We start from the raw sequence: 72,089 nt of genomic DNA on the forward strand, positions 1-72,089 counted from the left end.
ACAAAGAAAAGAACACTCAAGAATAAATACAATTGAGCACAATAAGTGTTCTTGAAAGCAAAATGAATATTGAATGAAAGATATACTTGAAATGCTCAAACTTGAGGTTTGATGCTTTCTCTTTGATTCTCTCTTGATTCTAGTTGCTTGATGGTTCTTGTTTTTGATCAATGGCTTCTAAGCTTGCTTAAATACACCTTGAATCACTTCTGAACGTTGGGATCATTAATGAAGTTATTGTAGCCGTTTAAGTGTGAAAACAATAAATATTTCTGCTTGGAGCGTGGGGGAAATCGGTACCCATTCATAGGGTATCGGTACCTGTAGTGTAAAATTCAAATATTTCGACCGTTAAATGCCTGAGGGTATCGGTACCTAAGTAGGAGGTATCGATACCTACTAGGGGGTATCGGTACCATCCGAGCATTCTGTTATTTCTCGGAACCAAAATGTTCATAGGGGTATCGGTACCCTATAGGGGGTATCGGTACCATCTGAGCATTCTGTTATTTCTCGGAACCAAAATGTTCATAGGGGTATCAGTACCCTATATGGGGGTATCGATACCATACTAAATAAAACTTATTTTTGGCTCGAATATGGCTCGAAATACTTTGTAAAAATTGTTTCAAAATTATTTTAAGATTGAAACTTAATTTTACACTTGAGTAAGGATTGAAAAAGAAATTTGAAAACTCGGAGTAATATTTTTTATATTCGAAAAAGTTAATCGAATATATATTTTAATTTTCAATATAAAATCTTAAAATTCATTAAAACTTAATTTGTTATATCGAAACATCAAAATGTTTTCAACAATTGTGAAAGGGAAAATTTACGTTTAACTTATATTTTATAAAGTTTAGTTTGTTAGTTTATTAGTTTAATATATTATAAGTTATTATATTAAATTTTTTTGTTGTGTTGTAAAATAGTTAGTTAGTTAGATTATATTAGTTATATTAAATGATTTTTTAAATAATGTTGTTTACTTTTTTTTACAGATTCATTCCAATGGCTGACCAAATTCCACTGCTGAGACTTGACAATGAACATATTTCAAGTTATTTGGGAATAATTGTGAATAAAATATTTGTTTAATGAATTATAATTAATAAATATTTGAATATTATTTTATGATGATTGTGATAATTTTTTTGCATTATTTAATTGTAGGAGGACGAGCAGCGAGTCCTTCGTCTTCGGCTACATAAAGTGCCCAAGCCACACCCATTGATAGAAGAAAACTTGCAAGAGGCTGGATTTTGGTATGTAACATTTGTGCGAGATTACAACTTGGTCCCAGGTTTGATTAGTGCATTGATTGAACGTTGGAGACCAGAAACGCACACGTTTCATTTGCCGTGTGGCGAATGGACGATAACTTTGGAGGATGTGGCAATGCAACTCAGGGTCCAAACTAATGGGATGCCGGTGGTAATGTCACATGAGTTTAATAATGTGGCACAACTTTGCAACTTGTTTCTTGGGAAAGCGCCCGTACCACCAGAGTGTAGAGGGTGGCGGGTGTGGTTGTCATGGTTGAAGAATGAATTTCAACTTCAACCAAACAATACGGAGCACGAAATTATATTTGCAACATGAGCATATATATTACAGTTGATTGGGGGAATTTTGATGCCTGATAAATCCGGTAGTTTTGTTCACACTCAGTATCATCTTTTTTTAAAATATTTTGAGAATTGTAGGCAATATAGCTGGGGTTCGACGATATTGACGTTCTTGTATCGTGAGATGTGCAAGGTGTCATTAGTCGTGAATGATAATAATACAGCAGAAATCGGTGGATGTCTGTTGCTGCTACAATCATGGGCTTGGCATAGACTTCCGTTTTTGACACCGATTAGTCGGACTGCGATTGACTTTCCACTTGCCGAAAGATAATATGAATCCTCTATTTTAATATAAAATATTAATTAGAAAAAATTTATTTTGATTAAAATTATTGAACAAAATGTCTCTATTTTTGTTTTGATTGATATACATATAGAGACATAAAATTGAAGGCACGGGGTTGGTGCACAACAACATTAAAGAGTTCAGGCTGAAGATCGACATTAAGGCCAAAAATGAGGTATGTATAATCTGTATTTTTTAATTATTATTTAAATTAACTATATTATTTAATTTAAATCAATTTTATTGTTTTTTTAATTTTACAGTTTAATTGGAGACCATACATGAATGAAGAATTATTTGCGTTGATATCGCACGATATTTTAGATGGGTTTCAATATTGGTGTGCTGTTACACTATTGATCAATTTTGCTTTTGTTGAGATCCAATTTGGGGATAGAGTGATGAGGCAATTCTATTTCCACCAACCTATTCCGCGGAGTCCATGGGATCATGACCTCCTCCAAAACTTAGATGGTCGTCGTCCGGTGAATCGGGTTGAGACGCATGACGACCTGCATATATTTGATGGTCGTCGTAAAGAAGGCGTTAATTGGGTTGAGAATCATGCAACCTACATTAATGCTTGGAACAATAGGGCTTCATTCATGCCAACTCTTGATGCCATTCAAGACGACGACTTTAATTTTAAGACTTCGGCTTACCTTGCTTATTTTTGGGATAATGGAAAGTCGTTCCTCACAACAATGGTAGAGAGGCGACAATTTTTGAGGTTTAAGAAAAGATTTGGTAAAGCTGAATACTCTCTACCGAGTGGGAGTGAGAGTTCATCTCTACAACCTGAAGCGGAAATGACCGATGTGGATAATACCGCACCACAACCGTTCGGCGATGCGGGATCGTTGCATCACGCAGTTGATGATTCTACTGTCCCGGCATACATACCAGAGTTTGTGCAGCCTGAGGCACCCATCTATTCTCCTACGTTTTCGTCGACGTATGACTTTGAACACATGGCAGTTCAAATGCCCCCAATGAATGAGGGGGATGGGTACAATACTCCTAAGCAACCACAATGGCCACAACGTATCAGACGTCCGCCCCGACATTATCATTCAACAACACCCCGGCATTGACAAGAATTGTAAACTCGTTTGCTATTTATTACAAATTATATATTGAAATTAGACTAGTTTTTTAACCTTAACAATGATTTTTAGTATCAAATCATTACTAGTATCATTAGTATCAAATAATTAAATATTTAGTAATTCTACTATTTTAAATCATTAGTATCAAATAATTAAATATTAATAATAAATCATTATTAATAATAATTAGTAAATCATTAGTATCAAATCATTAAATATTTAAAATCATTAATAAATTCGACTATGTATAAATTTAAATTCGAGTAGTCCACACTTGTACACTCATTTGTTATTATTATATAATTATTAGTAATAATTATTAAATCATTAATATTAAATTATTATTATAAAATCATTACTAAATAATTACTATTAAATTATTATTATCATTATTATTATTAAATCATTATTATCATTATTATTAAATAATTATTATAATGATTATTACTAAATCATTATTATAATGATTATTATCAAACCATTACTAAATCATCAAATCATTAAATATTTAAACAATTATTAAATCATTATTATAATGATTATTACTAAATTATTATTATAATGATTATTATCAAATCATTACTATAATGATTATTATCAAATCATTACTAAATCATCAAATCATTAAATATTAAATTCATTATTAAATCATTATTTAAATTATTATTAAATCATTTTTATGGTTAATTGAACCACACGTCCATTCAAATCTGTTCAAGTCCTCGAATTATAAATGTCATATCAATTAGGTCCCTCTATTTAAAAACTCCGGTCGAATATTTTATCGACAAAAATTATATAAATTCAACTTAAATGTGAAGATATAATAATTTATCACCCTATTAGTAAATCATTATTATTATAATTTCATTATTATTAATAATTACTAATCATTATTATTATAATTTCATTATTATTAATAATTACTAATCATTACTATCAAATAATTAAATATTAATAATAATTTCATTATTACTAATCATTACTATCAAATCATTAAATATTTAATAATAATTTCATTATTACTAATCATTACTATCAAATCATTAAATATTAATAATAATTTCATTATTACTAATCATTACTATCAAATCATTAAATATTAATAATAATTTCATTATTACTAATCATTATTATCAAATCATTAAATATTAATAATAGATGGGTGCCTCAGACTGCACAAACTCTGGTATGTATGTCGGGACAATATTAGTTATGTAACGAAAATGGCGTTAATTGAACCACACATAATCCGGATAAATACATAAAAATACATATATGATTACTAATGATGAGGCGTATATATTGGTAAATTAGGACAATTATTTTTTGAATGGCCTTCACCCCTACATAATCCACATCTCTTTGCTTGACCTCTCTCTCTAGCATGGAAATCCATACTGGTATGAATTCGAGTGGACTCAGGTCGACCCTTTGGACTTCTACAAAGCATTGGATTTGGTAGCCATTCATCATGATCCCTTTTAGGCTAATATGATTCATTCGGGATCTGTCTGAACGCATAGCTGTAGACATTTAATATCCTAAGTAGGTGGAAGCATTCATCAACATAAGTGTATGCGCTTACACCAGCATACATACATGTAGCGACTGCATGAGCACATGGATATTTCCATGCCTGAAAACGACCACAATCACACCATTTGTGTCGTAAATCAACTCTAAATGTTTGGTCTTCTCCTCCGACGTTATGGCGTATGCACGACATGACAAAAGTATGACCAACTCGGTCGAAATTATGAACAACCATCGATGTTGTCAATCGCTCATTTGCTTCCATTGATTCCACCACTGTAGGAGCCCGAGTTTTACCTCTATTTATGAGACTCTCTTGCCTTTGTCCGACCAAACTTTAGCTAATCTAAAGTACGTCTCTTTCACCACACTCGCTATTGGGAGATGGCGTGTACCTTTTAGTACCGAATTAATGGCCTCAGTAAGGTTTGTGGTCATATGTTCGTATCTCCGACCTTCATCGTATGCTTGCGACCATTTTTCCCGCGGTATTTTTGAAGCCCACTTCCAAACACGTTGATCATCGTAAAATACCTTCAAATTCTCCAATCTCTTGTCAAAATTTGGTCGACGTGTTCGTATCCTGTTCCATAATATATTGTGTTAAACCGTAATTAAAAAAAACACGTAAAAAATGCATAAATATTGAAAATAAAACTTACTCATGCTGACTATCTCGCTACGAATATGTGCGTTATGAAACTGGTCGATATTATTTTTGCCAATATGACGGATACAAAATGTCGGATATGCATACGGAGGTATCCAACGACTTCCTGGTCGTTCAATTGCCGCTAAAATATCCGTTCCTCTATCGGATATCAAGCAAACTCCATCTTCATGAACGACATATTGGCGTAGATTGGTCAGAAAGAAATCCTAAGCCTCTGTTGTCTCTCCCTCAACAATGGCGAATGCAATTGGGAAGATATTTCGCTCACCATATTGAGCAACTGCCATCAAAAGTACATGCCTATATTGACCATACAGCCACGTACCATCTACTTGGATCATACGTTTGCAAAATGGAAATCCTTCAATACATGCCTTGAATGCCCAAAATAGTCTATGAAATATTTTCTTCCCTGGCAGAAGTTGACCTTCTTCGTCATATACGGGCATGGTTTGAGACTTCACTATGGTTCCTGGGATAAATCGCTTCATTGCTTGTAGCAAATTTGGTAGCTCATTGTACGATGTATCCCAATCTCCAAAAGTCAGCTTCATTGCCTTCATCTTCGCATTCCACACCTTGCCATATTTTACTTAATATCCAAATTGGCTTCGAATAGATGCAGCTAACACTGAACAAGATATCCTTGGATCCTTTTCAACCATCGCCTTCACGTATTCACATATTACATTGGAGTCCAATAGTCGGTGGTCTTGTTCGATGGAGTTTTGCAAACATGTGTGCGGACCATTATACCTCGTGATGACCCAAACATCATGCCTTTGATTTTTCGACACTCTGATCTTCCACTTACACTCTGGGCCATATTTTACACACTTCGCATATAGGGTTTTCTGGTTGGACTCTGCAACATGGACATCAACATGGCATTTGATGCAATACTCTTTAATCGCCAGCATAGCTTCATTTTTTCCTCTGAATTGCACCCCAACTGAAAATTCACCAGAATTATCGAATGATTCAGTCATTTGGTACGGAGGTAAATGTGGCATGTCTGGGAATTCAGGTGCCCTCATCGCATCATAGTCTATCTCGTACATGTGAGGAGTAGCTGCATACGGTGCCGGAACTTCATCAATTGCACCTCCACCAAAAATATTTTCGTCGCCACCCAAAACGAGTTCTTCGGTTTCTTCATCTTCACTTGAATCATCATGAATTTCTCCCCATCGATTTTCAGCGTCAATATCAACAAACAATTCCGGTATGTTTCTCGTCTCATACTCTGTTGCTGCAGATGTCCCCCCGACTTCATTTACACTTTCCAATAGTGCCATAAAACTGTTCGAGAACTTGTATGTCGGCTCCTCAAACTGACTATATAAAGCCATTTCAGATGGATTTTGAGCCACACCTCTTGATGATCCAGGAACATCACATATGTTACGCACATCAACAAATAACTCAATAACTGCTATATTGATTGACTCATGTAATCCAACCATGGTTCCAATATCATCATCTTCTTCAAGTGGAACTGCAACATATCTGATTGGGTTGGGGCATATCATAAACCTATACCTCAAACCATCAACTGCAGCTCAAATTTTTCTTTCTATCTTATGCTTCATTTCTATAAATGTGATGTCTTTTTTGAACATCATATTTATTGGTTTTTCAGACTGAAAAACTACTCCGACCTCATTTTCCATATTCTGTCAATTATAATGGATAATCGTGAAAAAATTGTTGCTCATTTTCTCTACAAATAAAAAAATAAATTAATTTAGATTAAAATATTAGATAAGATAATTTCATAAAACATTAAATCATTAAATATAATATAATATACTATTATAGTAATGATCAAATAAAATTTGTTATTTAACTTGATTGATTGATTGATTACTAATATTATTAATAATGATTTAATAATTATTATTAATCTAATGATTTGATATTTAATGATTTAATAATAATATGATTTAGTCATGATTACTAATAATTATTTATTATAAATATTTAATGATTTAGATTTGATACTAATCATTTAGTTACTAATAATCATGATTAGTTTGATAATATTTTTTATTTTTTAAAAATATCAAACAAATTTGTTAGACAAAATATCGTGATAATGCGTTGGCCGGATTATTTCATTCAATTAATTTTTACTCCTTACTAATTTACACATACAATATAAATTAAACAAAATATTTTTTAAAACAACACTAAATAATTTTAAACACAATATTTTTTTAAACGAAAATTATCTCGCACAAATTAGTTTATATAATCTAATATAAACTTACTAACTAACTAATTTACACATACACAACAACAAAAAATAGACAACAAAAAATAGTAAATTACTCATGTATTTATGGCTTCTTCATTTCCTTTCTTTTCCTTCTTTGTTTCTTTCTTCAAATCAATCTGTACGTGGGCAAATGTTGTGGAATAATGCCCTGTATGTGTAAACCGTTTAATTTATTTAAACAACAATAGCTCCCACAAATTAATTTTATATAATCTAATATATTATAATATAACTTAAACTAATAAACTATTTCTTTATTATAATATAAGTTTAGTTAAAATAACAAACTAATTAAGTACTAATTAATTTTTTTTATAATATAACTTCAACTTCAAAGAACAAACTAATATACGTTTAAAGACACTAACAAATTAATTAATATTTTTTTATATTTAATAACTTAAACTAATAAACTAATTTTTTATATAATATAATATATAACTTAAACTAACAAACTAATATAATATAACTTAAACTAACAAACTAATAATTTATACTAACAAACTAATTAACTAGATTTTAGTTTTACCCTAAACTAACAAACTAATAATTTCATATAATAAACTAAATTAAACAATAAAAAATTACCTCACGAACTATGTTTGATCCTTTATCTTCTTTTCTTCTTCTTCATTTTCTTTCTCTCCGCAAAGTTTATATGTGCTTATGCTTATGCTCCTGGATCTTCTTATGCTTATGCTCCTGAATCTGCTTCTGCTTCTACCCTAAACCCCATATCCTTTATGTAAAACAAAAAAGCGTTGGACAGAGTCATTAAATTTGATTGTTGAAGAAAATAATATTAACATTGAATCGTATAACTATTGAGCATTGAAAGGCTGCAATTGAACATCAATATTTGCTACATTTAACAGCTAAATTAACGCTGCAATAATGCAGCTATGGATGCAACGCATGCAGCTACGGATGCAGGAATCTCCCAGCATGGATGCAACGCATGCATGAGGGATAGGTTTAAAGATTGGTCGCGATGCAGGAATCTCCCAGCTATGGTGGAGGAATCTCCCAGAGCTTGGTCGCCGGGACTCCATGGCGACCTACCATGTCGCCGGACTACACCCCACGTGCATAGCCCATGCACAGCTTCCGCTCCCACATGCCCCGTGCATGGCGACCTACGACATAGCAAAGAGAATCACGAGAACGTTGGACGCCATTCACGTGAATAATTAACGCCGAGCTTGTATGGCGACCTATAAGGACGCTGGGCTTGCATGGCGACCTATAAAGACGCCGGGTGTGCAGGGCGACCTATAAGGACGCCGGGTGTGCATGGCGACCTATAAGGACGTCGGGTGTGCATGGCGACCTATGTTGGTTCGTCTGGATGCTGCCACGTCATAGGTCGCCTGGATGGCATGGCGACCTACGGCCATCACTGTAGAATTTACCCCATTTGAGCAATTAATCTGAGCACTGCATTATCTTGTGAAATAAAAACTTCGAGAGCATTATCTCATTGATTTTACCCCTGGATATCTGATATAAAATTTTGTTTTTTTTATTAAAATTATTTTGATTTATTTATGTTTGTTTAACGAGTTAAATGATTAAATATAACGAGATTTTGAAGTCTGATGATTTCACGATTAAATATAAATATAACATCATCATTTATTTTCTCACGTAGCTCGATTCTGATTTACGATTTGTCGATGGTTTTTTTAGTAGTTTCATTCCTTTTTGTGGTTCGTTTGTTGATGCAATCAAATTTGTTTGTATATTTATTTTGTTCGAGCTTTTTGGTTATGCTTTTTAATCTTTTAATTCTTTGGTTTTTATGTGATCCAGATGGCTAGTTTTTGTCTCCATCGTAATAGTAAAATGTCATAATTATATTTTAGGTTTACGACTATACTTGTAAATCTTCGTTGTAATTTTAGATATTTTTTATTTTTAATAAAACAAGCAACTTTTTATAATAAATAAATAAATCTTTTTAATTATTTTAAGTTTGTTTATTAAATTATTTAGTGTTTGATTAATACGTAAATTAACGATAAAATATAATTGTTTGTATGCTTATTTTATATATGATTATTACATTTATATCTTAAAAATAATATATATGTATATCTATCTATAAAAGTGTAAAGTTCAAATAAACTATTTACAATTTAACATTGAGTTAAAACGTTCTTTATAATTTTAAATTAATAAAATTACTTTATATAAATATGACATTTTATCATTAAATCACAAATTATCTCCTAAACTTTAGCTGCTTAATTTCATTAAATTATCTTCTAAAGTATTCATAAGATGTAACCCAAAAAAATGTGACACAAGATGACCCCTAGAATTAATAATATTATTTTTTTAATACTCTATCGACGTAGATAACTAATGTGCTGACATTATCAACATATGAGAAAAGTCGAAACTTCGTTTTTAGAAGCTGAAGTTTAATCTAATTTTTGTCATGATTTCAAAGTTCTTTTAAATAAGTCACACATTATCTCTTTAATTAAAAGTGTTAAAATTATAAGTATGAATCAATAATACTTAAACAAGTGCGATTAATTTTTTTGTTAATTTAGTGGAATGAGACACTACATCCCTTAAGTAAAGTCAGAGGTTCAAATCTTGTTGTTTGCGAATAAAACAAATTTGATTGGGAGCGTCGTCATCGCCTCTATAGTACTCGATTTGGATTAGTCGATTAATAGATTAGATGTCGATAATTATACCAAGAAAATGTATTTGGTACCTAGTTGCACTAAAGAAAAAAAATTAAGTATCTACTTGCACCAAAGAAAATGTGGTACCACATTGCACATAAATGTCAAAGCTATTGGGCTTTCTTTTACCTAAATATCACCCTAAATAAAATTTTATGAATTAAGATTAATTTTATATTAATTTTATATTAATTTTCATACTGACATTTTTTAATATCACATAAGGTAACACGCTTACATACGCAACAACACAATTATAAGAGTTTGTAAAAGAATAACCAAAAGTAAAGAAAATAGAGGGGAAATGCCAAAAAAATGTATTAATTCGGTTAAAAAGAAGGAATGCACACATTCTATGTTAAAGATTTGTGCTTCACAAGCACAAGTTAAGCCGACGATGATATACATATATATAGATATTATTTTAATCACTCAATGAGTACATGTCTAAAAATTTATATTTTAGAATAATCACATTTGATTTGTTGACCAAACTGTTCATCTTTATTCCCTCGTAAAATGAGAGAGAGAAGGGGAGGGGAGAGAGAGAGAGAGTTAAATACTTAACAATAATGAATATTTAAACAATGTAAAATTTAATAATCTCATGCTAAAGTTATTGATTTTGAGTGTTAAAGAAATTTTTGAATATTTGGATCCTTAATATTTTAGAAGGCAACAAATGATAGAGAAATTCAATTATTCAAAACTTTCATTAAATGTCGTTATAATCAAGTTTGTAACATGTATTAAAGATGATACATAACTTATAGTTTAAATACAGAACTTATAGTTAAAATACAAAACGCATAATTTATCCTTATTTATAATATATGTTAATTTAAAAATTAATTTTTTAAGATGATATTTAAGTAAAAAGAAACTAAAATTAATATAAAATTTTTACCCATTCCGAAATTTTGTAGTTTAAATACATCTCTTAAAAGTTGAAGTTTAAAGTTTAGTTAATTTTCTTTTCTTTTTTTAAATTTTAGTAATTGCCACGCATTCAAACTCACGCACACATATAAAGTGATTGCTAATTTGCTAGTTACGAAAACATTTAATTTTAATTTTTTAGGGTCCACATAATTATTGTGGTTATAAATATTCCCTTAATTTCATATAAACAATAAGTACTTGTTAATGTTCCTGTTACTAACATTTATCATACCAAGCTTATATAGGTTACTTTATATATAAAAAAAACTTAAAACTTGAGGAATTATATATTTTATGACTATTATGATCGGAATTATTGACATATTAAATTTTAAAATATTTTAATTAAATTTAATTTTTATATAATATTAAATTATTTTTTATCATCTTAATCGCTAATTTAAAAGTTAATTTTGGTTTGCTATTGGCCATGCTTAAAATATGTGATTAAAAGTTAAACATGCCTATGTTTCCGTGTAAATAATTTAATCTATCAAGTTAATCAAATTTTTAGACAAATTAAAATTAAAATTTTAATGATTTGTATTTGATTTGATTGTTTATTTTTTAAAATATTGAATTTAAATCATCTAAAGATAAAAGTCAATTAAATCAGATTTTTCTAGACACTCATAATACATACTAATATAATAAGTTATAAGCGTTAGGTGGTAGATGAAACAACGTCGTCGTCCGAACCTAAGTCAAACATCACTCCAACTACCTTATAAATGAAAGGGTAAACTACGTCAATGTTCACTAATGTTTGGGTAAATATTCGTTTTTATTATTAATGTTTGAAAAGTCACAAATCGATCACTAACGTTATCATTTGTTACAAAATGGTCACTTGATGTTAACAACCATTAATAAATCATTATTACAGTAACAGAATGCTGACGTGACACGTTAAACCAGCTGACTCAGTATGTTTGACCGACCGTTTGACTCTTCTTCTTCTTCTTTCTCCTCCTCCTCCGTCCTCCTGGAAGTGCTCCTTTGGTCACTTCAATACCTTTATCTAAATTTACTCCACTTCCAGTGAAACACACCACAATCTTCGGTAATAAAAAAAGAAACAAAAAAATTGTATGGTTGCAGAGGAACAACCAGGTTTCATGTATTCTACCAAAAAACAAATTCTTTGGTTTCATCAACTCACTAAAACCCTAAATTTCTAAGCACAAGCATCTTCTTTCTCTTCAACATTATGATAATATGCTATTGCTTTTTTTTTTAACTTTATTCCCTTTTAATGAGCTTTTCTACTCTTAAACGAAAGAATATGTTCACTTGGAGTTTCTTTAATTGTTTACATTTTTATTGATCTTCTATTTTTATTGCTTTCGTTAGAAAAGATTATAATCTTCAAATGATTGAGTAACTGAAAGCAACAAGCTAGTGAATGTTAAAGTTTTTTTTCCTTATGTTCTTCTCATGGGGAATTGTGGTGTTTGAAAGGAAGTTAAGATTCTTTGAATCAATTATTTTTAATGCAAAGTTATGATTTTATACGAAGAATTGATGTTACAATTGTATTTTTTAGGGTTCATATGAAGTGAGGTGATCAATGAGATGGCTACAATATCATTAGTAGCTAGAAATTGTGGAAGAGAGAGGAGTTGAAGATGGAAGGTTTGAGTTCAGGTTAAACTCATATTTTAGGAATGAGTTTTTGGCTAGTGAATTGCTTAATATAGTTCATTTAGAAAAGCAGTCTGGTATGGGTCAAAAGCTTTAAAAGGTTCCATGAATGAAAAGGGGGGAGGTTTAGTGTTGTTGCAAAAGTTAATAATGTGATGTATTTCACCAGAAGTGGAGTAAATTTAGATGAAGGCATTGAACTGACCAAAGGAGCACCTCCAAGAGGAGGAGGAGAGTCAAACGACCTGTCAAACATGCTGAGTTAGTTGGTTTGACGTGTCACGTCAGCATTCCGTTACTGTAGTAATGATTTTGTACGGTTGTTATCATCGAGTGACCATTTTGTAACAAACGATAATGTTAGTGACCAATTTGTGACTTTTCAACCATTAGTGGTGAAAACAAACATTTACCTAAACATTAGTGACCGTTGGTGTAGTTTATCCTAAATGAAATTACGAAATGGGTAAAAAGCCGAAGCCCATGCTGTCATCTTCATCCTATGTATGAGAGCGTCGTACACGTACAAGGTAACATGGCCAGGCGACGCTCCTTCCTTGCATTAACAAGAACAAAATGAGCTATAGTTAGTGAAATATTCCAACATAGTATGTTGAAACAAGAGGAGGAGGAGCACCACTGACGGCGGCACATTCCATACTCACCACGCATTCTATTCAAAGCCACACACATTAACCCAAGATAGAAGATCATAAAAAAAGCAAATATAACACTGTAATATACCCCCCCCCCCCAAAAAAAACAGTAAACAAGGAACACGGAATTCCGTTTTCTCGTTAATTTCCCCCCAAACACACACACCAGAGAAATATCAGGGTTGTCTGAGATCCGATCGTTCTGCCAGGATGTCTTGTTCCTTGTCATCGGGCTCTGAGGAAGAAGACGAGGGAGTTGACTCTTACCGGAAAGGAGGGTACCATGCCGTGCGGATCGGTGATCCTTTCGCTTCCGGTCGTTACATCGCCCAGAGGAAACTTGGGTGGGGTCAGTTCTCCACTGTTTGGCTCACTTACGATACTCAGGCCTCTGTATGTCCCTCTATTCTCCCGTTTCTATATCTTTCTGTTATGTACGTGTTATTATCCGTTTCAATTCTTATTCCCGGTTTCTTGGGATCGGCAATCGATGTTTAATTATAATTATTTTACCACAAGTATATATGATCAGATGTGACTAAAACTTAGAAAAAAAGAAACCTGATCTGGAATTTGGATTCTGAAATAGCGTTTTTTTATGTGTGAGTTGGGAAAATCTTTGCTCTTGTAATCGTGTGCTACCTCTTGATGAATGATGTTGGGTCTTGGAAGATTTCTTTTCTTAGAGGCGGTCATCTAAACCGTTTTCTGTTTTAAACCCAGAAATATGTTGCTTTAAAGATTCAGAAGAGCGCACAACAGTTTGCACAAGCTGCCGTTCATGAGATTGAAGTCCTTTGTGCAATTGCTGATGGAGATCCTTCAAACTCCAAGTGGGTGGTGCGCCTCATTGACCATTTTAAGCACTCTGGCCCGAACGGGCACCATCTATGCATGGTCCTTGAATTCCTTGGTGATAGCTTACTTCAATTAATCAAGTTTAGCCGTTACAAAGGACTTGAGTTGAATAAAGTTAGGGAGATCTGCAAATGTGTTCTATTAGCTCTGGATTACTTGCATAGGAAGCTTGGTATAATCCACACTGACCTAAAACCTGAAAATATTCTTCTCTGTTCCACCATTGATCCAGCCAAGGATCCAATTAGATCTGGTCTTACTCCAATCCTTGAAAGACCTGAGGGGGGCACCCTAAATGGCGGGTCTACCATGAACCTCATTGAGAAAAAGTTGAAACGGAGGGCAAAACGGGCAGTTGCAAATATATCCGGTAGAAGAGATTCAATGGGAGGAGAAGCTCGAAAACCTGAAAGATGTCTTGATGGGATTGATATGAGGTGCAAGGTTGTGGACTTCGGAAACGCATGTTGGGCTGACAAACGTTTTGCAGAAGAAATTCAAACAAGGCAGTATAGAGCTCCTGAGGTCATACTTCAATCTGGGTATTCCTTTTCCGTTGATATGTGGTCATTTGCTTGCATCGCCTTTGAGCTTGCTACTGGTGACATGATGTTTGCTCCTAAAACTGGAGAAGGTTTTAGTGAAGATGAGGTACGACTATACTATGCATCACGGTTTTGAAATTGTCTTTCCTTGTCCTAATTTTGCAGGGTCTGTTCTTGGAAATAGGAATAGATAGTAACACAATAATGAAAACAATGTGTTCAAATTTAATGGCATGATGCTTGGTTAGATCATCATAGTTCTTCACCTACTCTTTGGGTATTTTACTTGCATTGAAGCTGTTAATCTGTTATAGTAATGCTTTTATACTTCTCCTCTTATCCTGCCAGTACAGTATTTCATTTCTTCTGGTTGTCATACCAGAAAAGAGCTATAAACAAGAACTGTTCTGAGTAGAACGCAGGCCTGCATCATAACAATTACGTTGTTTTTATTTAAGTCAAACCAAATTAGATTTTCATATATATCATGAAGTGTGTCCTGGTTCTAATCTAACAGAGTTATAGATTTAGTTATTGCCTTTGATTAGCATATTACTATGAATATATATGCCTACTATTTCGTTATCATTATCATCATTTGTTTGTTTGTTTATGGGTTTTTATAGTCATAATGACCTTTTATATAGAAAAGTGATAAAGGACCTCCGGTAATAACATTTTCGGTTGCTTCCAGGATCACCTAGCTCTCATGATGGAACTTCTTGGAAAGATGCCACGGAAGGTGAAATGATTTCTATACTAATGCCCTTTCCTATTTAGAAAAGTGTGACGCAAATGTTAATTTATGTTTGCGCAAGCAGATTGCTGTTGGAGGAGCTCGATCAAAAGATTTTTTTGACAGGCATGGTGATCTGAAGAGGATTCGAAGACTGAAGTTCTTGCCACTCGATCGATTGTTGATGACTAAATACAAATTCGCCGAGACTGATGCTCGTGAATTTCTGGGGTTTCTTTCCCCTTGTCTTGATTTTTCACCAGAGAAAAGACCAACTGCCCAGCAGTGTCTGCAACACCCATGGCTGAATCTTAAGAGCTCAGATGGGCAATCTAAGGTGGACGCTGGAATGAGGAAACTTAAGATTTAAGGTGGGCAAAGAGAAGGGATTGAAGATCCCTCCCTCCACCTGTACGACTATTGATTGTGTTGTTTTAATTGTTTTATTTTTTGGGTTGTGACATTTACAATAAGCTTCTTCCTTTTCCTTCTTTTTTTGGTTAACAAAAGTAACAACTATCATGAGGAAATGACACGAGTGTTTAACTGCGGATACTGAATGTGGTCTGGTCAAATTGTTACTTTTAGTACAAGTTACATATTAGGAAATTTTATTACAAGCTATTCTGATGAAAGTATTGAAATCACATATGTAAGCCTTCAAAGTGTTGAATGAATCCTTTATTTCTTCATGTGTGCTTTGCCATTCTCCTTGTAGTAGAAAGGGGTGCTTATAAGGTTTTTCCAACATGCTGGTTTCAGCTTTATTTCCATAATTTGATGAAGAGTTTGAACTTCATCGATATCCTTCATTAGGTTATGAAGTGTTAAATGGGAGATGAACTTTAGAATGAAAATAAATTATAAGTAGCAAATACATAAAATAGAAAAAAAAATCTAAAATACATGCTAATTTTTGAAATTTTCAAGAAGAGATTGTCTCCGGCCGCCCACTTGATCCATCCATGAAGACGAGGAATTTCATACAGCCTTATTATAGAATAAAAGGGAACAACCATAAAAGAAAATAGATGAGCTGAGAAGGAAAAAAAAAATGAATCAACCGCTGAAATAACAATACCGAGGGCATTCAAGTTTCGGTACATGTAGAATCATCCAGGGACGCAGGATGAATATGCAAAAATAGAAAAGAAGAAAGGAGTCATCTAAATTCATTGCATTCATCTGTATCTCAAATCCAAATACTGCTATCGTTCTATGTAGCAAGCTCTATCAGTAAAGTGTGGAGGCAACAATTGAACATTCAAATATACATTCTGTCAATTCAACTTCCTTACAAAAACAGTAACAAGCACAGGGATAAATGGGTAAAGTCGTTCCTAATTTCCTATAAAAAGCGAATTTCGAATCCTACCTCAGCTACTAACTTCAATCAATGAAGCCACCTGTTACAAGAACAGGGTTTGAACACTATGATTGCATGACTTTGTTTGTTTGATACATACAGGGGCCTTGAAGTCCTGGCATTTCCGCATAGATGCACCTTCAATTGAAATAACACCACCACCAGAGGGATCCAAAGTAAAAAAGTTCTTAACAGCAGCAGTTGAATTATCCATGTTCTTTTCGGTCAATGGAGAGCTCTTACTAATCATCTCTTCCTTTGGATTCACTTGATCCCTAAAGGAACAAATGCTCAAGGGCAGCCTCTTTAGCTTCATTCTTCCCCTCTTCTTACCAGGGGTAACATCCTCAAAGGCTTTTCCCTTCGAATGGCTTGATTTTGCTTCACCATTATCAAGCTCTGATTGCACAGATTTTTCATGGTTAGAACCCTTTGCCTTTGCTTTAACGGATTCCTCCATGGAGTCCTCGGAAACAATTTTGCCTGCTATAGTACCTACATGGAGTCCTCCATGAGTTTGCATGACCTTAGGCCTCTTATGTTTATGACCTCTCCATTCAGTTGAAGAATTTTTTGAGATTCTCGGGGAACTGTTGATATCTCGGTGCAATTTCCGGGCTAATTCTTCATCTGTCCTAGGACTCCCAATTGGTTCATTTTTTTTATACAAGAGTTGGACAGGGACATGTTTCTTGAGCTTATTCTTTTTTAGGTGTCTTTCCTTGTTAACTGTTTCTTCAGAAAATTTTGCTGCAATGTCCAATGCACTCTTAGCTGCTGCAACAGCTTTGGCAGCGATTGCAGCCTTCTCCTCTGCAGCAGCTCTGGCAGCCTCTGCAGTTTTAGCAGCTGAGATAGCTGCCGCTCTCGAGGCCTCCAAAATCTCCTCGGGAGAAAGATTTGGGTTGTACAAATGGGAACTCATCAATAGATTTTTAAGATGAGCATTAATATCGCTTGACGAAGTAGAAGGTGAAGGTGAGTGTGAAGCTGGGGGCGATGACGAGGAAGAAGCAACGGTGGGCTGATCTGAAGCACTATTGGCATTGGAAGCCTGTTTCTTAAGTCCCGCCAGCAGCCGCTTCCGAGGAGGCAGAAGGACATCAGCATCCAAGTGATTGATGTCATAAATGTTATCCTCCATCGACATCCCTTCCCCGATTTATTAAAATCTGAAACATCAAAGCAGGAGTAATTTTCTATATAGATAATCAAAACGTTTTTATCACATCCACGCTAAAACAGCAATACTCATAGATTCCAGATGTTAAATGCTAAACAAAACCCAGAATAAAATCTGAATTCTCAAGTCATAATAATAATTAACAATAAATAGTAAATATCCATCAAATTTAGAAAGAACAGCGCACAGATTTGGAAAGTAGCATAAATTCAAGCGGTTCTAACACATGAATCAGAATTGAAAGAGCTTTCACGTGCTTAAATGACACAAAGAAGGAAAAATTGAAAACCCTACCGGTAAATTCGGTTATATAAGAGCTTCCGATTAAAATCAGAAGAACAATAAAGATAGGAAGTCAACAAAAAGATCATCATGCAATGAAAAATGAATTGTCAAGTTTAAAGATCACAACGGGAAACAGATGGTAACAATGAGAGCAGGAAAATTCAAACGTAAAAAATAGGGCGATCGATAAAAGAAAAAGAGAGAATTACAGGAACATGAAGCCAGAATGCAAAGCAGAAGCTTAGATTGAATGGAATTATGGAATGCAAATGACAACAGAGTGAATTCCAAAAGAAGAAAAAGGATGGATTTTGGATTCAATACCTGATCATTTACGCGTGGGGTTTGGATTGGATTGCAGAAAGATGATTTAAGAGATTTGAGAGGAAGGAAATTAGGTTTTTTTTTTTGTTGATATTTATTATATATATATATATATATAGGGTATACATATTACATTGGTGTTGGTTTTGAAGAAGAGGGTCCGAGGAGAAAGAAAAGTGAAAACGAAGATCTTGTGGCGTCTTACTAATTACTATGCTAATGTCTATTCATGGTTTATTCTTTTTCTAGTCCCTATACTCTATAACTTTTAAAATTTGGTCCCTAGAATTTAGTCTACAACAATTTTTTATTTAATAATTGAATTTCAATTGATAGCATTGATAAAATATTTCACTTGTGATATTTCTAACATAAAAAGACTATATGATCAATAGTAAATACGTGGAAGAAAAGTGAAAAAGCATTGTATCTAAGGTGATATGCTGATTTTTTCCCAACAACAAGAACAAATGAAAGATATATAACATGCTGATTTGGACATACTAAATAGTAACATCAACATGCAGGCTCACGTAAATGCTATTGAAATTTTTGGCAGTATGATTAACTCTAGTTATTGTTCTCTTTTGCAGCATGCTGCAGATGAAAGAAGAAAACTAGAATAACTTTGTCACATAGTATAAGTATTCTGAAGTTCAAATTTGTGGAAGTAGGGATTTTTGCTACTAATTTGATATGTCGAAAACGAGGTCTTATCCGGTGAAGGGAAGCCAGTCACCTATTTGGATACAGAGAAAGAGATGGTATGCCTAGTTTGATGTTATGAAGCTGGTGCTGTATGATTTCTAGGTTTAACTTATTAGTTGTTAAATAACGGATCCTGCCAGAGATGGGGCATCAGTCACTGCACAATTGTTCAAAGATGTATTTCTGGCTCTGTTGGAAAAGTTGTTAAAATTATCCCTTTTTATCATATTTTGTAGGAAAAGTTAGACACTCATCCCTGCAAATATTTTCCATATCCTTGTTTGCCTATCATGCAAATTCAAGTTTGTCTTTTGTGCTCAGTTGAACTTTGATGTCAATGAAGTTTTATGTGGATAACATGCAGATACCCTTGCATTTTAGGTGTCAAATGTTGATCTCTTGGAATTTCTTCACCAGGTAATACATGGTTTGTTTCTTATGAGAACATTTACATCCTACATCTCCTTTCCCTTTTACTTGTTGGTAAAGGTATTTAATTTCTAACCCTTAGTTTGTATTTATGATATGTTGTCGGCTGGAATCCATTGAGTGGCCTCATTGGTAAGAGGGTGTGTTGTTCTCCTTAAAGGTCTTGAGTTCCAACATGTGTCTGTAGGGTGTGCGCGCGTTGTAATCACCCTAGACTATTAAAAAATACATGTATTGCTAGTTGATACAGATGGATCATCAACAATCCATCCTGCTATGAGTCCTTGGCCCTTTTCTTTCCCTTTGATATATTCTAAACTCATAGGGTGATTGTAGATAATCAACCGAATATTATTCTATTTGTCTTTACAGCAAATAGCACATAAAGAAATATTGCAACCATTATACTATATTTGTAATTCTTCTCCATGCATTGTTCTTTGATGTTTTCTTTAAGGATTAAAATGCCGGCCTCTCGCTCAATCTCTGTCATCCCAAAGTGCAATTAGAATCATATCCCTTCCTACTTTGATGTGGCAGGTTCTAATCGTTTTCTTGGTGCCTTGTGAAGAAGGCATAAAAACTTAAGGATCAGGACTCTTGTTTAACATGATCATACAATCATGCCATACTGAAAATTAAACCGATCATTTTTCCATCCATGTATACACGTATCGGCCTCAACGGCAGAATGTTATTCTCTCACTCTGAAAGAAGTGAACACTGGTTATTGCTCCTAGTTAAATTCTCAATACAATTTCCCTGTTTGCAAATGGTATAGTAAACCCTAAACCTACAACCCATTTGGATATTAAATGAAACAAACCAAAAAAAGGGGGGAACACAACAGACAAACAAAAGCTATCTTGTTTGATTGAGTTGGAAAGGTCCTCCACAGTTTATTTCCTTTTGCAACAGATAACTTGATGATAATCTCTTAATGCTTATCCTCTTCTACAAGAATGGACTAGTTTGTTTTAACTCTAATGAGAACGCATTTTCCTCTACCTCTTCCACTACACTTGCAGCAAGCAATCCAGATGTATTCTTTGCTAATTGATGTGTTTCAATATATTTCTTTTTTGTACTTTCACGGCCTTGAAATCAACCCTCTTCACCTTCCCCACATGTGATTCGACTTTCTTTGTTCTCCATGCTGGCACACAAGACCTTCCATACAGGAAGCAACATCTTCATCGGAGGGCGTAGTTCCTTCACACAACCAAGTTTCATGCCTCAATTAAACCAGAAACTACTACGTTAGCTATATGACAACACACACACCCTGCACAATTCTCGTATTACTTGATATCCTCACAATAAGTGATTTTTCTATCCTGTTTAGATATAGCAGCAGCATATATTCCCCCCCCCCCCACCCCCACCCCCAACACACAAACCCATATTTTCCAAAGGAGTAACAAAGAATGAAATTCTGTTGTTTTACCTTGAACACCAACACCTGCTCTTCCTTCCCACGCACAAGTAAAGAGAGGCTCCAGTAACAAGTTACTGGGGTAACGCATTCTAATAATACATGTTTCAAAATCTCTCCGGCAGGAATAAATCTGCGGATGATTCTTCCACTAGAGCAAAGTAAACAAACAAAAGAAGATGAAATAATAACATTGGTTATGGTGCTATTACAACTACTATTTTGCAAAATTTCGTGAACAAAAAAATCTCAAGGATTTATTTATGAATATTGATTAAACATAAGAAAGAAGAATGAGCTAGCCTATTGAGGGAAAGCTAGAAATGCCTGAGAACCACTTGCAACTCCAGGAGAGTGCAATGTGAAATGCTAAAATTGGATGGAAGAACAACAAAGCCCTAATACCGAGTAACACTCTAGATCTTATGAAACAGTGACAACAGACATTTCCCTTCTTACCTACAATCTTATTTTATGATTAAAAGAGGAAGTTTGAAAATCAAGTCAGGAAAATCATATGATTCATGGTATACAGTAGAACATGTAGCTACATGGGTATTTAACATTCATTATCAGAGAATTATAAGTTTTAGTATGTTACCTTGAATAGTGGGTTTCAAGCTGAACTCCAAAGGCTGGCATTATGATGACAGACTCTGAAAGCTTAAAAATAAAAAAAACTTGAGAGAAAAGATTAAAAAAACTTGCTGAATTGAAGAAAATAGCACATCGGATAACGAAGGCAACCAGCTGAAAAGACTCTCACCTTTGTGAACGGGGTTCCAAACCAATAATAATAAGACTGAGCAGCATTCTCCACAAAATAAGAGTTGCTGAAATTTCCTGTTATATAAATTCACTCAATGTATGAGATGCCAAAACCAGATAAGGGGAGTTAATTTCCAGGATATTGGTCATGAAGTAGAAAACCCATTTTAACAATACAAAATGAAAAAAAAATAATAAAAAAGGTTAAAGTTCCCATAATTTATGATTGACAATTCCTTACATCCCCAATAACTCATATTCAAAGACTCGTAGTACAAAAGAAAAGGAACAGTGAATTGATTCCAAACATATGAACATGTTACTAAAATAGGACGATTATTAAGAATAAATTCAGTCCAGACTCTAGAGTGCATACCTTGAAAGAGAGGAAAATGCAGGCAAATGGTAGAAGAAGAACAGCTACAAATACAGCCTTTCGAAGACTCTTTTTAACGATGTGAATATCAACTGACCCAGGAGGCCATTCACCTTTGTGTATGTAAGCCATTGAGATCCTCCCCATCCGGGTTTATTTATTTATTTATTTTTGTAAATGAAGATGTCCAAACCTTGAAAAAACGAGCTAGAGACAAACTTAAACGGTTACCAATTAAATAAATTCTTCAGACTGTAAATAGGTCCAATACTACGTCGACTCTGAGCTCCCGGCGGCGATGGCTGGAGGGGTGGTAGTGGCGGGAACCTTAGAGCGGTGGTTGAAGAAAACAATAAAGGGTAAACTACTCCAATGATCACTAAGTAAGTGTTCGTTTTTACCATTGATGTTTAAAAAGGTATAAATCGATTATTAACATTATCATTTGTTATAAAATGATCACTCGACATTAACAACTCTTAATAGGTTTGATGGAAAACACAGTTGAACCGTTATCTGCTAAGTTGGATCGTTGATCGACACTGCTGGACCATTTTGACCGAATCTTCTTATTCTTCAACTTCTTCCCCATCTTCTTCTTCTTTTCTTCTTCTTTACTTTTCTTCTTTATTCTTTCTCTTCCCCATCAAATATATAAACAAAAACAACAAATTATTATGTTAAAAATGTTATATATTAGTTTTTTTACAACAAAATGAAACCCTCAAAATGAATGAACCCAAGCACATTCAACTTGGATTTTCAAAGAAAAACTTGAGAATTAGAATCCTTTTTGTTTCTTTCTTAACAGTTTTTCTTTGAAAATCCAAGCCGAATATGCTTGGGTTCATTCATTTGGGGATTTCATTTTGTTGTAAAAAAATTAATAGATAACATTTCTTGCAGAATAATTTGTTGTTTTTGTTTATATATTTGATGGGGAAGAGAAAGAATGAAGAAGAAAAAGAAGAAGAAGGGGAACAGGTTGAAGAAGAAGAAGAAGAGCTGGTCAAAATGGTCCAACTGTGTCGGTCAACGATCCAACTCAGTAGTTTTTCTTTGAAAATCCAAGCTGAATGTGCTTGGGTTCAGTCATTTGGGGGTTTCATCTTGTTGTAAAAAAACTAATATATAACATTTTTAGCAGAATTATTTGTTGTTTTTGTTTATATATTTGATGAGGAAGAGAAAGAATGAAGAAGAAAAGTGAAGAAGATGGAGAACGGGTTGAAGAAGAAGAAAATTAGGTCAGAATGGTCCAGTTGTGTTCTTCAATGATCCAATTTAGCAGATAACGGTCTAGCTGTATTTTTCGTCACACCTATTAATGGTTGTTAACATCGAGTGACCATTTTGTAACAAACGATAACGTAGTGATTGATTTGTGAATTTTTAAACATCAGCGGTAAAAATGAACACTTACCCTAACATTAGTGACCATTGGCATAGTTTACCCAAAAATAAAAAGAAAGGATCTCCTTTGTTTCCTTTTTCTTTTAAAAAATGGTAAACTACACGTTTGGTAACTAAACTTTACTCTTTAAAATATTTTATTCATCGTACTCTTAATTTTTTTTTTCAATTTTCTCACTAAACAGTTTATAGATTGAATTTTTTATTACTTCATTGTTAAAAAATTAACGACATTATGAAATGATTGTATTTTAATCAAAATGATTTCATTTTAGTCTAAAATTTAATTTTTTTAGGAATTCAAAACAACTTCATTTTGATGTAAGTTGTCATGTCTTAAAGTCATTTAATTATTTAACGACGGAATGAAAAAAAAATTAATCTATAAAATTCAATGAATAAATTAAAAAAATAAAAGTACAATGAATGAAATAGAAGAGTAAATTCAATTACCAAATGTGTAATTTACCTTTAAAAAATTTACTGTATTAATTATCTATATACCTGTAAACACGAAGTAAAATCCCCATCCTCAAAATCTTTATTTCCTATATACTATAAAAGATTAGATTTAATGAAATTTTCGTTAAATTAAATCCATCGACGAAAAAGTATAAATTTAATAGATTTGTTAATTTTCAATTAATTTAATTTAATAAAAATAAAAATTAAAGAGTTAAAAATGAATAAATAAAATTTTGACTTTTTTTTTTGAAAATTTTAGTGTATGTTTGGTTCTAGAAAATATTGGCTATTTTCATTTTCTTAAAAATTAGAAAACCTTGAAGAAAACATGTTTGGTTGTAAATTAGAAAATGATTTCTTAAAAATGAAAAAAAGTAAGTGTAAATATAAAAAAGATATTTTTAGTATTTTCATTAAAATTGTTTTAGAAATTAAAAAAATAAGGAAATATGATATCTAGATTTTTAACTTACCTTTACACAGGTTTAACTTATTTTAACAATATTTTTTTAACTTAATGGTATTTGAAACTCTCAAACTTTTGTATAAAAAGATCAATATGATCCCATAACTTTTTACACTCAATGTAGTCCTTAAATAAAATTTTGATTAAAAATTTAATTTTTAGCATTTTTATATTTAATGTATTTAATATCTTAGAATTTTTTATATTTTATATTTTAATTGAAAGATTTTTTTATTTTTAAAAAAAATAAATAAGTCCTCAAACTTTCTAAAATAATCAATTAAGTCTACCTACCACATCATTGTCCATTGTATATTGTTACAATAATATCACGAATTGTTACATCAATATTGTATATTGTCATGCAAGTTTGTGAACTGTCATATAAGTGTCGTGGCAGTCAACGTTTGATTTTACTGTTCAAAGGATTAGATAAAATTTTTTCTAACCTTAACGATCATATTTGGTGCAAAAAACGTTTCGGGACTACATTAATTAACATATTTTTTATGTTAATGAAACTTTTATATGCTCTTACTTATAATAATACTTTTGTGTATTTTTTAAATTTAATCGATGTCCAATATGCATTCATATTATATTCTCATTATGAACTAAAATAAATTTTGGGCTATAGAATTTCTTATCAACTTTATTATTTTATATTTACATAACTCACATGTTAAATTTATATAATGATTTTTTAATAATTATAGTTTAATTTAATTATTTAATAATTATTTGTATATTTCTATTTTAAAAAATTAGATGCGAAATACAATTTTACTATTTTAGTTTTGGATTTAAGTTTTCATTTATATTAACCAAACATGTTTTCTAAATTTCAAAAAATTGAAAATAAAAACTAATTTCTGTGACCTTAAAGATTTTGATTCTAGAAAATATATGCTATTTTCATTTTCATTGTTTTAGAAAATAGAAAACATTAGAGAAAATATTTTTCACTATAAGATTAAAAAATGATTTTTGGAAAAAAAATAAGTAAAAATATGAAAACATAAAAAAGATGTTTTCAATATTTTATTCAATTTATTTAAAAAAAAAATAAAATAGGAAAACACGAAAGTTAGATTTTTAACTTAACTTACATGAGTTTAAATCTTTCTAACAACAACTTTTTGATTTAATGGTATCTAAAACCCTCATTTTTTGTAAAAATAATAAATGTAATTCATAAACTTTTTTACATTCAATATAGTCCTTAAATTATTTTTAATAATTTAATTTTATTATTTTTTTATATTTAATGTATTAAATATCTTAATAATTATTTATATTTTATTTTTAAATTTACATAATATCTTATTTAAAAAATAAGTTCTCAAGCTTTCTAAAAAATCAATTAGGCCCTCAAACTTAGTAAAGAATCAATTAAACTCATCTACCACAACATTGTCCGTCATGTACTGTCACAACAATATCACATCAACATTGTAGATTATCATGTAAGGTTTGTGAAATGTCATGTAAGCGTCCTAAAGGTTTGATTCTGTTAATCAAATGATTAAATAGATTTTTTTTTCTTTGTTTAAGGTTCATATTGAGTGCAAAAACAATTCAAGGGATAACTAGATTTTTTCCTCAAAAAATTGAGGATCTTAAAAACCACTAAATATATATTTTTATTTTAATGTGACTTTTTTGTGCTCTTTTTTACAATAATATTTTTATATTTCTTTATTTAATTGATGTCTCGTATGCATTAACATTATATTCTTATTATAAACTAAAATAATTTTTGTGCTATGAAATTTCTTATAAACTTTATTGTTTTATATTTGTATAACTCACATATTAAATTTATGTAATGAATTTTTAATAATTGTATTTTAATTTAATTATTTAATCACTATTTATTATTTATATTTTAAAATTAGATACCAAATATAATTTTCACCATTTTTATTTTGAATTCAAGATATCATTTATATTAACCAACCATGTTTTCTAATTTTCAAAAACCTAAAAAAAGAGTAGAAAATATTTTCTAAAACCAAACAAATCTTTATATTTTGTATGCTTGTACTCATTAGTCTAATCGATTAGGATATATGTACAATGATAATGTTGGTGTGCTTGATTGTTTTCTTATTTTTATTTTGGAGGGTACTAAAATAAAATTAAAATTAAATTTTTAGGTATGATTTTGAAAATTTTGAAAGTTTAGATACTAAAACGGACCAAAATGATAGTTTAAATACTAAATGTATAATTTACCATTTTTTTAATTTTTTTTGATTAAGTTAAAGCGATTATAAAGTAGGTTACTTTCTTCATTTTGGACCGTTGCAACTATCATATCCGACGGTTGATAAAAATTTTATAAACCTATAGGAAGTGACCATGCAAGTTTAACAAGAGTGTGTGTTACCCTGTTTCTTTCTCTCATCACACGTATAATCGTGAATTCTTAGCCAGGAATATGTCGATATGTTGTAGCATGGTGGCAGTCCAATTTTCAATTTTATGGAATATGTTTTCGTTTTATAAAAAAATATTTTTAAAATTTTATTAAAACAGTTATACTTCATAATTTCATAAAGGATTAGTTTAAGGTTGTTTCAAGTTGGATTAGGTTTAGGAGTTTTATGTTGGAGTCTAAATTTATATTAGCCTTTGTTTTAAACTGGCTGAAATTATTTTTATCAAAATTGTTTCAAATATCAGAGGAGATTTCAAGATTAAACAGATTGGCCAAACCTTGAAGGCAAAATGAAGTTATATTGTTCACAGTTTTAACTTTCTAACCAATATCCGAGGAAGCATCAATTTGCTCTTAACAACAATCAAGCATTTCTCATAATTTCATCGACAACCAAACACGTTACTGGAGTTGCTGGTTGTCTGATTTGTATCTCGTTGAGTTTTGTTATACTATTTTCTTCCAATATAGGTTTAAGGATGTTTTTAATGATACACGTAACTTAGGTTTTGAGTTTTTTAACTCTTAATAAAAATATATTTTCCTAACAAAAAAAAACCAAACACATTACTGGAGTTGTTCAATATTAACAAGGCATCAGAAAGGCACAAAATCCAAAGCCAAAACCACCGTTTCATCTCATGTTCAGTGTATGTAATAGCTTTACTATGTCAAATCTCACTCACCCTGCCATGCATGCTGGTCATAAATGTGGTAACTCCCGCCCAAGTAATTCAGCTGAGAGCTTATTTCTGGGTTCTGAAAGCACACGTCTTGTTCAGCCTGAGATGCCAGAAGATTCTCCGGCTTTGTCTTTGGCGACTCGACTTCGGTTTCAACCTCCGATTCGGCGGCATTATTGTTGGAGGAAGCAGCCACCACTTGCTTCCTTTTAGACCTAGCTCGTCTGTTTTGAAACCAGTTATACACATTGGTTTCAGAAATTTGGCCGTGTTGGCTTAGTTCTGAAGTTATCTCTTTGATCTTTTGCTTGCTTGGAGTTCCGGTTCCCTCATGGAATATGCGTTCAAGAATCTGAAGTTGCACGGCTGTTGGAGTCCACCGCTGCCTGGCACTGATTTTGTGCCCGCCTGTTGTCATTAAAGGGTCACAATACAGATTTCCCAGCCTCCCACCTGCCCCACAGAAGAGTTCATCAGTACCCTACATTGAGTTGAGTGTTACATAATGACTATGTCCACATTGGAAAAGGTTCAGGCTAGTGAAATAAATTATTATGATGGGGTATTTGCATTAATGGCTTCCACCTATACTGTTGTACAAATCATTCTTCTGATTTTGTTACTTTTTTCCTCAGAAGGCTGGCACCTAAAGTTAGGTGAATTTCTTACAAACAAAGAAAAGGTGGGGTTTATTAGATATTAGGATAAACTACACGTTTACGTTTAGTATTTTAACTATTACCTTTTTGCTTTTATTTTAGTCACCGTTAAAAAATTAACGGTGATATTGATGTGTCAATGTAAGAAAATTTCAAGCCATCATTGAAAGAAATAAAAAAAATACCACACTAGCAATTTTTTTAATTTTTCAATAGGGGTGGTAAAAATAAAACGAAAATGTAACGTTCGGTACGATTTAGAAAAAAATAGTTAGGTGATCAAAATGGAATAAAAGTGATAGATGAAATACTAAACGTGTAGTTTAACCTAGATATTATCTATTGTACTTGATAATGTTGATAATGTGAAAATAGATAAGCCTCAAATCTCAATGATCAATTGGTCCTGTGTTTAACATATTCTGCACCAACAAGAGAGCAGACAAGTGAACCGCCCTAACGAAATCAGAGCAGTGTTAACTTGTATGCAGGACAAAGATAAAAGCTAGAACCTCAACCCTTGAAAAACTGGAACAATCATCGACAAAAAGATGAGGTAAACAGAGGGGAATTCACAAGTTTCATGTAGATCCAAGGTAGATAACAAAAAGGAAAGGGGCATAAGAAAAACCTGTAAGGTCTTGGTGGGCAGTGAGGTTCTTGTGCATCTCGACAAGCTGCTCGCAGATGGAGGCATAAACAGCAATCTGTTTGCGGAGAGTCTCGAGCTGCTCATCGGTCATCACTTTGACATACATTACTCCATTTTCTTCCTTCTGGTTTTGGGGTTGACTCTCTTGCTGCTGCTGCTGCTGCTGATCCCATTCCATTATCATCATCTTAATTTTAACTCATCTCCAGCAACTCGGTTCACTCAAATCTGTCTTAAATTCTTTCTTTGTCTCCTGCGGAAGAATTGGGGGAGAGTGAGAGAGAGACTTTGAAAAGTGGAAGTATTAGTAGTAGGAAATGGACAAGCCGACAGATAAAGTGTAAACAAACAAGCTACAGCCCACACTAGTAGAATTATTTAATGTTGTGGTGGCTAATGCTATTCGCTAATGCAGCCTGGTGCGTAGTGCGCCTTGTATGCGTATGGTAGCAGCAACATGCGCCTCGTGGGTTGGGTTCATGGTATTTATTAAAATACTAGCACTCTGTTTGTTTTGTAGTATTATCTGTATACCAGAATCTGATAAATAATGACGGAACTGAAGAACGGAAAGAAATTTATAAAATCATAGGACTGACGGCTTGCTGATGCAGCTAGCTGTTGGTATTATAGGTAATAAACATGCAGAGAAACTAAAAGGACAACTGATTGTTAACTGCTATATGCCTATATAACATTCTGTCTATCTGTCGGAACCAAAATACGAGGCTTCTTACCATGCGCCATTGTTATCTGTCGGTATTAGTAAGATCAATAGCCTATTTAAAAATATTTTTCGATATAAATATATATACTAGATTTCACGTACCCATCTTAGGCACAAGCTGCACCCACCATAGGAGTGGCATGTGCATCCTCCATTAATTCAGGCGATGGATGAGACTGAAAGATGAGTAGTATTTTAGTTCCATTCCAGTTGTCTGTCCCTGAAGATATTCATTTTTTTCATTTAAATGTTATTTATATAATTATTATTATTATTATTATAATTATTATTATTTAATATTACAAAACCCAAATGGAGGCCTAATTATAAATGGGGGCTCAAATCCAGAAGCCCGTAATAAACCCTAACAGATTAGGGTTTCCCTCTTCCCCAGCCGCCTCAGCTTGCTACCGTTGTGGCAAGATCCAACGGTCCAGATGGTTCCAGCAGGAAACCCTAGGGTTATGATACCCTAGGGCCACGACGCCGGCCGCCTCTCTGACCCCTCCATCAACTGCTGCCACGCTTCAACAGAAACATCCAGAGGAAGCAAGGAACGCCATCCATGTTCCAACCATGGGGTGAGTCACCACCTACGGTTTGGTGACTCACCGAACTCCACCCTTCGGACCGGTCCGAGACGAGCACCGATGATGGCTATAAAGCCATCACCCAACCTGCAAAGAAGGGACCACGACAACAGAATGGAAAAAAAACCCAACAGAAAAAAAGAAAAAAGAAACAATAAGGAAAGAAAAGAGCGATCAAACCAGCAACTCCAAACGTCAAAATAAGCAAAGAGAAGACGGAGAAATACTTACCGAGGAAGCTGCAGCATCACTGGAACCTTCACTCGTCGTCGGAAACCTTCGAAAAACGAATGTATTTTCGTAGATTTGCTCCAATAGGGAATGTTTTAAGGGAAACGGTCATCGGAACCATCAATAGGATGGTCCGATCTACGTTTAGGTGTAAAAAAAAAATTTCCGGCCACCGGATGCGGTGGCCGGCGGTGTGGATTACGGCGGCAGACGGCTGCCGGCCGACGACCGGCTTCCCTCAGCTAGAGAGAGGCGAGAGAATTCTTCTCTCTCAGTTAGAGAGAGAAGAGAAAGGAAATAAATGAAGATGCTGGCCCTTCGGGCCAGCCGGTTGAAGGGATATATACCCCTTCCCAAACGACGCCGTTTAAGGGAGGGGTATATCCGTAATTTCCTTTTGGTTAAACCCTTTCCACAACCATCTTAATTTTGTAACATTCCATTTTAGTCACTAAATCAATTTATAATCCTTTTAATTCGGTTCTTTAATTTTAATTTTATTTATTTTAGTCCTTTGTATTAAAATAATATATTTAGGGTAAATAACAGATTTAATCCCTTAATTTTAATAATTAATATTTTAATCCCGAGTTTATATTTTTAATTTATTTTAATTTGATATTCGAATTTTAGATAAGTTTTATTTTAGTCACTAAATTAATAAAATAAGAAAATAGCATGTTTAATCCCTATAATTTTGATTAATTATGAATTAGGTTTTTAATTTTAATTTTACTATAATTTAGTCACTAATTTTAAATGTTTTCATTTATTTTACTGCTTTTAAATATATCGTTCTAATTGTATTTTTATTGTTTTAATTTTACTTGTTTATATATTTAAATATTTTTATTATTATTATGTAGTCATAAATATATATAATAAATAATAATTTATATTTTTTCAATAAATTATTTTAATATTTATTTTTCAATATCGAAGAAAAGGGCAGTCTTAATACAATTGGATGTCCTATTCTGGTATTTTAAAATTAAATATTATAAAAAATTATTATTTAATTTTATGTAAATTAATATTTATTAATATCAAAGAAAAGAGCTGTCTTAAGGCACCTAGAAGTCCTTTTCCGATATTTTTAAATAAATAAATATTTTTTATATAATTTTGAAATAATAGGATTATAAATTAAATATATTTTGAATTTTTAAAATTTTAATAATAGAGACAATTTATAATTAAAAAAGTACCAATTTTGGGCGTTGTAGGGGTGCTAATCCTTCCCTAAACGTAACCGACCACGAATCCCTTTTTATTATTAAAAAGAACGAATTTTTGGTTATAAACGCAGATCAGTTCATTTTTTATTTGATGTTTTCTTAAAACTCTTTTAAAAAATAATTTTTAGGTATTCGACCTACCTGACCCATAAGGCCGATGGCGACTCCCAAATTATTTTCAAAACCATTTATTCACATCAATTTTCCCGCCAAATAAATATTTCGTGCCTGGACGAAAACCGGTTACGACAGCTTGGCGACTCCGCTGGGGATTGGTCAAACTTTTAAAATCAATTATAAATTGTCTCTATTAATTATAAATTAAAAAATTCATATATTTGATTTATAATTCTTTCTTTTCAAAATTTTTTTTATATATACTTATTATTTTCATAGTATTTATATATTTTCTTATTAATATTTCATTTTATTTGCAAATATTTTATTTCATTATTTTTTCTGTCAGAGGTTTGAACATTTCTCCTCACACACAACACTTGCATTGCATAACATAAAGCTCTATAATTGAGTTTGTCCCTTTTAAGTGGGAGTGAAAGCGACGTCTTCGTGAGAATTTATTCTCCGTGTCAGACCTAGCAAGTAACTTTCAGGGTTCATATGCTCTATGTCTTCGTGAGAATTTATTCTCCGTGTCAGGCATAGAGAAATGTATCCCCTCGAATTGAACTCGATTCACTTTAGTCTGTGATGGACTAGGATTGAGGGTTATCAACCCAAGGGGGCAATAACAAGGACAATTCGGGTACCTTTATTCTTAGATCTGAAACCTTGCATATAATAAACCCTAAAAACTCTTCCGATCTGAAGTCATGCCGAAATTTTGTCCAAAATAGGTGTACACACAGGAGAAATGAATTCTAACTTTCCTGTTAATTTTTTTTTTTACTGATTAAATTACATGTAAATTTAAATTATTTAAATTATGAAAAAGCATGTTTAAATAAAGATATTTAGGTAGATATTATTGTTAAATTCTTTATTATGTAAACTAATTCATTTCTTTTTGTGTGTTCTTTATTTTTTTATTTTGCATAGCATCATACAGGATAAAAGGAATTGATCCTCGTGTTAATTGTCTCATTGGAAAGCCTTCATCCATGGATAAAAAGTGTTCAAATCAAATAATTCTAAACTCAGAAGTAAGACAGTGGGTTGAGGACTTACAAAGACAAGAAGGAGACAGTCTGCAGGATGATTATGTATCTGACTTGGCCAGTTATGCTCCAGTTTCGCTAAAAAGAAATGATATGCAAGATTTGCGAAGCATTTGGGAAAGTTGGGATTCAAACAAAAAATTGCAGTTTTATCAGACTTATGGAGACATCCCATATTTACTCTATGTCGAAGTTGATGATGAATTACTCAGAGCCCTAATTCAATTCTGGAATCCAGGGTACAATTGCTTTACTCTCAATAAGGAGGACTTGGTCCCTACTATTGAAGAGTACACAACTTTGCTACATATAGAAGGGGCTTTGGAGAATCGAATCTATTCAAAGTCAATTAAAACTCAACCCTTTCGAGTTAAATTAGCAAAGATTGCCGGGGGTACGAGAAGAATGGGTGGCATCCCGTACAAAACAAAAAGGCGAAAGCGAAGGCATTGCTTGGACCAACATTAAAGAACTTATTCAGAGTCATCCAGACACTAAAGTATGATTCGATCTATTTGCTCTGGGTATGTATGGTATGGTCATCTTCCCAAAAGTATTGGGATATGTTGAAGCTACAGTGGTAGATTTGTTTGAACAGCTACCGAAAAAGATTAATCCTGCTTCTGCAATTCTAGCAGAGACCTTCAGATCGTTAAATGCTTGTAGAAAGCTAGGAGGTGGACGATTCTCAGGATGTACCCAGTTGTTATATGTTTGGGTCCGTAGCCATTTCTGGAAGACAGAAAAGGTTTCATACCGACGATTTAATACGGATTACTCACCATTAAAAGAATTTCTGGAGCAAGAATGGCCGAAAGAAATTAAGAAAGATATGTGGATTAATGCCTTTCGAAATCTGCAAAGCAATGACATAGTTTGGCGAGCCCCGTGGCAAATTCAAAGGGAATTCTTTTACAAATGTGGAGATTACAATTGGATAATGCTACTCGGATTATGGGGAGGAATTGGATATGCACCACTTCTGGTCATAAGACAGTATGAAGGTCGTCAATTTGTACCTGTCACCACTGGATTACATTCATCTGAGTTCGCATTCTACAGCAAAAATTATAAAAGAAATATCATGGAAGCCGTTACAGCTTGGAAAACAACTTTTTATCCGAGCTAAAGCAGCAAAAGAAATGCTAACTCCTGATTATGAGGAATGGAGATCTGTCAGGAAAAATGAAAATATTCCTCTACCAGATCAAAATGAGGATATCTCTATGGAAGATCGCATTAAGGTGGTTCCATTAGAGATTGAAATCCTGAAAGCTGAGTTTGAAGCAGAAAGAGAAGGCTGGTCAAGAGAATTTGAGCAAATGAGATGAGATAAAGCTATGTTGGGTGTTGATATTGACTTTCATTCATCACAATGTGCAATGTTGAGAGAAAAAAAAGAAAAAGTTGATGGTGAATTTAGAGCATTAAAGAAAAATTACCAAGAGTTATATAAATCCCGGAAAGCATCAGGACCAAGCCAATCAACAGTACAGATGACCAGGGAATTGAACATCGAGAAAAGTCGAGTTGAAGATCTGAAAGGAAAGAATAGCCGTCTACTCAAAAGCCTTGAGAAAGGAAAGCAAAAAATGGAAGATTTTGAGGTTGACAGAAGAGAGCGAATTATAAAACACAAGGCTGAACACCGCGAGATCATGAATGAAATGCAAAGAGAAAAGAATCGAGCCAAAGATTTAGAAGAGATGAAGAATGACATCTTTGATAAATTTGAAGGTGAGAAAAATATCATGTTCAAGGGATTTGAATCAGAAATGAACCAGCTGATTACTGAACTTGAAGTCAGGGGCCAAAAGATTGAAGAGTTCAATATTGAAAAAGAAAAATAGGAGCTGGAAAGAAAGAATTTCAACACCAAAATTGAGGTCGAGCAAGAAGTGGCTAGCAATTGGATGCAAAGATGCAGAAACAAGAATGTTCAAATCCAGAAGATTAATCAAAGAACGCAAGAAGCACAAACAAAACTTGAAGAAGATCTGGATCAGTCTAGAAACAAAAACTCAGAGTTTAACGCTTACATTTTGCAACTTGAAGAATCATTGTTTCAAGAAAAGGTTCGTCTAGGACCTAATGATCTCAAGGAAAGTAATGAGGAAAGTGCTTCACTGCGAAGACGCATTAGAGATCTTGAAAAAATTCTGCACAATTGTCAAGTCAGAATCACTGAATTAGAGCAAACTCTTGAAGGAACTAATGAACAATGGCAAAAGTCAACTGATTTCTATGTTGAAAGAAGTGAAGAAAGAAGTAATATGGTGTTCGAGGCCACGGTACAAATGAGCGAAGTTGCTAGATATGTTGGGGAACTAGCTGTTGAAGCTAAAATAATTGAGCATCACGTTGATCCAGTTTCTAAGTGCGGAAAGAAGGTGTCATGGTTAATGAAAGAAATTATAGAGTTTAATAGGAAAGCTACACCTTATCTGTAGTTATGAACTATTAAAGAAACTTTTGTATGCCGATGAAAGTTGTTCTATGATAGTTAACTTTTTGGGATCAATACCTTTTTTGCATACATGCATTTTGCATACATTCATTATTCATTTCATGATTTTCTTTATGTATAATTTTTATTATTAAGATAAAATTCATTAATTAAAATTTGGAAAAAATAATATTAAAAGATTTTTTAATCGCAGTTATTCTGGCCAAAAGAGAAATACAACATCACTACGGCACTAGACAAGCTACTAAGAGAATTATGGAGGATAAAATACAACGTATTGAGGAACAGCATAATAAAGAACAAGCAGAAATGAGAATGAAGCTAGAGAAAATTGAAGCCAGTATTGCAAATTCACAAGACAGCATGATGCATAAAATAGAAGACATGTTTAAAAGGCAGGCTATCATTGGAAAAATGCATGAAAATCCTGTATCTTTCGACCAATAACCTATGTATCCTTTAGGTTTTCCACCAGAACCAATTTATCACTCTGGTACTACACCTATACAAATTAATGCTCGCACATCCGCATTTCAAGAAGCCAAACCACATGAAAATCGACAAGAGGATCCTGCATCTTCAAGCAAAAATCCACTTATATCAGATGTGAAAATAGGGGATTTTAATGCTGAGCATCTAATCCCAGATTTGAATGAGCTGAATGAGAAACAAAAAGAAAATGAAGAATTGACCAAACAGATCAAGAGCTTAGAAGAACGAATGAAATCCGTGGAAATAACTGAATCATTCTATGGGTTTGACGCTAGTGAGTTGAGTTTGGTTCCAGACTTAATCCTCCCCATCAAGTTCAAAGTTCCCAAATTTGATAGATATGATGGTACTACATGCCCTTCATCCCACATTACTATGTTTTGTTGCAGAATGGCAGGATATGTGAAAGATGAGAAATTGTTAATTCACTGCTTTCAAGATAGTTTGACAGGACCAGCCTTAAAATGGTATACTCAATTGACCAAAGCCAACATTAGATCTTGGAAAGATCTGGCTAAAGCATTCCTAGAGCAATACTGCCATGTAACAGACATGGTCCCTGATAGATGGACTCTCCAAAATTTGGAGAAAAAGAATAACGAAACGTTCAGACAGTATGCTCAGAGATGGCGTGACACAGCAACCCAAGTTCAACCACCTTTGTCAGAAAAAGAGGCTACAGTAATATATGTCCATACATTGAAAGCTCCTTATTTAAATCATCTAATGGGGAATGCAACCAGAAATTTTGCAGATTTGGTCATTTCTGGAGAACTCATTGAAAATGTCTTGAAAAGTGGCAAAATTGAATCAAATGAGGGGTCTAGTTCCAAAAGACCTATGTACCGGAAAAAAGAGAATGAAGTCAACAATGCAAACTCTTACAACAAGGATTCATCGAAAAGTGTTACAATAACCCAACCAAGGGTTAAGAAAGAGGAAACAAACACTAATCGAGCAGAGTCCAGAGGATCTCGAAAGGAAAATGAAAGGTTGTCTTTTACACCTTTGCCAGTACCATATGCTGAGATCTATGATTCACTGTTAAAAGCAGATGTCATACGGCCCTATCCTTTGGTTCCTATGCAACCACCATTCCCTCCATGGTATGATGTAAAGGCACACTGTGTTTACCATGAAGGAATTACGGGTCATTCTATTGAAAACTGTTTGGCATTCAAAAGGGTGGTTCAAAATTTGATCAACACTGGAAAGTTGGAATTCAATTCACCATCTACATCAAATCATCCATTGCCAAATCATGGAGATAAAAACGTGAATACAATTCAGGAAGAGAACAGAAAGAAAGCAAAAACTGACATTTCTGAAATTAAATCTCCTTTTGTTTGGGTATTTCAACAACTCTCTTTAGCCGGTATAATTCCACAACAATTCAGGCCAAAGCATAATGAAGGCAAGAGTTATTGTGAATATCATCAAGAGAAGGGGCATGAAATTCAACTATGTCCTGAGTTTAGGGATTTGGTGCAAAAATTGATGAACAACAGAGAAATAGAATTCTTTGAAGAAGAACCAGGGAAAAAAGAAGATGATGTTTGCTCATCAGAGGATTCTAAACCTAGTCAAAGAACAAATGATCCTGTGATCATTAATGTGAAATCATCTACGGTGATTCCTATACCAATAAAGCCGAAAGTAGTTATCACCACTCCTCTACCATTTCCATACAAAGATACCCGTAGGGTACCTTGGAATTATACTACTAATGTTTCAATGGTAGGAGGATCTGTTTCTCTAGAAAAAACGGAAGAGAAAATACAGAGTCTGGGTACAACATCGACATCTGAAGCAGTGAGTGAAGTCGGTTTTTTTTCAAGAAGTGGGAGATGTTACTCTCCCGAAACATCCAATGCTTCGAAACAAGTGAAAACAAAAGGAAAAGCCATGGTAATACCCCAGAAGGTATTCGATGATGAATCCCCTCCAGCATTCAATGAGCCTGTGACAGAAAAACAAGCTCAAGAATTTTTGAAATTCCTGAAACATAGTGAGTATAGTGTGGTTGAACAACTACACAAACAACAAGCGAGAATTTCTATTCTTGATCTATTGATGAATTCAGAAGCACATAGAAATGCTTTGATGAAAATGCTCAATCAAACATTTATCCCTGAAGATATATCCCTCAATAAACTTGATAGAATTGTGGGACATATAGCCGCTGACAATTACATAACGTTCACGGATGATGAAATACCTGAAGGCGGAATGGGGTCAGTAAAAGCTTTGAATATCACGACACATTGTCATGGTCATGTGTTGCCAGGAGTATTGATTGACAATGGATCTGCTCTCAACTTGATGCCTCTAGTCACACTTCAAAGGATGCCTGTGGATAAATCACACATGAAGAGTTATCAGAATGTAGTACGAGCCTTTGACGGTACTCAAAAAGAGGTGCTTGGGAAAATGGAAATACCGTTATTAATTGGACCAGTCTTGTACAATATTGACTTTGTGGTGATGGTCATCCACCCTACATATAATTGTTTATTAGGGAGGCCATGGATTCATTCAGCAGGAGCCGTTCCTTCTTCATTACATCAGAAATTGAAATTTGTTGTTAATGGACAACTAATATGCGTAGGAGCTGAAGAAGAAATCATTGCGTCTATAACAAGTGATGTTCCATATATTGAAACCAATGATGATGCACTTGAATGCTCTTTCCGAGCTCTTGAATTTGTCAATGCAACCTTTATTGTAGAAGGAAGCAAAATTCCATATCCCAGATTATCTGATTGCACCAAGATGACGGTACGACAAACTTTAGGCATCGGAGCTAAAGCTGGGAAAGGTTTAGGAAAGAATCTTCAAGGGATTTCAGTTCCTGTAAGTATAAAGACGAAGAAAGATTGTTTTGGGCTTGGGTTTAAGCCCAATTTTCAGCAAAAGAACAAAGAGATGAAAAGAAGATGTGAAGACAGAAAGGCAAGGTTGAAAGGGAAAGAAATCCTTTGGGAACACATGTTTTTCCCACAGTTGAAGACCACATTCAGATCAGGGGGAACAATTAATGTAGAACAACAGCTTGTTGAAGCCTTTAAAGAAGAAAAGTTGATGAAAGATCAAAGTATATTTGAAGAAGCTATGAATGGATTATTTATCAACATGATCATGAATGACAACAAGACTGGCAAATACTTGGATAGGATTCGCCCATGTTTTCCTGGAGAAACACTCAACAATTGGACCACTGAAGATCTTCCTATAGTTTTTAATATTAACGCAGAGTAATATTCAGATCTAATCTTTATGTTTAGCTCAAAAGTATGAAAACTTTTTGTTATCTTGTAAAGGAAATTAGGTTAAATATAAGAAATTTTCTTTAAAATTTTCAGATGGCAATCATTCTTTACATTTTCTTACATTTTTTACATTTATTTATTTCATAAATTTACTATATTCTTTCGAAAATGTGTCCGACTTAAATTTGCAGGTGTCACCATGTTAATAGCATGTTTATTCCTAAATTTAATCAAGAGATAAATTTAGAGCAGCCCATATGTCTGGAAGAAATCAATGGGTGTGAGGATGAACTGGAATGTGATGTTCCTACTGAATTATTAAGACTGGTAGAAAAAGAAGATAAACAAATTCTACCCCACAAAGAAGAGATTGAGACTGTGAATCTAGGAATAGATGAAGAAAGTAAAGAGGTGAAAATTGGTATTACTCTGACAATCCAGAAAAAACAAGAATTGATAAATCTCCTTCAAGAGTTCAAGGATATCTTCGCCTGGTCTTATCAAGATATGCCTGGTTTGAGCACAGATATAGTAATGCACAAACTTCCAATCAATCCAGAATATAAACCGGTCCAACAAAAGCTCAGACGAATGAGGCCAGAAATGTTGTTGCAGATCAAAGAGGAAGTGATGAAACAGATCAATGCAGGCTTCCTACAGGCAGCTAAATACCCAGAATGGGTAGCCAACATTGTTCCCGTACCAAAGAAAAATGGGAAAGTTCGAATGTGTGTGGATTACAGAGATCTCAACAAAGCTAGTCCGAAAGATAGCTTTCCATTACCCCACATAGACACATTGGTAGACAATACTGCAGGACACACATGGTTTTCATTCATGGATGGCTTTTCAAAATATAATCAGATAAAAATGAATCCTGAAGACATGGAAAAAACAACATTTGTAACCATGTGGGGCACATTCTGCTATAAAGTAATGCCATTTGGATTGAAAAATGCAGGGGCAACATATCAAAGAGCCATGGTAATTTTGTTTCATGACATGATGCACAAAGAGATTGAAGTATATGTAGACGACATGATTGCCAAATCCCGAACTGAAGAAGAACATATTCAAAATCTGAGAAAGCTTTTCCAGAGATTGAGGAAATATCAATTAAAGCTCAACCCCGCAAAATGCACTTTTGGGGTAACTTCTGGAAAACTTTTGGGATTTGTGGTCAGCAAAAAAGGAATCGAGATTGATCCAGATAAAGTAAAAGCAATTCAAGATCTTCCACCACCCAATACAAAAAAAGAAGTTCGAGGCTTTTTGGGAAGATTAAATTATATATCTCGGTTCATTTCTCAATTAACTGACAAATGTGATCCAGTGTTCGAATTACTTCGAAAGAACAATCCTGAAGTCTGGAATGAAGAATGTCAAGAAACTTTGGATATTATTAAGAAATATTTATCCAATGCCCCAATATTAGTATCACCAATGCCTAATAGACCATTAATTCTCTACTTGACGGTCTTCGAAAATTCGATGGGATGTGTACTGGGACAGCATGATGAATCTGGAAGGAAAGAAAAAGCTATTTATTATATGAGTAAGAAATTTACTGATTGTGAAATTCGATATCCACCAATACAAAAATTATGTTGTGCCTTGGTGTGGACTACTCGAAGACTCAGACAATATATGTTATACCATACTACTTGGTTGATATCAAAACTTGATCCTTTAAAATTCTTAATGGAATCACCAGCTTTGACAGGCAGAATGACTAGATGGAAGATGTTATTATCTGAGTTTGATATTGTATATGTCAACCAAAAAGCGATAAAAGGAAGTGTCATAGCTGATTTTCTGGCCAGTCGTGTATCAAATGATTATCAGCCTTTGAGTTTCAATTTTCCCGATGAAGATTTGTTGTGCATATCCATGAATGAAGAAGTCAGAACAAATGATGCATTTGCAACTTGGAAGCTTTACTTTGACGGAGCATCTAATGCTTTGGGACGAGGAATCGGGGCAGTGTTAAGTTCTCCAGAAAATATTTATTATCCCTTTACAAGTAGACTGGAGTTCTTTTGCACCAATAACATGGCGGAATACGAAGCTTGTGTCATGGGATTGAAAGCAGCTATAGAAAGAAAAATCAAATGTCTCAAAATATATGGAGATTCATCGTTAGTGATGTATCAATTGCGAGGAGAATGGGAAAAAAAGATCCTAAATTGTTGGAATACCAAAATTTTACCCTCGAATTAGTGAAAGAATTTGAGAGAGTTACCTTCAATTATCTCCCTCGAGAAGAAAATCAAATGGCATATGCTTTGGCTACATTAGCTGCTATGTTTCAGGCAACTAAGAAAGTTGATATGATGCCAATCAAAATGCAAGTATACGAAATTCTTGCACATTGTTATAGTGTGGAAGAAGAGGTAGATGGTAAACCATGGTATCATGATATTATGCAATATATCAAAAATCAAAGTTATCCACAAAATGCATCTGAAATTGATAAAAGAACCTTGAGAAGAATGGCTGCTGGATATTTTCTTGATGGAGAGATTATGTATAGAAGAAGCAATGATCAAATGCTATTGAGATGTTTAAATACCAGCGAAGCTAGAAGCATCATTGAAGAAGTACACAGTGGAATATGTGGAACACATGCAAATGGTCTTTCCATGGCCAGAAAAATAATGAGATATGGATACTATTGGGCTACCATGCACACAGATTACATTGATTATGCAAGGAAATGTCATAAATGCCAGATATATGCAGACAAGATTCATGTACCCCCATCTCCTTTACATGTAATGACAGCACCCTGGCCATTTTCTATGTGGGGAATAGATGTCATTGGAGCAATCACACCAAAAGCATCGAATGGACATTGCTTCATCCTTGTGGCAATTGATTATTTTACCAAATGGGTTGAAGCTGCTTCATATGCCAATATTAAGAGGTCCACAGTCTGCAAATTCATAAAGAAAGAGATAGTTTGCCGGTATGGCCTACCAGAAAGGATCATTACAGATAATGCTCTGAACCTGAACAACAAAATGATGACCGAACTTTGTGCACAGTTTAAGATCAAACATGCAAACTCAGTGGCATATCGTCCAAAGATGAATGGGGCAGTTGAAGCAGCAAATAAGAACATCAAGAGAATCATTACAAAGACCACTGAAACATACAAAGATTGGCATGAGAAGTTACCTTTTGCTCTATACGCATACCGAACTACTGTTCGAACATCTACTGGGGCAACGCCTTTTTCTTTAGTCTATGGGATGGAAGCAGTCTTACCAATTGAAGTTGAGATTCCATCGCTTCGAATTTTGAGAGAAACAAAATTGGATGAATCTGAATGGATCCAAGCTAGATTTGATCAATTGAACCTTATTGAGGAGAAAAGATTGAAAGCTATTTGCCATGGACAGATGTATCTGAAACGGATGATGAAGTCTCATGACAAAAAAGTACATCCAAGAGAATTCCAAGAGGGTGATCTAGTACTAAAAAAGATTTTGCCTATACATAAAGATTTCCGTGGGAAATGGATGCCTAATTGGGAAGGGCCATACGTTGTGAAAAAGGCCTTTTCCGGAGGAGCGTTGATCTTGGCAGAAATGGATGGAAAAATTTTGAGAAATCCAATAAACTCGGATTCTGTCAAGAAATATTATGCTTGAAGAAGAAGAAAAAAAAAGAGAGAAAAAAGAAAAGAAAAAAAAGAGAGAAAAAAGAAAAGAAAAAAAAAAGAAAAAGTCAAGGTGAAAACCCGCAAAGGGCATCTTGTAACCAAAGGAAGGATTTGAGTTGAAAACCTGAAAATGCGGCTCAAATGCATGTTGATATTAGGCATCTGGCAATTAAACCCTCTTAATATTTTGACAGTTTGGGAGAAACTTCACATCTACAAGCATTTTGACAACGTTTGAGATCTTCCAGACAAAAGCTTACATCATTACTCTAAATTGTGTCAATTTGATTAATTTAGAAATACTTATGCTAATAATTTGTTGAGACATTTAAATTTTTATCAATCTTATGCTTGTCATAACTTTGAATACAATTCTATCTATTTCAAGTTCAATTTATTTGAGATTCAATTTAATTTCGAAAATTCAATTTATTATTCTATGAATTAACATAATTTTGAAATAAGTTAAAGATTTCTGAATATCACTTTATGTTAATACTTTTAAATACATGGAATACAAAGTAAGCCAATCATCATCATCATAAATCCATGAACAAGTCATTATTTGCACTCTGGATATATAGGGTAACATTGGTTACAGTATTCTAAAAGTTGAGGATGACCAGTTTTACTGTTAACTAAATCGTTCCATGATTTGAAAAGAATGGGATATATTGGAACAGCAGAAGAGACAGTTGTCGTAACAGTCATTGCAAGAAAATGCACCAATAAAAATCTTCTAGTTCATCATGATGATGTTTATTGCTTCCATCAAGATTGTTACACGGGATGCTACCGACAACAAGGTCGAATCCGCCAAATCTACTCATCAATTGCTCCAACCGATCATCATTCAGTTCTTGCACATCTGTTTTCAAAGATATACTAAGACAGTAGAAGGCGACCTCTGCAGCACTGATTCCAGCAAAAAGAAACAGGACATTGATATCACTGGGGAACATGTCTCTATACAGATCCTCGTGTATGGTTTTTAAGGAAACCTAGAAGCATTTTCACCTCATCAGGTTCAAGTGGAGCAACTTTATTCCTTCCAACCCATACTAGATTCCATTTTCAGCACTCATCAAGAACATACTTCTGGACACTCGAATGTGGCTCTTTGTCATAAGCTTCAAGAGCCTTACAGATCCTTTATGTCAATTTGTCATTTCCTGTACATGTTTATAAACAGTTCAAATTTGTTCTTGGATTCCAGGAAGGCCATCATTTCTTTGTCAATGGAAAAGCATCAGCACATGGAGGAAGCAGAATAAGAGAAAATGTGTTCTTAATTGGCAGAATTATGAATATAGCCTTTTTAGTGTAGTAGCATGAAAATGCTTTGAATCTACAAATTCTGGCTCTACATCAAATAAGTACTGTGATATCCCAGTCCAAACATTAACTGGAACAAATGCAATGTGCTCATAGCATCTTCTGGAAGTGTTCTTTGAGTTATCTGATCTGGTTTGGTAAAACCAATCATTGAATTTGAAAGATGAATGTGCTCATAGCATCTTCTGGAAGTGTTCTTTGAGTTATCTGATCTAGTTTGGTAAAACCAGTTATTGAATTTGAAAGATGAATGTGCTCATAGCATCTTCTGAAAGTGTTCTTTGAGTTATCTGATCTGGTTTAGTAAAACCAATCATTGAATTTAAAAGATGAATGTGCTCATAGCATCTTTTGGAAGTGTTCTTTGAGTTATCTGATCTGGTTTGGTAAAACCAGTTATTGAATTTGGAAGAGGAATGTGCTCATAGCATCTTCTGGAAGTGTTCTTTGAGTTATCTGATCTGGTTTGGTAAAACCAATCATTGAATTTGAAAGATGAATGTGCTCATAGCATCTTCTGGAAGTGTTCTTTGAGTTATCTGATCTGGTTTGGTAAAACCAGTTATTAAATTTGAAAGATGAATGTGCTCATAACATCTTCTGGAAGTGTTCTTTGAGTTATCTGATCTGGTTTGGTAAAACCAATCATTGAATTTGAAAGATGAATGTGCTCATAGCATCTTCTGGAAGTGTTCTTTGAGTTATCTGATCTGGTTTGGTAAAACCAATCATTGAATTTGAAAGATGAATGTGCTCATAGCATCTTCTGGAAGTGTTCTTTGAGTTATCTGATCTGGTTTGGTAAAACCAGTTATTGAATTTGGAAGAGGAATGTGCTAATAGCATCTTCTGGAAGTGTTCTTTGAGTTATCTGATCTGATTTGGTATGAAACCACAGAACCAATCATTGGATATTGAAAGATGAATTTGCTCATAGTAGAAATAAGGAGACCCAATAGCATCTTCTGGAAGTGTTCTTGAGTTATCTGATCTGGTTTGGTATGAACCACAGAACCAGTTATTGAATTTGGAAGAGGAATGTGCTAATAGCATCTTCTGGAAGTGTTCTTTGAGTTCTCTGATTTGGTTTGATATAAAACCCAGAACCAATCATTGGAATTAAAAGATGAATTGCATGATCGTCTTCATTAAGAAGTTTCTTTTCAAGCTTCTTTTGCTTATTCCTTTCCTAAAAATCATAACCCAAGTTTCGCCTTTTCTTGTAATTGGGATCGTTGTATAATGGCTTCCCATCTTTTACCGGAAGAAATGTGTCAGTAATCTTAGCCATTTGAGCAGCACATATAAAATTTGTCAATTCTGCAATTGATGAATCTGAACCACATCTCTCCATGGCTATTGAAGCTTCAGCCTCTGAGAATCCCATTTTTGTCAAGTATAACAGTTTATTCTCCTCATCAGAATAAGAATTCAAGATTTCTCAGTATTAAAAGAACTATCGATATCTGTGAAATCATCTTGAAAGATCATTTCATAAACATATGAGTTGTTATCAGAATCAACATGTCGCATGAATGCAAGCTTTTCAAGAGCCTATACTATTGAGTTTTATTCTCAAGAGGTTTTACATACATTATATCTACATCTACATTTGTCAAAGATGGTAGATTCTCTGATCTGAAGAAGAAAGATCTATTGGGTTTTTACAATTGAAGAAATACACAATTCACCAATCTGAAATCAAATAACTTAACATTCATGCATCATATTTAGGTATTTGCAAAAATAGGTGCATTTTCATTCATTTTCATCCATGTTTAATTTTCATCTGAAGAATTTCAAAGATTTTAGCAAAGATTTAAATCCATCAATGGATCAGCAGTGTCAGTTCGAGTTCATAATGAGAAGAACTCATCTGAAGAAGGAAGAAGAAATTCATAATGAGAAGAATTTGTTCAACCTTTTGCTCAAATCCATCATTCGATGGATCAGCTTTTCCAGAGAAAGTTCATAATGAGAAGAACTCATCTGAAGAAGGAAGAAGAAATTCATAATGAGAAGAATTTGTTCAACCTTTTGCTCAAATCCATCATTCGATGGATCAGCTTTTCCAGAAAGAGTTCATAATGAGAAGAATTCATCTGAAGAAGGAAGAAGAAATTCATAATGAGAAGAATTTGTTTAACCTTTTGCTCAAATTCATCACTTGATGGATCAGTTTTTCCAGTTCGAGTTCATAATGAGAAGAACTCATCTGAAGAAGGAATAAGAAATTCATAATGAGAAGAATTTGTTCAACCTTTTGCTCAAATCCATCATTCGATGGATCAGCTTTTCCAGAAATAGTTCATAATGAGAAGAATTCATCTGAAGAAGGAAGAAGAAATTCATAATGAGAAGAATTTGTTTAACCTTTTGCTCAAATTCATCACTTAATGGATCAGTTTTTCCAGTTCGAGTTCATAATGAGAAGAATTCATCTGAAGAAGGAAGAAGAAGTTCATAATAAGAAGAACTTGTTCAACTTTTGCTTGAATTCATCATTTGATGGATTAGCTTTTCCAGTTAGAGTTCATAATGAGAAGAACTCATCTGAAGAAGGAAGAAGAAGTTCATAATAAGAAGAACTTGTTCAACTTTTGCTTGAATTTATCATTTGATGGATTAGCTTTTCCAGAAAGTTCATAATGAGAAGAACTCGTCTGAAGAAGAAGTTCATAATGAGAAGAACTTGTTTAACCCTTTGTTCAAATTCATCACTTAATAGATCAACCTTTACAGAGAAAGTTCATAATGAGAAGAACTCATCTGAAGAAGAGAAAGTTCATAATAAGAAGAGCTTATTCAACCTTTTAAATGACTCTATCACAGAAGGAAAGAGGTCAACATCATCCCCAGTGGAAAGTTCATAATAAGAAGAACTCATCTGAAGAAAGAGAAGAATTTATTCAACATCTCCATATTAATCAAGTGAAGTCAAATGAAAAAAACTTATTATCTTTTCGTCTTTTCTCTATTCTTATTAAGAATAAGCAAAGAGGGGCAGCTGAATATATTCATTTTTTCCATTTAAATGTTATTTATATAATAATAATTATTATTATTATTATAATTATTATTTAATATTACAAAACCCAAATGGAGGCCCAATTACAAATGGTGGCCCAAATCCAGAAGCCCGTAACAAACCCTAACAGATTAGGGTTTCCCTCTTCCCCAGCCGCCTGAGCTTGCTACCGTTGGATCTGGCAAGATCCAACGGTCCAGATGGTTCCAGCAGGAAACCCTAGGGTTATGATACCCTAGGGCCACGACGTCGGCCGCCTCTCTGACCCCTCCATCAACTGCTGCCACGCTTCAACAGAAACATCCAGAGGAAGCAAGGAACGCCATCCACGTTCCAACCATGGGGTGAGTCACCACCTACGGTTTGGTGACTCACCGAACTCCACCCTTCGGACCGGTCCGAGACGAGCACCGGTGATGGCTATAAAGCCATCACCCAACCTGCAAAGAAAGGACCACGACAACAGAACGGAAAATAAAACCCAACAGAAAAAAAGAAAAAAGAAACAATAAGGAAAGAAAAGAGCGATCAAACCAGCAACTCCAAACGTCAAAATAAGCAAAGAGAAGACGGAGAAATACTTACCGAGGAAGTTGCAGCATCACTGGAACCTTCACTCGTCGTCGGAAACCTTCGAAAAACGAAGGTATTTTCGTAGATTTGCTCCAATAGGGAATGTTTTAAGGGAAACGGTCATCGGAACCATCAATAGGATGGTCCGATCTACGTTTAGGTGTAAAAAAAAAAAATTCGGCCACCGGATGCGGTGGCCAGCGGTGTGGATTACGACGGCAGATGGCTGTCGGCCGACGACCGGCTTCCCTCAGCTAGAGAGAGGCGAGAAAATTCTTCTCTCTCAGTTAGAGAGAGAAGAGAAAGGAAAGAAATGAAGATGCTGGCCCTTCGGGCCAGCCGGTTGAAGGGATATATACCCCTTCCCAAACGACGCCGTTTAGGGGAGGGGTATATCCGTAATTTCCTTTTGGTTAAACCCTTTCCGCAGCCATCTTAATTTTGTAACATTCCATTTTAGTCACTAAATCAATTTATAATCCTTTTAATTCGGTTCTTTAATTTTAATTTTATTTATTTTAGTCCTTTGTATTAAAATAATATATTTAGGGTAAATAACAGATTTAATCCCTTAATTTTAATAATTAATATTTTAATCCCGAGTTTATATTTTTAATTTATTTTAATTTGATATTCAAATTTTAGATAAGTTTTATTTTAGTCACTAAATTAATAAAATAAGAAAATAGCATGTTTAATCCCTATAATTTTGATTAATTATGAATTAGGTTTTTAATTTTAATTTTACTATAATTTAGTCACTAATTTTAAATGTTTTCATTTATTTTACTGCTTTTAAATATATCGTTCTAATTGTATTTTTATTGTTTTAATTTTACTTGTTTATATATTTAAATATTTTTATTATTATTATGTAGTCATAAATATATATAATAAATAATAATTTATATTTTTTCAATAAATTATTTTAATATTTATTTTTCAATATCGAAGAAAATGGCAGTCTTAATACAACTGGATGTCCTATTCTGGTATTTTAAAATTAAATATTATAAAAAATTATTATTTAATTTTATGTAAATTAATATTTATTAATATCAAAGAAAAGAGCTGTCTTAAGGCACCTAGAAGTCCTTTTCCGATATTTTTAAATAAATAAATATTTTTTATATAATTTTGAAATAATAGGATTATAAATTAAATATATTTTGAATTTTTAAAATTTTAATAATAGAGACAATTTATAATTAAAAAAGTACCAATTTTGGGCGTTGTAGGGGTGCTAATCCTTCCCTAAACGTAACCGACCACGAATCCCTTTTTATTATTAAAAAGAACGAATTTTTGGTTATAAACGCAGATCAGTTCATTTTTTATTTGATGTTTTCTTAAAACTCTTTTAAAAAATAATTTTTAGGTATTCGACCTACCTGACCCAAAAGGCCGATGGCAACTCCTAAATTATTTTCAAAACCATTTATTCACATCAATTTTCCCGCCAAATAAATATTTCGTGCCCGGACGAAAACCGATTACGACAGTCCCTTTGACTCGTTCTCATATATCTTACGTCCACCTTCACGGACGTTTTGCCAAATGGCACTTGTCCTCCTTAACGACCGTCCGATTAAGTTTTTGGGGTGTCAAAATGGAACAAGTGGTAGACCGAATGCTTTGACATGACAACCTTAATTTCCCTTTGAACGTTATTACACCTTTCTTTTGATGTTCTGGTTTTTTCTTGGATTCTCACATGGATGACATTTTCTTTCGGTGTACCTAACAGAGAATTGCAAAAATGGAACAGTCAGTGGATCATGATTATGTAATCTAGTGGGCTCTTAATTTCCTCTTCCTTTGAATATTGATTAGTTTTACTCATTCTTTTGCTCTCTCGTTGCTCTTTTACCCACCTTTTTTTTTTGCAGTAAAATAGGAACATTTGCTGACCTACTCATCCAAAAATAATGCTTGCATAAAAATATGATAAAAAAACCCAGCAAGGAAACAAGAACCAAGTAACACTCTTCTTCGCATTAACGGATTTAAAAATATTTCAGATCCATAAATATTTTTAAGGGTATATATATATATATATATATTGACAAAATTTTCCTATATGGTTGACACATACACCAATCAGCAATAATGCCCGACACATACATCAATCAGCAATAACGCCAAAAGGTTCATTGTACCAAGAAAATACACTCATGCGGCCAAGTATTAGCCAACTGCGTCAATAACAAAAAAAATTACATTATTAGTATTATTTCCCACTATGAGTAAAATTCTAATAATACAAGCAATCATTTAAAGTATGTATAAACCTGATGGACTCATCCTACATGTCGCAAACCTTGCAAATATATGTACATGGAACTGGGCATCTCCCGTTAATATTCACCTTTACCGGCAAATAATATGTATATTGCTGCTGCCAAAAACTCATGAATGCATGTCTTTCACAATTTCCTCAACCAGGTCTCTGATAATGTGGCATGCCACCTCTCTTCCCAAAACTTTAGTTTCATTGTCTATCAAGCCAGACCAAGGGGTTGAACGTAAATCCCGGGCCACTATGCTATCGAGCGAGTAGTGGCAGCTATCGTTCAGAGGATATAAATTGGTTTGGATAATTTCCCACACGGAATTCAGCAACTTCCTTCCTCGTGGAGGTGACAATATGGAGGAACTGAGAAGCTTTCTACTGAACTGAGTCATGGCAACCGGTTGCCCTAGTATTGTTGTGAGTGCTTCATTCAACAAATCGAGTAACACCTTTCGATCTACCTTCTCGTTCTCGTTGTTTCTAGAGCTGTCGTTCTCCTTGCCTGATATTCTATATGATTCTTCCACTTGTTCAAAGACAGAGTCATCGATAGGCTTCGCTAATGCGTCCCACCTAGATAAAGATTTGTCACATGATCCATCAAACAAACCAGAAGCAACAAGCAGGTCTCTGACATAGCCTTCTCCTTGGTCCTCTAGATCTCCCATTTCAGATTCACCAGAGTCATGTTTGACTGATATGTCGTCCGCCTCGTCAGACTCAAGTTCACTAAGTTGCCACCTCAGCTCTGGTAATCGATAAATAAAAAAATATTTTCATAAATTGCATTGATATCAACACAATTGTTCACCATGTGGACAGTAGCCATATTGGACTGGAATGATGCTATACACCTAAATATATGTCAGATTCATTGAGAGTAATATAGTCGTGTGGTCAAGGAATAGAAAAAGGAATCCTTTTGTAATTTTTCATAGGACATAGTTTACAATTCATGCTGCTTTATGTATTAAAGGGAAATCTCCGTACCATTCAAATTAGAACTGATCTCTTTGAAAACCAGTGGTACCACATTTTCTTCTCCAAAATTCACATCAGGTGTTGATATAGGGGTGAGATAATCTACTTGCCCCCAAAATTCTTCATTTGTGCTGCTGCAAACCGATGCCGGGCTGGGAGGCACCTCCGTTGAATTCTCCTAATACAATAAAGTTATATTAATTACAAAACAAAATGAGAAGTGTATCAAACTGACCTCTTACTTTATAAACAAGAAACTGGATGCATGCCCTTACATGCCTCTCACTGAAGTTTATAACTGTTGGTCCACTTAAGATGTCCTTTGCTGGACCATCATGTGCACCATATGTTTCCACCATTGACTGAATCTTCCTTCCAAATAGCCTCCGTCGAAGTGTCAAACCATACTTGATATTAGAAACTTTCTCTTTCAAATTGAACCTTTCTTTCTTCCTTTTTCCAACATCAACTGGAACATTCTCGATGCCTTCATGCTTCCTCCTGATCTCAGCACCGGTTATAATATGGCGGTCCTCTAAAAGCAGCTTTCCAAATGATGTTCCCGAGACGGGGGCTGACAATGACCTAACCAGATTTCTTGAGGACGGTTCCCTATTTAGCAGTTCAACATCATCTCCATGCCTGAAAGATCTGGTTTGCATTTCTTGTTCATCTTTAACAATTTTGCAGTAGCTCTGCCCATTTCTGGACTTTGGCATATCTTGTATTTGCTTTAGCCTGTCCCTTCCATTATCGTACATGGATGCTCTAGAGCTGCCGATGGAAACTACTGGTATATCCAACACTGTTTCTTGTTTTTGAACATTCTTTAGTCTCTCTGAAAAGAATCTTCTTGTATCTTTGTTGATGAACTCAGGGGAGTCTGGTCCATTGAACTGAACTGAACTTCTATACGATTTGGTTGATTCCGATCGAACTAAGTTCATTTCAAGATCCCTACTGACGTTTTCCCTGCCATGTTTTGCAATGTGCTTAGCAATTTGCCCTGGATCGGATGGCTTTTCACTGAAAGGGGTCTTCATTTCACTTCCTCTAACCAAAGAACTCTTTATAAGAGTTTTACCTTGCAGTTCCAGTTTTAGTCGTTCCTTTACCTCCTCCAGGAAATCTTCTATACTAGCTCTCTCATCAAAAGTGTCAGAGGAACCAGTCCATGATTCTTCGTGGTCGTAAATTCTAAGAGGACGAGGCTTTAAGATCACTATTCTTGTGGGGGCAACATCAACTTTCTCATTATAACATATCATAGAAGGTAGATGAATATCCCTACTTGTGTATCGTCTTCGTGATTCTTTTTGATCGGGTATAAAGTCAGCTGATTTATGTCTGTGATGATGCAAACGCATTTTGTGCAAAGTTTCATTAACTGCAAAGCTCTTAGATTCCAAAGGCTTCTCATGCTTTGTTCTTTCAGAATCTACATAAAGTGACATTTTTTCCTTGCTAAGTTTCTCTTGAGAAAAAGAAATGCTTCCAACACCAGCAACTTTTGAATATTCCCTAAGCCTGGAAGCTTGCCATGCCTGAAATTCTTTCTTAAACTTCTGCAATTCTTCCTCTTGAGGATGTTCACGAGACCTAGGCTTCCCATACTTCTGGCTGGTGCCCCACCTCTCTGCATCTCTGTCTTGACTACCATAAGCCGAGTCAACATCCATTTTCTTCAAGTAAGTTGAGTCAGAAGCCAAATGCACATCTGAGCCCTTTGCACTCTTTTCCTTCTTACAAAACTTTTGCTGGTTATCATTCTTTTTCTTAACGGATTGAAGTATGACGGGTTTCGTATTTGATGGCAATGAATCCATCCCCATAAGTCGTGCGACAATACTAGGTGTGTTTTGTCTGCTGTTAGATTGTCTGGACATCTCATCGTTTATTAGTTTCTTCATTGAAGCCTCAGTTTGACAATAGTATTTTGCTGCCCAATCTTCTTCAACTTGATGAGAATGCTGAAAATTCACATGAAATGCATTTAGAAGCCTAAGAAATATTTAGATGATAATTTTATTTTCAGTTCGAGTTAAAACTCATTATAGAATCAGTTTGGCCCCAACTAAGACGGGAGATTAATTAAGGATGATCAAAGATGCAAGTGTTTCATTGAGATGATAAAAGATTTTAACCAAGACAAAGAATAGAATACTGGAAAAGAAAGAAAACCGAACTCGAATTAAAACTTCTTCACAATCATTCCTAAGACTACCCAGTTAGACACAAAGAGCATAATCTAAGATGTTTAATTTTTTTTCATGCATCTTATATCTAATGACAAGGAATTTGATTGGAAAAATTACTGGCAGATCATCTATGGCGCAGTAGGTCTGAGAAGTTTCTAGTTGCATCTCCAAGCTATTGCATTGAGCATCCAAAACTGCAGAGAGACAAAATCAACTGCATTAGTGAATCGCACCGTGGAAATGAACGTTATCATGGTATTCTCCATTTGAGGAGGAATTGACATTCTTGTTACATATCCTCTCACCAATTAAGAAGATGATAATATACAATAAATGACCTCGCAATCCTTAAAACTTAGTATATTATCTCAACCACGAAGAATAACACTTTTCTGGTAAAAATCACATGAGTTTGTTCTTGCATTACTTCCTTGAGATGACTTTGAACCAGAAATAGCACTTCAGGAAATCTCTAGTCAAGTGCTAAGAAACAAACTCAACTTTTGCCTAACAACATCGTTACTGTGAGAATCAGTCAAGGTATTACAAAATAATCTTACAGCTTGACTTTGAAATCTGTAAAATCGGAATGGGAGTAATCACAAAAAACATATCTAGTTCTGAACCCAAAGTGTTATACTATAGAACTTTTCCCATGAATAGAGAAACAAGGATATTTACCGCCAACGTGTCTCTTGTGTGCAAGTATTTTTCTGGCCATGTTGCCTTGGTTGAATTCGAAAAAGTGAAATAAGCCTCCCATGGAGTCAGTTGATCTACCAAATCATTTCATTTACAAACAATGTACTTATCACCCCAAAAATCAGTCTTCTCCTACATTGAAGAACATCAGGCGCTTCGATAATGTCCTGTAAAGCCACAAAGCAATTCATTGTCAACGATCAATGAAGACATTGATTATTCTACCTTCAAATGTGGCTAAACAAAAAGCATATATTTACAAGAAGAATCGACCCAAGTCATAGCACTGTTTTGTTAATTGATATGCAGAGATTTCACTGAATCTAGTCCTCCATTTTGATCAAATTCTCATAAGACTTTAGTATCTAGACATCTTCGTAAGAAAGGATAATATACAGCAATTTTGCAGAACAAATGACATAAGGACTGGCAAGAAAATAAAGCTGCATCTCGTAAGAGAAGGACAATTTCATTTTTATGATGATCTAAGCAAAAGTTCTGTCTAAATTTAAAAGAGGAATTCATTTTTTTTTCTTTTCTTTTTCAAGTTTGCAAAATGTTTTTTAAGACCCCTAGAAAGCCAAAACTGGAACTTGCTTCTCAGTTCATTCCCCATGAAACCCTAAATAATTCAAAGGTTCCAATTTTGTAGTGTTTCCTTCTGGGGGTATTCCATCTAACGTGAGAAGCATATGAAACGAAACAAACAGAGCTACAGAAAAACGTAACCTTTTGCTTTTCAGAGAGAAGCAAGTAATATGAGATAGCGAGCAGGAGCCATTGCTGAATGCTAAGGAAGAAGTGCAGAAAAATGAAGGGACATAAAATGGAAATGGTGTCGATTCGAAGATGGAGATGGCAAATTGGCAATGAACAGGAAGCTACACCGACAGAAAGCTGAATAAACGTTGGAGATGAAGGCTAAGGTTTGAACGATGATAGATGCATAGCACAGGCGAGAGGGAAACTATTACTTGTGACTGTTTTAATATACTATTGATAAAATATGGTACTGATTTTATTATTATTTTTTAAAAGATTAAAATTTTTTATCGAAAATATTATTATTTTTATTTAAAATATTAATATTTTTTAATATTTTTGATAAATTACTTAATAATAATAAAATCAGTAAAAAAATAATAAAACATGTAACACTTTATTAGATATGTTAACAAAACTAGTAAAACAATCAATAACAACAAAATCGATAAATGTCCAATAATAATAAAATCGATAGAAAAATAATAAAATCGGTTGCGTTTTATCGGAAATATTAACAAAATCGATAAAGTATCTAATAATAACAAAATTAATAATAATAATAATATTTTAAATAATTTTTATCGATTTTATTAAAAATAATACGGTGCATCTTCCCGAGACGCAAGAGGCGAAGACTTCATAATCGTAAAAACAGAAAAGGTAATGACGATGATACAAGAAAAGTCATGGCAACTCTTTATCGTTATTATTACTTAATAAATAAATAAAAGGCGGCATTTATGCATTATTTATCACAAATCACTTGGTAAATTATAATTTTTCATAATTAATTTTGACATATATGTATAATGTGGTTTTTTTTACAATTAGATTTTTATCGTTGTTATAAGATATTCAACTTTTTTTTTAATTATTATAATTAGATATTTATTGTACAAATTAAGTTATCTAAGTGATTAAAGAGATAATTGTTATCCTTAAATATCGTGCATGCACAACATATATCATAAGTGTTTGAGTGATTATTGTTAAATAAGTTGAAAGTATTTCAAATAGATATTACTTTATAACTACTTTTAGATTAATAAAAAAATAGATATTTAATATTTTTATGATACAATTAGATATTTAAATTTTTATTTTATGATATAATAAGATATTAGTATTTTTTTTGAAAGATAACATATTTCATAGTCATTGAACTTTTATTTATGTATCAATTTGCACGGACTAACTTATTTCAGTGGTTAAACAAATCGTTGTTATCCATTATCAAATGGTTCGAGCATCAACAATTGCAACATGATGATTCATCATTCATTGTTAAATAATTGAGAGAATTTAGAGTAAATACTACCTTATAATCACATTAGTCTATTTAAAAAAAAATATGCATCAATTGTGTTTATTTAAAAAGTTATAATTTATCACTAAATTTTTTATTTTGAGTTTTGATATTTAGTTATTAAATCATTAACGAGGTGATGTCATGATCAATTTATATTTTTTATTTATAGAAAATCATTAAATTTTATTTTATAGAAATAACTAATTTTTTCGATAAGTAAGGAAGTAGAGTGGATAAAAACTAACCAATATAATCTAAATTACATTCTTCTGCCTTCAGCAAGTCTTTGGCGTCTTATGTAGCTGACGTGAATGTCAGGAGGTAACGAGTTTTAATTAAAATAAAAAAAAAATCTCCGATTACAATAAATTTTTTTAATCAAAACTATAAATTAAGCATGTAATTAAAAAATATATATAATCATTAAAATAAAACTAGCAACTAAAAATCACATAAAGATCATAAAAATTCGAACAAAGATAGATACAAATAGATACGTATCTACAAACAAACCACAAAAAGATATCAAACTAATGAAAAGTCACCGATAAATCACAAATCAGACTCGAGAGATGTGAAAAACTATCCACGAACGAAAATCGAGTATCTAAATCCAATCAAAGGATCCAAAGCAGAGAAGATCAACAAGATATAAGTAAGTGTCATATTGATCAGTCGTGACGATATCAAATCAACCCTTAGAAAAAACATAAATGAAAAAAGAGCCAAAGAACAAAAAAATATCAAAAAAACATAAGAAAATATGTCATAAAGATAGATGAAAATATACAACACAGGTAAACTTATTGAAAATCAAAAGACAAAATAAAATAAAGATATGATATAGAGAAGAAAAAGACAATAAAGAATACCGACAACCGACAATCAATATTAAAGTTGATACCGTCTTCGATCAACAAAGATGAAAAAGAAAAAAGATGAGTGAAACCCAATAAAAAAAAATAAGTTTTTTTATTATAGATTATCTCTCTCTATTTTTAGAAAATCATTAACTTATATATAAAGTTAAAAGGAAAATGGATTTGTTTGAGTCAATTTTAACCCCTCTAATCTGAGGTAGATGAGATCTACTGTGACATATATAATTAATGATTAACATGCAAATATAATGAGTAAACTTGAAACCCATCTCCCTAGCAGCCCATAAACACCATACAACCTTCACTTGCTTTATGCTTTGTATTTTGACCTTAGCTAATTAATACAACGTGCTTTACTCAATCAATGTTTGTCTATATTATTTTAAAAAATAATTTAGATTTTTCTTAAAGAATAACAAGAAAAACTTATAATTAAACTTCCTCACTTCACCAATGTAAGCTAACACAATAAAAAATTGATTGTTTAATTAATTCATGATTATAATTTTATGTCAATAATAGTAAAATAATTATTTATTTCGAGTCAAATCCAATTTTACGAATGAGTAGATTTTGTGGGGCAGTTCTATAGTGCGGCACCATAGTATACGGTTAAAATAAGACGTTACCGGTTTTGTTATTATTTTAAATAACAAAACCGGTAAAAATGATCGAAAACATCATTATTTTGACCGGTTTTAATTACCTATATAGGTAAACGCAGTAGAAAAAAACCGGTCAAAAAATAATGTTTTCGGTAAAGCACTACCTAAACTATTATTTTTGACCATTTTTTCTACCGCATTTACTTATATAGGTAATTAGAACCGGTCAAAATAATGATATTTTCGATCATTTTTTTACTGGTTTTGTTATTTAAAATAATAACAAAATCAGTAATATTTTATTTTAACCGTATACTAAGACGCCGCAAGTGAATGTTTTCCAGATTCTGTGGTTTGGGAATTGATAGCTACAGGCACTGCTTGCAATATATTGTGCTATTATATAGTTTTAAGAATTATATATAGTGCCCACATGAATGTGTACCAATCTTTCGGCTAAACAAAATCATACAATTCCCTTTTATTCCTACTTTGCATCTGCATATGCTATAATATGGTACCAAAAAGTTGTCAGCACATTTTGTGTCATAATTAATCAACCTGATGACTAAAACCAGATATTCTAGATTAAAAATAAAATAAAAATGTTTGAATTAAATAAATAAGAAAACATGTAATTATCAGAATCAGACCAATAATATAAAACTAAATTTTGTGCGATTGTTGTAAATGATTAAAAATAGAAATTAGAATGAAATCAATAGTTTAATTAATTCAATAAAAAATTAAATTTATTTCTTTAAATTATTTTTAAGCAGAAAAATTAATTTGATAAATTCAACCGTGGAATTAAATTCTTATGGGGGGTTTATTTGATAATGATGGAAAAGCATCCATAGAAAGGAGGAAAAGGCATAAGCCTTACGACTGAAGACGATGATAGGATGAAGTTGTGACAACAAAAAAGGCAAAGTCCTTGGCTAATGATGGAGAGAGCGTGTGGCATGTGCATGAATTTGAAAACCCAAGAGCATAATTTAATGAGGCTGGAATGGTACCATGTCTCCCTTTCTATATTAATGTAGGGTTTTATGAGACTGAACAAGTTTGGGGTCGGGGACCAAATGAATTGTTTAATGGGTAAAATATACCGTTAGTCATTAATGTTTGAGTAAATTTTTGTTTTTCCCACTGAAGTTTCAAAAGTTATAAATCGGTCACTAACATTATCGATTGGTCACAAAATGGTCACTTACCGTTAACTGCCATTAACAGGCGTGACGAAAAACATAGCTGGCACGTTAACTGCTTACATGGACTCGATTGACTCAGTTGATCGCCACGCTAGAGACCCAAATATCTCCAACAGTAACCTCAAAAACCTAATTCTTAAAGTAAAAAATTTGGGGGTTTTTTTCGTTCATATATCTTTTTCCTCTATTCGGTTGTATATCTTCTAATTTCTTTCTAGAAAGCCTTATTCACAAGATCAAATGATATACTAGTTGTATCTTCGTTCATTTATAAATTGCAATAATAATAGAGAGAGTTAAGAAGATATGACGATAATAAGAAGAGTTTGAAGAAAGACCCAAATGAGAAAGATGAAGAAGATCAGGTAGCGAAAGAATGTTGTTTTATGTGAAAGGGAAGGAGTGTATTTGAAGCATGTGTGTTTTGGTTCATCAAGGAAAGCAAAGAACATAACCTATAAGGAAAGATGTTGCTCAACCAAAGTCCATGGTAGAGCATTGTTTTATGTGGGTAAACCCAGAGAAGTGAAAATGACTGATCTTTGAGACTTTGTAACAACACCATTGACTACCAGAACTCTCAAGAAAATGATCAAATCCCATAGGAAAAAAAAAGACAAACCATAATTAATTCGATAATATAGAATAAAGTCAAAGATTAATACATGTAAATCAAAAAATTTTAAAAGATGAGTGAGAAATTGAACAAAGCAACAAGCAAAAAAAGTTTCATGAAATGAAACAAATAAAGAGATGACTATATCAAACAAAAAGAAACACCCAAATTTAAAACTTATTGTAGAACAAATCCCATGAAGGAAATCTAGTATTTAAGCCCATAGACTAGATTCTCCTTCTTGTTAACCTTAGCTGGGCATCCATAATTGCAAAGCAAAACATCTATGGAGTTTTTCATCTTTACGAGATTGGGTTTAGGGATTTATCTTACAATTTTTAGACAAAATTTTAAAGATGAATAAAAAAGCCTAAATTTTAATTTTAGTGATTGGGTTTTTATTTAAGAAGAAGAGGAGGCGACTGTTAGAGATATTTGGGTCTCCAGTGTGGCGATTAACCTAGACAATCGAGTCCATGTAAGCAGTTAACGCGCCAACTATGTTTTTCGTCACGCCTGTTAACGGCGATTAATGGAGAGTGACTATTTTGTAACCAATCGATAATATTAGTGACCAATTTGTAACTTTTAAAACTTTAGTGAGAAAAAAACTTACTCAAACATTATTGACCAATGGTGTAGTTTACCCTTGTTTAATTACAGTAAGACAGGTGGTTTTCTCTTAGGCATTTGTTTGGGTAAACTATTACGACTGTTTAAGTTGTTGTGGGGGGAGCTTCTCATGTACCAAGTTAGGCATTCTGTCTTTTTCCCTTATTTTCTTTTCTTTTTTTAAAGGGTAAAAAAATCAATCAAATTATTTAAAAAAACAATAAATTAGTTTTTACATTTTTAAATACACTAATTAAGTTTTGGGTAAACTGTAACACCTAAATTCGATCCGACCAAAGCCTGGTAGGTTATGATGTTACATGGGACCACCAGAGTGACTAACCCATTTTTTCTTGAAAACATTTCAAATTCATAATGTAAATTATCTCATAGATTAAAGTAAGAAACAAAATAGTTAAGTTTACAAAAACGGAGAGCTCCCAAATACAATTAAATCGTCAAGAGTTATGACTCGATTTATACAATGGTCTATGAAATACATCCCACTAAGAACAATCAAGACATACTCTACAGTTCGCTGATATCTAGAATCCCTCTGTCTGGTGACAAGCTCCCAATCTGACATATATTAACTTGTGAACAAAAACAATTTCGAATGCTAAGCTACGAGCTCAGTGCCACATAAACGACTCCACTATACTACATGCATCCATTAGCTACTAATGTATAACAAGTTAGATCATGATATAACGAAATGCACCAAGCATAAATCATAGCAAAGTATTATGCACAAACGCACCATATGAATACATATCATGACCTTGCCATTTTATCACGGAAGTTCTCTAGCACTAATACTAAAATGCCTCAACGCTGATATGGAAGTTCGTATGCACTAATACTAAAGTTCTTTAGAACTGAGGGAGAAAATCCGGATATATCTATTCTCAATCACAAATCGGATATACATACGCTCGAGTAATTCGGGAGCCCTTATCTTTTCACTAGTGGAAAATAAAGGCTAGTCTTATACCACATTAATAATCATTCTATTTTTCTACAAATTTCTATTGACGTTCTCACTTATAGTCTTATTAGTGAAGTCTCGATGCCTTCTTAACACGCTTTCCAAGCTCGCAAAATTAGTTGGGTTTTCAAACCAAACTAGGATGATGGTACCGATACTAGGCCTGGTAATATCGATATTGTCCTTTTGGTATCAATACTGCCCCGAGTACTGATACCAAAATCAACTTCGATGTTTTGAAAAATTGCTCGGTATTGATAATATTGTTGAGAGTATCGATACTCTCACTGGGGGTATTGATACTGCCCTAAGTATCAATACAAAAAATGGATTCGATGTTTCAAAAAAATTCCTAGTATCGATACTCATAATGAGAGTATCGATACTCTACCCATGGTATCAATACTCACATGAGTATTGATACCAAAAATGACTACTAAAATTTACAAAATGTTCACGGTATCAATACTGCCCTTGATAGTATCGATACTCGCCCTGAAATACAAATACCCATTGAATGAGTATTGATATTGCTGGCATAAAATCCTTTTTTTTTCTTAAGACTATACGAAGAACATTATCGGTACTGTTCCATGAGACTGCTATTTTTGCCCATAATTACCTTATTTTAGGCACAAAATGGTTCTCAAAAACCCTTTACAAGCCTCTTTAGGGCTTTCAAGCGTTTTTTAAGTTTTATGGGAGTTTATAGCATCATTATAAGCCATTATAACACAATATAAACATCCAAACACACGTTTTCCCTAAAACCCATTAAGACTCATACTTGCACCCATGAACACAACAAGCAAGCAAACATAGTCTAATGACCTACATGCTGTAGAGTAGAGTTAGTTATTTGTTACCTTAAAACCAGTTGATGGAAAGGGCTCCCAAGATCACCCAAGCACCAACTTTTAATTTCTTTTGGCCTTTGAACTCTCCCCAACTCTCTCACTACTTTGGCCTTCGAGCTGTTCCTCAACCCTCTCACTAACAACAAGCAAATAAGGTGATTACAATCTTATTTTAAGACTCTAAGTGAGTAGAAACATGATTCTAAACACTTACAAACAACTTAGGAACACTCCTAAGCCTTAAACCCAAAACTTCTCTAAAAATCCCATTTTGTTCACCATAGCCAAACATTAAGATTATGGGCTAGAATTGAAGCTCTAGTGGAGGATATTACCTTTCTTACCTTCAAAAATTCATGCTAGAAATGTGGGACAATAAATCTTATACTTTGGATGAAATAGAGAAGAAGAAAAAGGAAGAAAAGATAAAATAGAAGAAGATAAAGAGAAACCCCTTCCCAACGTGTGGCATGTGCACAATTAAAGGGGGATGATCTTTTATTTTAAACTATGGGTAAATTTCTCCCATGTCCTACTTATTTTGACCTAAATTCAAAAATACCATTTTTAACACATCATGGGCTTACCATCAAGCCCAATCCTCTTTATTCTTGACCTAAATGTTTAAATTAGGCTTACTTGAGCATTCTAAGCCTAATATTAAATCTAAAACTACTAACCCAATTTTTGAGGTGTTACAACTCTCTCTTTCTAAAAAGAATTTCGTCCTCAAAATTTACTTGATCTGAATAATTACGGGTACTATAGCTGTATGGCTTCTTTTGATTCCTCCATAGGGCTTTAACTAGCGAAATCCTCTTTTTCTATTGTTCTTTGAACTCTTTGACCAAAATACTTAATGGCTACTCAACATAGGACATATCTAGGCTCACTTCAATATGTTCTAGCGGAATGACATGGGATGGGTTAGAACGATATCTTCGAAGCATGGACACATGGAACACTATATAGATACATTTTATCCCAGGCGGTAAGGCTAGACAGTATGCTATGAGATCCACCCTCTAGAGGATCTCATAAGGTCCAATGAAGTGCAGAGTTGATTTTTCTTTTTGCCCAAACCGAATGACTTTCCTTTAATGTGATATTTTAAAGAACACTTTGTCACCTACAACGACCTTTATGTCATTTCGCTTCAAATTAACATAAAATCTCTGTGTATTGAAAGCTTCCCTTAACCGACCTTGAATTAATCGTACATTTTCTTCTATCTTTCAAATCAACTCGAGACCAACTAGTTTCCTTTTGTTAAGTTCCATCCAACACAAAGAAGTTCTACACTTTTGTCCATACAACGCTTCGTAAGGTGCCATCTAAATACATGTTTGGTAACTGTTGTACACAAACTTGACCAAAGAAAGATGGTCCTTCCAACTATCTGCAAAGTCAATAGCGCAACATCACAACATATCCTTAAGAATCTAAATCACCCTCTCTGAGTGTTGGTGCTACGAAAATGCTATAGAAATCACACAAGTGCACGTATCGCAAATCAAATAATAAAGTGGAAACTACAAGAGTTTCGGATGTCGAACCCACAGGGAGCAACTTGTTTTTATTAGAGTGGTACCAATAAAAATCATCAAAGAAATGATGGGATATAGAAAAAGCAGTGAAATCAATAACAAAGAGCACCAATTCATACTACGGCATTCCAAAAGCACTTGGTCAGCTATCAAATCAAAGGATATGATATTATGGCTTCCAAATTTTATGCAGACATGAAATAATTAATCTATGTGATCAGAATTGATTAAATCCTTTTGAACTACTTTAATAATTTTTATTAATTAAAGGATCATACCATTAACAGTATTAATCTATGACTGCACACTTTTTAATATACCTATGCTACTCAGCAACACATTGCTTGCAAATATATATAGCAATTCGAATAAAGGTATTTTTAAATTTAAACGAAAATACTATTTATTTAATTGCAAATATTTCTACTCACAATCATGAAGTTCAAAGCTCATAAACTAAATACCCAAATAAACATAAAATATAAAGGTCGTAATAAACATCCAACAAAAGTTAATTGTTTAAGTCGCTCACTCTCTCAATAGAAGGTGTTGAACGTGATCCCTAGATCCCTGAAGCTCCTCATCAAGCTTTCTTTGTGCTGCATCAATCCCTAGCAAAGGATTTAGGCATCCATGGCTTGAAAAGAAATAACGTGGAATTGATACTTTGGATCTCTCCCTGTCATCACACTTTTTGCACCCAAGTACTCCCTTTTTATATCTTGAATGAAAATCTTATCGCCTAATAGGATGAATCCATGTTTCAGGTGTTATCCAGCCATATGGCAGCTACAATCGCCAGCTGTCCAATTCTAGAAGATTATTTCGATCGTCTGGAGCTTAGATGACCGCTCGAACATCTGATCAACATTAATTGCAATGCTATAACATTAATTGCAATGCTATGGCATCAGTGCAACAGTTTGCAGCAATAAAAATCAAGTTTAGCCCTTAACAACCCACTATGGTACTAATATGCAAAATGTGCAAAATAAAGTAAATTTAATCATAAAATTCTCCTAAATATGCTTAAGTTCAAACTAAACTTACATAATTAAAGCTATCAAAGATAACTCTTTTGGAGAGTTATCACCCCCAAACCTAAGCGTTTGCTTGTCCTCAAGTAAAACATCCATGAAACACCTAAACTAACATCAATGCCATATAATAACCAAGAAAAGTTAACCAAGTAGCAAAGTTTCTTTTTTCAGCCCTCAAAGAATACTATAAAACATATATCTTCACCAATATTATCCCCTCACAATCATAATCCTCAATGTGCAGTGTGTGAAATATAGGTGTGTCCAATCAATACTTAGCTAAGTTAGAAAAATTTGCGTATAATCTGTTAAAGGTATTCAATGCTACAACAATATTTCTTCACCAATGTTGGAATTCTAACTTTTTTTTCTCACTATGTTGGAGATATTACCAACATTACCCAACTTATTTTTCTCACTATGTTGGAGCTATTACCAACATTACCCAACTTATTTCCTAATTCTATGTTGGAGCTATTACCAGCATTACCCAACTTACTTTCTAAGTCTCTTATATTTTTTGAAATTGCGAAATAATTTTTATATCATCTAGTAAAGATAAAAGGCTTACAGCTTGAAAGTTTCTAAATTATCTAAGTATTGAAAACATACACCTATGTGTAAAAAATTATCTAAAGATCCTTAATTCAAATGATTTCTACAACATTTCCTATAGCATTTCCTTTCAATTAATATTTATTATCGGGCATCATCAAAATTCCCTAAACTACTTCATTAATTTTTTTCAAAATTATCCTAAGGCTTACCAATGCAATTATTTATGTAACTACTTTCCTAAATGCAACATTAAATCTAACAACACATCCCCAAACCTAAGGGATGCATTGTCCCTAATGCATACAACAAAAACAAAATAAAAGCAAATAAACAAACTAAAATAGGAGAAAGGGAAGCAACACTCCCATAAGTGGGCTTTCTCGGGATTTTTCGTACGCTAATAACGTTCAGGCGGAGCCGCTTTGCTGTTGTCTTTGCCTTCACCAAGCTTTTTCGCTTTTAACTGGCTAACGTTGTTGAGGCTTTCATCATAACAACCTCAGAGACTGGAGTTGTGGATGTTGTGGCATCCAACTTTTGCTGTGGTTCTGGTGTAGGTCCCGTAGATCCAGCGACCTCTGCGATAAAAGTGATATCTGACTGAATTATAACAACTGATTTATCTACAGCAGTGAGTACATTGCGTAACACCTTTGTTGAATTTAACTTTGGCTCAACAAGGGCAATGTTTTCTCCATCAGCTGAGGTGGCTTTTAAATTCAACAACTGATCTGCCACTTGTTCTGCTAGGGCATATTATCTTCATCCGTAGCCTTTGCTTACAGCTGCAGACTGCTCACTTGTTCTAATTCACCTGTAATTTCCTCATCCAGAGGTAAAACTTCTGTATCTTTCTCAGATTCTTATCCATTTTCACTTGCACCCACATCTTCGTCTTTATCATCGATCTTCTCTTCATCCTCCATTGACTTGGTATCGGTAGCCAAAGTTTCTTTGTCCTCCCTTTGATGCATGGCATTAAGAGTCTAGGTACTAGTTAAACTATGTCCAACATTAGATATTTCCACTTTTGTAAACAACATCAGATCTTTACTGGAAAATTTGGGAATAAGGTTGCAGCCTCTGTAAACAACTTGACAAACATAGTCTTGGTTGCTTGATCCCACTTTTGTGCATACTGCCAATACTGAACCTGGGTGTTGTGCATCTGGGACTGATTTTGAAGAGAGTGGCTCAGCAATGCCATAACCTGATCCAACTTTACACCAATCAATGCTATAGCCTTTTCAAGGCTCTCGAAGGTTCGGTCATCAATAGGCGAGAGTTGTGATGCAGCCATGTAAATAAGTGGTTCCCTAGAGGCTTCAATAGGTCTAGCCCTTCCTTTAACAATGTTCTCCTTAGAGTAGCTGGGGTGGTAGGGGTCTAGTATCCTTAACTGCGGGAGTAGGAATTATTTTTTTCGTGGCATCTGAATTTTGTACCTGATCATGCTTACTAGTAGAATCGTCCTCTTTATCATTCTCAGCAATGATATCATCGTGTAATTCAGCTTCAACTTGTTCGATTACGGTGCCAAAAACATGTTCAACAATGAGGGTAGAATTATCATGTTATGTCCCCCCAACCTTGGCTTGTTGGTTAATTTTCGTTCCACTCCTAAGAGTCAACACATTGCATTGTTCTTTTCCATGTGATTTAGTGACTTTAGTATCACTTGCAAACATCTTTGCTGACACTTTTGTAATGTCGCAATAATCTGACCAACTTGACCTTCCAAAGCTCTTAAAGACGAGTTATAAATTTGAAGTAAATAGCCTTGACTATGAAGCAAAGCTCTTTGATTTTTTAATTGAAGTAGGATGGTCTTGTAACATTATCTTTGTGTTAGATATGAAATATTGAATTTTAATTTCCAAAGAACTCATGCTCGCTGAAGATGAAGCTCATTTGTTAGCATTATGTCATGACATAGCATTATGAGCTCCTTGATTACCCCATGAGAAATTGAGGTGCTGACGCCATCCTGCATTATAAATGTTAGAATAGGGATTGTTATTATTTCTATTGAAATTTCCTACAAAGTTGATGGACTCATGATTAGTTGGGCATTCTCTCTCGTGATGATTGTCGTGGCATAACAGACGTGCCAAGCTAGATGCTTTCACTTCTTTTACCTCAATGGAGCGTTGTAGATTTTTCATCATATTAGTAGTAGTCGAGAGTTGAGCGAAAACCGAGTCATTGGTATCTAACTCGAATGTTCCATGTGCTTTCCTCCCACTCCCAAGCCTTGAGGAAGGAAATTGATAGTCATTATTGGTAATTTTATCCAAAATAGCAAATGCTTCAGTAAGTAATTTATCCAGCAATGTTCCATTTTCTGAGGCATCAATCATCATCCTCGTAGGTGCATTGACTCCATTGTAAAACATAACTACTTGAGTGCAATCGTGAAAACCATGATTTGAGCACTTTTGATGCCAACTCTTGTAACGATCACAATACTCATACATAGATTCGTCGTCGCCCTGGAGAAAGGATGCTACGTCATTCCTTAGCTGAGTATTCATGTTCGGTGGGTTATATCATAATAAGAAACTCTTGCAAAGATCAGCCCAAGATTCCATCGAACCAGGTAAAACACCACTCAATCAAGCCCTTACTCGGTCACGCAAAAAATATGGAAACAAGTTTAATTTCAGCACATCCTCGTGCACTCTTTTTTGGCGAAAAGAATCAGAAACCTCCAAAAAGTTGTGAATATGTTACCTGACATCTTCAGTTAGAATGCCCCCAAACTGCTCTATGGAATTCAACATATTAAACATGATTGGTTTAAGCTCAAAATGTGCACCTTGAATTTCGGGTGCCACAATTCTAGGATTCAGATCATCTAGCATTGAATTTAAATGATCACGAATAGCACGAGGCCTATCAGCAAGTTCAATATTTTGTAATGCCTCGGCATTCTTATTTTTTTCATCTTGACCAATGCCCTGGCTCCCAATTTGATACATATTTTCTCGAGCACGTTGAGAACGTCTTCTTTGTCTGAAAAGTCTCTCAATCTTAGGTTTAATTAGTTCCAATGGCTCGTCAGAATGTCTTATAGGCATACACCAAATAAGCCTGAAAATGAATAAAGAGAAATATCAAGTAAACTATACAAAAATAAAGAAGCAAAAATAAAATGCTATGGTAAAACTAATTAATTTCACGTTGTCAATCACCGGTAATGGCGCCAAAAACTTGCTCGCGTTTTGTGAGTACTAAATATGATCGCGATATATGTGCAAGTATACAATCGAACAACTTAAAAAGTTATGAGTGAGTATCGTCTCCACAGAGATTGGTGGAAATTACAAAGTTTAACCAAAGAAAAACACTACTTTATCTATGTATAATTAGTAATGGTACTCACTAATGAAATTTCAAAGCAATATATATTGGTGGGGATGGAATGATGGTATGATGTGGTAACAAACAGTGATGTTGAGCAAAATATATTGTGTGTAGTGAAATAAAGTGAAAAATATAAAGGCAAAACAAAAGATAAAAAACAGATAGAATGAATGACTTGATAATCCTCACACAACAAGTTACAACAGGAATGAATGATAGGAGTCACTAGGATACTTAAGCATAACTCCTCAAGATAATTGTATTTCTATGTTTTACTTGCTCGACAGAGTTTACTAAAAGTGCCTTATGCTATCTCTAGTCAAGGGACTTGACATGATGACAATGCCATGACAATACATATTGGCGTTAGCAGTTGCAGTGATTCCATCAGTGAAACAAAATATGTCATGAAAATACTCTTCAGTATTCTGCACTAACATATAACCTCTTGACCAAGCACTACTCCTTTTAGTCGATTGAAATCCTAGTCTTAGGATTAGGCTTACTTACTATCTAAAACTCATTATTTATGTAGATCCTCCTTAGTTTCTCTCGAATACTAAAGATAAGCTATTTAGTTTCTCTCGAACACTAAATATTTTCCTAAGGAATGACTACTCTCATAGCTCCTATATCCTTAAGACATTAGGCTCCATAAACAAAACAAATAAAATCATAGAAAATAACAATCATCCATTAAAGTAAAAACTTTGTTGGGATTTTTGGAAGCTCGAATCGACAACCAGAACGGTTTGCAAAGAGGGGTCGGAACAGTTTTTGTGTTTAGGGAGTAAGGAGATTGAAAGATATAGAATTGCACAACGATTTATAGTAGTTTGACTTCTCAACCAAGTCTACATCCACTACCTTAGCTCCTCACCAAGGATTTTCCAACAAATTCACTAATTTGCTCTTTCTTTTTAAGGACAAAGAGATAACCTTTACAACTCCCTAGTTTTTCACGTGATAAACTAGAACCTTTCCCTAGCTTTTACACGGGCTAAGTTAGAACATTTCCCTTTTACAAAAGGATAAAAGAAGTAAACAAATAAACCTCTCAAAGGTAGGTGTTTACAAGATTGAGCTTACAAGAACAAAAATTTACAAGAGAAAGGAAAATAAGAATAAAAAGCTCTTCTCTTGTGTTTGATTGCTTGGATAGTTGTTCTCATACTTCTTCAAGTGTCCTCAGCTTGTATTTATAGCTTGAAATGAGTTTAAAGTCGTATATAGCCGTTGGGGATGTTTTGGAGCCGTTTGGGGATGATTTTTCTGCTAAAAAAGACTGCTCATAGCAGGGTGCATCGGTACACCATTAAGGTGCATCGATACCCCTTCATTAAATTCAAATAAACTAGCCGTTACAGCCAGGGTGCATCGATGCACTAATTGCATTCGATGTTTGAGTGCATGGATGCACTACATGGTGCATGGATGCACTAGTGCATGGATGCATTACAGGGTGCATGGATGCACTACAGGGTGCATGGATACACTTTGACACCCTTTAGCATTTTTTTCTCAAATCTAAATTTAATGGACTTTGAATTATTTTTGAAACCTTTTTAAAACTTTGAATAAATTCAATTCAAGTCCAAAAACATTTTGCCTTAAATTTGTTATATCGAAACATAATTCAACAATCTCCCCCTTTTTGATATAACAAAACATTTGAAAAATTGTTTTTGGCAAAACTCCCCTTTAATAAAATGTTTAATGAAAAAGCTACCAATTGTTAACAAAAGGATATCAATTGTTAAAAAGTTACCAATTGTTGGAAAATATATGAAAATGTTAAGCTTTCCCTCTTTCATTAAGAAATTGATTTTTTTTTCAAACCAAACTTCTCCCCTTTTTGTTATATCAAAAATAATTCAATCTTTGAAGTTCAAAATAACTTTGGAGAGTAAGTGGTAAATTTGACATTTAAAAATCATTTGAAAAATCAAAGCTCCCCCTTAATAAATGCATTCCAAACAAAATTTAGCTTTTAAGAACTTGACACTTAAACAAAATTGAATTTCAACAAAGAATAACAAACAAGTTAGTAGTACATGAAATTCAATATATCCAAGTCTAAAATACTTTATGCAATATCAATTATTGAAATTAAGTGCATATGCATAAAGTTTTCCAAAAATGTTATGCATTTGAAAAATTTGATGTCAATTTTTAGAGAAATATCTATTACATTTAAAAACACATGCATAAACATTTAAATTTAGGTAAAAAATTTAAAATTTGTAAAATCAAGGTATTTAAAAACTTTATATCAATTGTTAGAGAGATATCATTAGTATTAAAACCATTTTTGACCAAACTTTTATTATGATGAACTAAAAATTATGAAAAATCATTAAAACTTTAAAAGTTCATCATACCAATTGTTTTCAACATACATGAGATAAAAACATAATCATTCAATATCAAAACTCATGCATGCTTAAACTCAAATGAGCAACCAAATAACCAAAATTAAAAGCATTAAGCTTAGAGGTTATACATTCCTTTTTCATGTGTGACTAGAGCATCTTGAATATCATCACTTTCATCACCATTGGTCCTACAAACCTACAAGAGACATTTAAGTGGATTTTGGTATCCAAATTGTTTTAGATCCTTGAAAGTTAGTTTCTATAAAATACTCTTCAGTATTCTGCACTAACATATAACCTCTTGACCAAGCACTACTCCTTTTAGTCGATTGAAATCATAGTCTTAGGATTAGGCTTAGTTACTATCTAAAACTCATTATTTATGTAGATCCTCCTTAGTTTCTCTCGAATACTAAAGATAAGCTATTTAGTTTCTCTCGAACACTAAATATTTTCCTAAGAAATGACTACTCTCATAGCTCCTACAACCTTAAGACATCAGGCTCCATAAACAAAACAAATAAAATCATATAAAATAATAATCATCCATTAAAGTAAAAACTTTGTTGGGATTTTTGGAAGCTCGAATCGACAACCAGAATGGTTTGCAAAAAGGGGTCAGAACGGTTTTTGTGTTTAGGGAGTAAGGAGATTGAAAGATAGAGAATTGCACAGCGATTTATAGTAGTTTGACTTCTCAACCAAGTCTACATCCACTACCTTAGCTCATCACCAAGGATTTTCCAACAAATTCACTAATTTGTTCTTTCTTTTTAAGGACAAAGAGATAACCTTTACAACTCCCTAGTTTTTCACGGGATAAACTAGAACCTTTCCCTAGCTTTTACACGGGCTAAGTAGAACATTTCCCTTTTACAAAAGGATAAAAGAAGTAAACAAATAAACCTCTCAAAGGTAGGTGTTTACAAGATTGAGCTTACAAGAATAAAAATTTACAAGAGAAAGGAAAATAAGAATAAAAAGCTCTTCTCTTGTGTTTGATTGCTTGGATAGTTGTTCTCATACTTCTTCAAGTGTCCTCAGCTTGTATTTATAGCTTGAAATGAGTTTAAAGTCGTATATAGTTGTTGGGGATATTTTGGAGCCGTTTGGGGATGATTTTTCTACTCAAA

At 33.6% G+C, this 72,089-nt stretch overlaps 4 protein-coding genes across 4 annotated transcripts; 1 reads left to right on the top strand and 3 right to left on the bottom strand.

Annotated features, from left to right (window-relative positions):
* Window positions 1-13,397: 13,397 nt before the first annotated feature.
* On the top strand, window positions 13,398-16,151 carry LOC120216240 (SRSF protein kinase 2-like). The gene is made up of 4 exons (XM_039213725.1): window positions 13,398-13,856; window positions 14,187-14,972; window positions 15,561-15,608; window positions 15,688-16,151. The coding sequence occupies exons 1-4, from the start codon at window positions 13,674-13,676 to the stop codon at window positions 15,970-15,972; spliced, it is 1,302 nt and encodes a 433-aa protein (XP_039069656.1). The 5' UTR covers window positions 13,398-13,673; the 3' UTR covers window positions 15,973-16,151.
* Window positions 16,152-16,858: 707 nt separating this feature from the next.
* LOC120216242 lies at window positions 16,859-18,852 on the bottom strand. Its single transcript, XM_039213726.1, has 2 exons — window positions 18,761-18,852; window positions 16,859-18,140 (listed from the first exon to the last, which is right to left on the bottom strand). The coding sequence occupies exon 2, from the start codon at window positions 18,116-18,118 to the stop codon at window positions 17,012-17,014; it is 1,107 nt and encodes a 368-aa protein (XP_039069657.1). The 5' UTR covers window positions 18,119-18,140; window positions 18,761-18,852; the 3' UTR covers window positions 16,859-17,011.
* An 8,976-nt stretch (window positions 18,853-27,828) lies between these two features.
* LOC120216186 (WUSCHEL-related homeobox 13-like) lies at window positions 27,829-29,578 on the bottom strand. Its single transcript, XM_039213678.1, has 2 exons — window positions 29,237-29,578; window positions 27,829-28,399 (listed from the first exon to the last, which is right to left on the bottom strand). The coding sequence occupies exons 1-2, from the start codon at window positions 29,442-29,444 to the stop codon at window positions 27,942-27,944; spliced, it is 666 nt and encodes a 221-aa protein (XP_039069609.1). The 5' UTR covers window positions 29,445-29,578; the 3' UTR covers window positions 27,829-27,941.
* Window positions 29,579-50,291: 20,713 nt separating this feature from the next.
* On the bottom strand, window positions 50,292-55,164 carry LOC120216243. The gene is made up of 6 exons (XM_039213727.1): window positions 54,953-55,164; window positions 54,203-54,390; window positions 53,639-53,715; window positions 51,599-53,293; window positions 51,333-51,501; window positions 50,292-51,090 (listed from the first exon to the last, which is right to left on the bottom strand). The coding sequence occupies exons 2-6, from the start codon at window positions 54,282-54,284 to the stop codon at window positions 50,459-50,461; spliced, it is 2,655 nt and encodes an 884-aa protein (XP_039069658.1). The 5' UTR covers window positions 54,285-54,390; window positions 54,953-55,164; the 3' UTR covers window positions 50,292-50,458.
* Window positions 55,165-72,089: the final 16,925 nt, after the last annotated feature.

Source organism: Hibiscus syriacus, unplaced genomic scaffold, assembly GCF_006381635.1.
Source record: "Hibiscus syriacus cultivar Baekdansim isolate YM2019G1 unplaced genomic scaffold, ASM638163v2 tig00110159_pilon, whole genome shotgun sequence".
In the NCBI taxonomy this organism is placed as follows: domain Eukaryota; kingdom Viridiplantae; phylum Streptophyta; class Magnoliopsida; order Malvales; family Malvaceae; genus Hibiscus; species Hibiscus syriacus.

What these genes read in the sequence shown, in the direction of transcription:
- LOC120216186 (XM_039213678.1), bottom strand. Translation starts at nt 29,444, where the DNA reads ATGATGATAATGGAATGGGATCAGCAGCAGCAGCAGCAGCAAGAGAGT. An exon ending in TGCCCACCAAGACCTTACAG is followed by an intron (nt 28,400 to 29,236) that starts GTTTTTCTTATG and finishes TCTGTGGGGCAG; the next exon opens with GTGGGAGGCTGGGAAATCTG.
- LOC120216243 (XM_039213727.1), bottom strand. Translation starts at nt 54,284, where the DNA reads ATGGGAGGCTTATTTCACTTTTTCGAATTCAACCAAGGCAACATGGCC. An exon ending in GCGCCATAGATGATCTGCCA is followed by an intron (nt 53,294 to 53,638) that starts GTAATTTTTCCA and finishes GTGAATTTTCAG; the next exon opens with CATTCTCATCAAGTTGAAGA. An exon ending in GATCAGTTCTAATTTGAATG is followed by an intron (nt 51,091 to 51,332) that starts GTACGGAGATTT and finishes ATCGATTACCAG; the next exon opens with AGCTGAGGTGGCAACTTAGT.
- LOC120216242 (XM_039213726.1), bottom strand. Translation starts at nt 18,118, where the DNA reads ATGTCGATGGAGGATAACATTTATGACATCAATCACTTGGATGCTGAT.
- LOC120216240 (XM_039213725.1), top strand. Translation starts at nt 13,674, where the DNA reads ATGTCTTGTTCCTTGTCATCGGGCTCTGAGGAAGAAGACGAGGGAGTT. An exon ending in CTTACGATACTCAGGCCTCT is followed by an intron (nt 13,857 to 14,186) that starts GTATGTCCCTCT and finishes TTTTAAACCCAG; the next exon opens with AAATATGTTGCTTTAAAGAT. An exon ending in TTGGAAAGATGCCACGGAAG is followed by an intron (nt 15,609 to 15,687) that starts GTGAAATGATTT and finishes TTGCGCAAGCAG; the next exon opens with ATTGCTGTTGGAGGAGCTCG.